This window comes from Triticum urartu, chromosome 1 (genome assembly GCF_003073215.2).
Source record: "Triticum urartu cultivar G1812 chromosome 1, Tu2.1, whole genome shotgun sequence".
In the NCBI taxonomy this organism is placed as follows: Eukaryota; Viridiplantae; Streptophyta; class Magnoliopsida; order Poales; family Poaceae; genus Triticum; species Triticum urartu.
Window position 1 is genome coordinate 60,051,251 of NC_053022.1, and position 72,089 is coordinate 60,123,339.

A 72,089-nucleotide genomic window follows, 5' to 3' on the forward strand; every position below is an offset into this window, starting at 1 on the left:
CACTGCTAGTCAGCTTGCTACTCTCTACATGGCCAGAATTGTTTCACTTCACGGTATCCCACTGGTTATCAGTTCAGACCGTGGCAGCTTATTCACTTCAAGGTTTTGGGCGAGTTTCCAAGAAGCTATGGGAACTCATCTGTCGTTCAGTACTGCGTTTCATCCTCAGTCGCAAGGACAGGTTGAACGTGTCAACCAAGTTTTCGAAGACATGCTTCGAGCTTGTGTAATCTCATTCGGCAAGAAATGGGAGGAATCTCTTCCATATGCCGAGTTCTCTTATAATAATAGCTATCAAGCTAGTCTGAAGATGTCCCCCTTCGAAGTGCTATATGGACGAAAGTGTCGAACCCCTCTGAACTGGTCAGAAACTGGGGAACGTCCACTCTTCGGTCCGGATATTATCCAACAGGCCGAAGAACAAGTTCGCATTATTCGCGAGAATCTCAAGACTGCTCAGTCACGTCAGAAAAGTCAGTATGACCGTCATCACCAAGACATGGTCTATCAACCTGGCGAAAAGGCTTATCTTCGAGTTACACCAATGAAGGGTGCACACCGCTTCGGGATCAAAGGAAAGCTAGCTCCCCGCTATATTGGTCCTTTCACTATTCTCGAAAGGCGTGGAAAGGTGGCATATCAACTGGAGCTTCTGCCGAACCTTTCTCAGGTTCACGATGTGTTCCACGTGTCACAACTCCGACGCTGCTTCAAGGACCCAATCCGAGCAGTGGATCATGAAGTTCTTGAATTGCAACAGGACCTCTCCTATAAAGAGCATCCGATCCGCATTCTCGACCAAGCTGAACGCCGCACACGTCAGAAGACGATCAAGTTCCTCAAGGTCCAGTGGTCGAATCACTCTGAAGACGAAGCCACCTGGGAACGCGAGGATCGTCTTCGTGATGAATACCCCGCACTGTTTCCTTCTACCTCCTAAATCTCGGGACGAGATTTCTTGTAGTGGAGGAGAATTGTAACGCCCGGATAATTAAGCTACAGTGACTCTCCGCTAATGATGCCACGTCACCTCGGTTACTGTTGATAAACCCGCGTAGTTCAAAACCCAGTTCAAAATTCAAATTTAAAAATAAAGGCAAACAGCAAAAGTTTTAAGAAGTTGAAAAAAAATGTTCGGTGGTTGCCAAATATTACAAGGGTAATTATTGTGCAGCAAACATATTTTTAGAAAATGCCTAAATGAATTAAATCTGAGTTGGCAAATAAAATAAAAACCTAAAAATGTAATAAACAAAACCCACCCTGGTCAACTGGGCCGTGAGGCCCAGCTGGCCAGCCCACTACCTATGGCCTATATGGCCACCACCTCCACCCTAGCCCACCACACCCGAACCCTAAACCAGCCCACTGTTCAACCAGCCCCCTTCTTCATTCTGGATCGGGAGGAGACCCGATCCTGCGCTCCACCGCCGCCTCCCCGACACGGCGCCCCACCGGCGCCCTGCCCCGTCGCCGGGCCACCCCGCCGCCGCCGGCCGCCTCCCGGCTCCCTCCCTCACCGCCTCTCCTGTCCCCATGTGAGCCGCCCGCTGCCCCGCTCGCCCCTTTTCCTCCCGGTCGTCGCGCCCCTCCATGCCGTCCGTGGCCACCGCACCGGCCGAGCGCAACACGCCCTGGCCGCGCCACCGCGTCGTCCCCTCTGGCCACGGCCACCGGCAGCCGCGCCCCGCTCCCGCTCGCCCGCACATGCCCTGCTTGCCCCCCTGCTGTCCTCGCCCACCGCCGCACGGCCACGCGTCGCCGGCCATGCCACCCGGCCGCCCGCTGCTCCGCCCGACCCCCCGCCACCTCGCCTGCCTCCGCCCAGCAGCCCCCCCTTCACCCCCTTCGGCACCCTAGCGGCTACCGCACCGGCCGTCTCGGCCATGGCCGCTGGCCGCGTGCGTGCCCCGCCCAGCCCGGACATGTCCGGCGCGCCAAAGGGTGTGGCCTGGACATTGTCCGGCCATGTGTGGTGCTGCCCTGGACGTGTCCGGCTGGACATTGTCCAGTGGCCCAGTACTACTGTCACTAAAAAAAGATAATAAAAATAATAATGTTAATTAATTAATTAGTTAATTAGGTATTTTAATTAAGTTAATTATTTGTTAATTAGTCTAACTAATATTAGCTAATCTAATTAGTTAGATATTCTATTAGTTAGTGTTTGAGGCAATGACATGCGGGTCTGTTGACCCCGTTGTCCAGTCAACTCTGTTGATTGTTGACCATTGACCAGTTTATTAAAATTAATTCTAAATGCTTAAAACTTCAGAAATAATATAAAATAAACCGTAATGCTCGGATGGAAAACTTTGTCCTCCCCGACACGGCGCCCCACCGGCGCCCTGCCCCGTCGCCGGGCCACCCCGCCGCCGTCGGCCGCCTCCCGGCTCCCTCCCTCACCGCCTCTCCCGTCCCCATGTGAGCTGCTCGCTGCCCCGCTCGCCCCTTTTCCTCCCGGTCGTCGCGCCCCTCCACGCCGTCCGTGGCCACCACACCGGCTGAGCGCAACACGCCTTGGCCGCGCCACCGCGTCGTCCCCTCTGGCCACGGCCACCGGCAGCCGCGCCCCGCTCCCGCTCGCCCGCACATGCCCCGCTTGCCCCCCTGCTGGCCTCGCCCACCGCCGCACGGCCACGCGTCGCCGGCCATGCCACCCGGCCGCCCGCTGCTCCGGCCAACCCCCCGCCACCTCGCCTGCCTCCGCCCAGCAGCCCCCCCTTCACCCCCTTCGGCACCCTAGCGGCTACCGCACCGGCCGGCTCGGCCATGGCCGCTGGCCGCGTGCGTGCCCCGCCCAGCCCGGACATGTCCGGCGCGCCAAAGGGTGTGGCCTGGACATTGTCCGGCCATGTGTGGTGCTGCCCTGGACGTGTCCGGCTGGACATTGTCCAGTGGCCCAGTACTACTGTCACTAAAAAAAAGATAATAAAAATAATAATGTTAATTAATTAATTAGTTAATTAGGTATTTTGATTAAGTTAATTATTTGTTAATTAGTCTAACTAATATTAGCTAATCTAATTAGTTAGATATTCTATTAGTTAGTGTTTGAGGCAATGACATGCGGGTCTATTGACCCTGTTGTCCAGTCAACTCTGTTGACTGTTGACCATTGACCAGTTTATTAAAATTAATTCTAAATGCTTAAAACTTCAGAAAATAATATAAAATAAACCGTAGCTCGGATCGAAAAACTTTGAACATGAAAGTTGCTCAGAACGACGAGACGATTCCGGATACGCAACCCGTTCGTCCGCCACACCTCCCTAACCTATCGAACTCGTAACTTTCCCCCTCCGACTAGTCAGCCCGAAAACGCGAAACACCGGGGATACTTTCCCGGATGTTTTCCCCCTTCACCGATACCACCTCGTACCGCGTTAGGGCACACCTAGCACCACGCTTTGTCATGTCATGCATCGTCATGCATTTGTTTGCATTATATTTATTGTTTCTTCCCCCTCTTCTCTCGCTAGACACCGAGACCGACGCCGCTGCTACCCAGTACGACTACGGTGTTGACGACCCCTCCCTCTTGCCAGAGCAACCAGGCAAGCCCCCCCCCTTTGATCACCAGATATCGCCTACTCTTCTCTATACTGCTTGCATTAGAGTATTGTAGCATGTTACTGCTTTCCGTTCATCCTATCCTGATGCATAGCCTGTCCTTGCTACTACTGTTGTTACCTTTACCTGCAATCCTAATGCTTAGTATAGGATGCTAGTTTATCATCAGTGGCCATACATTCTTGTCCATCTGCCATGCTATATTATCGGGCCGTGATCACTCGGGAGGTGATCACGGGTATATACTATATACTTTATACATGATACATGTGGTCACTAAAGACGGGTCGGCTTGTGGAGCACCCGCGAGTGATTCACGGATTGGGGGCTGAAAGGACCTTTGTCCCAACGGCCCTCTGTGTGGATCTTTGTGGCAAAGTGACAGGGCAAGTTGAGACCACCTAGGAGAGAGGTGGGCCTGGCCCTGGTCGGCGTTCGCGGTTATTTCAAAATAACACGCTTAACGAGATCTTGGTATTTGATCTGAGTCTGGCCACTGGCCTATACGCACTAACCATCTATGCGGGGACAGTTATGGGCACTCAACGTCGTGGTATCAGCCGAAGCCTTCGTGACATCAGTGACTGAGTGGCGCGCGCCGGATTGGACTGGAACGCCTACTAGGCTAGGTCTGCTTCCGGCCGCGTTCGCAACATGCAGGTGTGCAAAGGGCGATGGGCCCAGACCCCTGCGCCATAGGATTTAGACCGGCGTGCTGACCTCTCTGTTGTGCCTAAGTAGGGCTGCGACGTGTTGATCTTCCGAGGCCGGGCATGACCCAGAAAAGTGTGTCCGGCCAAATGGGATCGAGCGTGTTGGGTTATGTGGTGCACCCCTGCAGGGAAGTTAATCTATTCAAATAGCCGTGATCTTCGGTAACAGGACGACTTGGAGTTGTACCTTGACCTTATGACAACTAGAACCGGATACTTAATAAAACACACCCTTCCAAGTGCCAGATACAATCGGTGATCGCTCTCTCACAGGGCGACGAGGAGAGGATCATCGGTTAGGATTATGCTATACGATGCTACTTGGAGGACTTTAGTCTACTCTCTTCTACATGCTGCAAGACAGAGGCTGCCAGAAGCATAGTCTTCGAAAGGACTAGCTATCCCCCTCTTATTCCGGCTTTCTGCAGTTCAGTCCACATATAATAGCCTTATTCCAGTTGATACCAATGCATACATATGTAGTGTAGCTCCTTGCTTGCAAGTGCTTTGGATGAGTACTCACGGTTGCTTTCTCCTTCTTTTCCCTCTATCCCTTCTACCTGGTTGTCACAACCAGATGTTGGAGCCCAGGAGCCAGACGCCACCGTCGACGACGACTCCTACTACACCGGAGGTGCCTACTACTACGTGCTGCCCGTTGACGACGACCAGGAGTAGTTAGGAGGATCCCAGGCAGGAGGCCTGCGCCTCTTTCGATCTGTATCCCAGTTTGTGCTAGCCTTCTTAAGGCAAACTTGTTTAACTTATGTCTGTGCTCAGATATTGTTGCTTCCGCTGACTCGTCTATGATCGAGCTCTTGTATTCGAGCCTTCGAGGCCCCTGGCTTGTAATATGATGCTTGTATGAATTATTTTATTTGTAGAGTTGTGTTGTGATATCTTCCCGTGAGTCCCTGATCTTGATCGTACACGTTTGCGTGTATGATTAGTGTACGATTGAATTGGGGGCGCCACACGTATCAAGCATCCCCAAGCTTAATTCCTGCTCGTCCTCGAGTAGGTAAATGATAAAAACAGAATTTTTGATGCAGAGTGCTACTTGGCATAATTTCAATGTAAATCTTCTTAATTGTGGTATGAATATTAAGATTCAAAAGATTCAAGACAAAAGTTCATGTTGACATAAAAATAACAATACTTCAAGCATACTAACAAAGCAATTATGTCTTCTCAAAATAACATGGCCAAAGAAAGCTATTCCTACAAAATCATATAGTCTGGCTATGCTCTATCTTCACCACACAAAGTACTTAAATCATGCACAACCCCGATGACAAGCCAAGCAATTGTTTCATACTTTTGACATTTTCAAAACTTTTTCGATCTTCACGCAATACATGAGCATGAGCCATGGATATAGCACGATATGTGGAATAGAATGGTGGTTGTGGAGAAGACAAAAAGGGAGAAGATAGTCTCACATCAACTAGGCGTATCAATGGGCTATGGAGATGCCCATCAATAGATATCAATGTGAGTGAGTAGGGATTGCCATGCAACGGATGCACTAGAGCTATAAGTATATGAAAGCTCAAAAGAAACTAAGTGGGTGTGCATCCAACTCGCTTGCTCACGAAGACCTAGGGCATTTTGAGGAATCCCATCATTGGAATATACAAGCCAAGTTTTATAATGAAAAATTCCCACTAGTATATGAAAGTGACATAATGAGAGACTCTCTATCATGAAGATCATGGTGCTACTTTGAAGCACAAGTGTGGTAAAAGGATAGTAACATTGTCCCTTCTCTCTTTTTCTCTCATTTTTTTTGTTTGGGCCTTCTCTTTTTTTAGGCCTCTTTTTTTCGTCCGGAGTCTCATCCCGACTTGTGGGGGAATCATAGTATCCATCATCCTTTCCTCACTTGGGACAATGCTCTAAAAATGATGATCATCACACTTTTATTTTTCTTACAACTCAACAATTACAACTCGATACTTAGAACAAAATATGACTCTATATGAATGCCTCCGGCAGTGTATCGGGATATGCAATGAATCAAGAGTGACATGTATGAAAGAATTATGAACGGTGGCTTTGCCACAAGTACGATGTCAACTTCATGATCATGCTAGCAATATGACAATGATGGAGCGTGTCATGATGAACGGAATGGTGGAAAGTTGCACGGCAGTATATCTCGAAATGGCTATGGAAATGCCATGATAGGTAGGTATGGTGGCTGATTTAAGGAAGGTATTTGGTGGGTGTATGATATCGGCGAAAAGTGCGCGGTATTAGAGAGGCTAGCAAAGGTGAAAGGGTGAGAGTGCGTATAATCCATGGACTCAACATTAGTCATAAAGAACTCATATACTTATTGCAAAAATCTAGAAGTTATCAAAGCAAAGTATTACGCGCATGCTCCTAGGGGGATAGATTGGTAGGAAAAGACCATCGCTTGTCCCCGACCGCCACTCATAAGGAAGACAATCAATAAATAAATCATGCTCTGACTTCATCACATAATGGTTCACCATACGTGCATGCTACGGGAATCACAAACTTTAACACGAGCATTTCTCAAATTCACAACTACTCAACTAGCATGACTCTAATATCACCATCCTCATATCTCAAAACAATTATCAAGCATCAATTTTTTTCTTAATATTCAACGCACTCAAAAGAAAGTTTTACAAATCTTGAATACCAAGCATATTATTATTAAACAAATTACCATGCTATTAAGACTCTCAAAATAATCTAAGTGAAGCATGAGAGATCAATAGTTTCTATAAAACAAATCCACCAATGTGCTCTAAAAGATATAAGTGAAGCACTAGAGCAAAATTATATAACTCAAAAGATATAAGTGAAGCATATAGAGTATTCTATCAAATTCCAAATTATGTATGGCTCTCTCAAAAGGTGTGTACAGCAAGGATGATTGTGGTAAACTAATAAGTAAAGACTCAAATCATAAAAGATGCTCCAAGCAAAACACATATCATGTGGTGAATAAAAATATAGCTTCAAGTAAAGTTACCGATAGAAGTAGACGAAAAAGAGGGGATGCCTTCCGGGGCATCCCGAAGATTTGGCTTTTAGGTGTCCTTAGATTATCTTGGGGGTGCCATGGGCATCCCCAAGCTTAGGCTCTTGCCACTCCTTGTTCCATAATCCATCAAATCTTTACCCAAAACTTGAAAACTTCACAACACAAAACTTAAAGTAGAAATCTCGTGAGCTCCGTTAGCGAAAGAAAACAAAAGACCACTTCAAGGTACTGTAATGAACTCATTCTTTATTTACATGGGTGTTATACCTACTGTATTACAACTTCTCTATGGATTATAAACTATTTTACTAGCCATAGATTCATCAAAATAAGCAAACAACACACGAAAAACAGAATCGGTCGAAAACAGAACAATCTTTAGTAATCTGTAGCTAGCGCAAGATCTGGAACCCCAAAAATTCTAAAATAAATTTCTGGACGTGAGGAATTTATCTATTAATAATCTACAAAAAGAATTAACTAAATAGCACTCTTAAAATAAAAATGACAGCAGTTCTCGTGAGCGCTAAAGTTTCTGTTTTTTACAGCAAGTTCAACAAGACTTTCCCCAAGTCTTCTCAACGGTTCTACTTGGCACAAACACTAATTAAACACAAAAAAACACAACAAAAACAGAGGCTAAATAATTTATTTATTACTAAACAGGAGCAAAAAGCAAGGAATAAAAATAAAATTGGATTGCCTCCCAACAAGCGCTATCATTTAACGCCCCTAGCTAGGCATAACAAGCAAGAATAGATCCAGGTATTGCCATCTTTGGTAGGCAATCCATAAGTGGCTCTCATGATAGATTCATATGGTAATTTTATTTTCTTTATAGGGAAGTGTTTAATGCCCTTTTTTAATGTAAATTGAAATCTAATATTCCCTTTCTTCATATCAATAATTGCACCAACCGTTCTAAGAAAAGGTCTACCGAGAATAATAGGGCAAGAAGGATTGCAATCTATATCAAGAACGATAAAATCTACGGGCACATAATTCCTATTCGCAACAATAATAACATCATTAATTCTTCCCATAGGTTTCTTAATAGTGGAATCCGCAAGATGCAAGTTTAGAGAGCAATCATCAAAATCACGGAAATCTAGCAAATCACACAAAGTTTTGGGAATAGTTAGAGACACTAGCACCCAAATCACACAAAGCATAAAACTCATAATTTTAATTTTAATAGTAGGTTCCCACTCATCATAAAGTTTTCTAGGGATAGAAACTCCCAATTCAAATTTTTCTTCATAAGATTGCATCAAGGCATCAACGATATGTTTAGTAAACACTTTATTTTGACTATAAGCGTGAGGAGATTTTAGCACAGATTGCAACAAGGAAATACAATCAATTAAATAGCAATTTTCATAATTAAATTCCTTGAAATCCAATATAGTGGGTTTAGCAACATCTAGGGTTTTAATTTCTTCAATCCATTTTTATCAAATTTAGCATCAAGATCAACAAATTTCAAATTCTTAGAACGCCTTCTAGGTAAAGGTGGATCATATTCAGTCCCATCATTATCAAGATTCATATTGCAAAACAAAGATTTGATAGGGGACACATCAATAACTTTTAGATCTTCATCATTATTTTCATAGGAACTAGAAGAACACGCTTTTATAAAGGCATCTTTCTTAGCACGCATCCTAGCGGTTCTTTCTTTGCACTCGTCAATGGAAATTCTCATGGCTTTAAGAGACTCATTGATATCGTGCTTAGGTGGAATAGATCTAAGTTTCAAAGAATCAACATCAAGAGCAATTCTATCAACGTTCCTAGCCAAATCATCAATCTTAAGCAATTTTTCTTCAATCATAGCATTAAAATTCTTTTGCGAAGAAATAAATTCTCTAATATTAGATTCAAAATCAGAGGGCATCTTATTATAATTTCCATAAGAATTGTTGTAGGAATTACCATAATTATTAGAGGGATTACTAGGATAAGGCCTAGGATTGAAATTTCCTCTATACGCGTTGTTACCAAAATTGATCCTACCAACAAAATTCACATCCATAGATTCATTATTATTCTCAATCAAAGTAGACAAGGGCATATCATTAAGATCAGAAGAAACACTCTCATTAGCAAATAATTTCATAAGTTCATCCATCTTTCCACTCAAAACATTAATTTCTTCTATCGCATGCACCTTTTTAGTAGATCTTTCAGTATGCCATTTGAGAATAATTGACCATAATATTATCTAGGAGTTTAGTAGCTTCTCCTAAAGTGATTTCCATAAAAGTGCCTCCCGCGGCCGAATCTAAAAGATTTCTAGAAGCAAAATTCAATCCGGCATAATTTTTTTTGTATAATCATCCACAAATTCAAACCATGAGTAGGGCAATTACATATCATTAATTTCATTCTCTCCCAAGCTTGTGCAACATGTTCATGATCAAGTTGTTTAAAATTCATAATATCGTTTCTAAGAGAGATGATCTTAGCGGGAGGAAAATACTTAGAGATAAAAGCATCTTTGCACTTGTTCCATGAATCAATACTATTTTTAGGCAAAGATGAAAACCAAGCTTTAGCACGATCTCTAAGCGAAAAAGGAAATAGCTTCAATTTAACAATATCATTATTGACATATTTCTTCTTTTGCATGTCACACAAATCAACGAAGCTATTAAGATGGGTAGCGGCATCTTCACTAGGAAGGCCGGAGAACGGATCTTTCATGACAAGATTCAGCAAAGCAGTATTAATTTCACAAGATTCAGCATCGGTAAGAGGAGCAATCGGAGTGCTAAGGAAATCATTATTGTTGGTATTGGTGAAGTCACACAATTTAGTATTATCTTGAGACATCGCTACAAACAAGCAAACTAACACACAAGCAAACAAAAAGCAAACGGGCAAATAGAGAGAGAGGGAGGATAGAGAGAGAGGGCGAATAAAACGGCAAGGGTGAATTTGGGGGAGAGGAAAATGAGAGACAAATGGCAAATAATGTAATGCAGGAGATAGGGATTGTAATGGGCACTTGGTATGTTGACTTTTGCGCAGACTCCCCGGCAACGGCGCCAGAAATTCTTCTTGCTACCTCTTGAGCACTGCGTTGGATTTCCCCAAAGAGGAGAGGATGATGCAGCAAAGTAGCATAAGTATTTCCCTCAGTTTTGAGAACCAAGGTATCAATCCAGTAGGAGGCTACGCTCGAGTCCCTCGTACCTACACAAAAACAATAGCTCAACGCAACCAACGCGCTTAGGGGTTGTCAATCCCTTCACGGTCACTTACGAAAGTGAGATCTGATAGAGATGATAAATAATATTTTTGGTATTTTTGGTATAGAGATGCAAAGTAAAAAGTAAAAGCAAAGTAAAAGCAAAGCAATAATAAAGTGATGGAGATTGATATGATGAGAAAGAGACCCGGGGACCATAGGTTTCACTAGTGGCCTCTCTCAAGAGCATAAGTATTCTACAATGGGTGAACAAATTACTGTTGAGCAATTGACAGAATTGAGCATAGTTATGAGAATATCTACGTATGATCATGTATATAGGCATCACGTCCAAGACAAGTAGACCGAAACGATTCTGCATCTACTACTATTACTCCACTCATCGGCCGCTATCCAGCATGCATCTAGAGTATTAAGTTAAAAACAGAGTAATGCCTTAAGCAAGATGACATGATGTAGAGGGATAGTTTCATGCAATATGATAAAACCCCATCTTGTTATCCTCGATGGCAACGATACAATACGTGCCTTGCTGCCCCTTCTGTCACTCGGAAAGGACACCGCAAGATCGAACCCAAAGCTAAGCACTTCTCCCATGGCAAGAACAACCAATCTAGTAGGCCAAACCAAACTGATAATTCAAAGAGACTTGCAAAGATAACCAATCATACATAAAAGAATTCAGAGAAGATTCAAATATTATTCATAGATAGACTGGATCATAAACCCACAATTCATCGGTCTCAACAAACACACCGCAAAAAGAAGATTATATCGAATAGATCTCCACAAGAGAGGGGGAGAACATTGTATTGAGTCCAAAAAGAGAGAAGAAGCCATCTAGCTACTAGCTATGGACCCGTAGGTCTGAAGTAAGCTACTCACACTTCATCGGAGGGGCTTGGATGATGATGTAGAAGCCCTCTGTGATCGATGCCCCCTCCGCGGAGCTCCGGAACAGGCCCCAAGATGGGATCTCATGGATACAGAAAGTTGCAGCGATGGAATTAGGTTTTTGGCTCCGTATCTGATCGTTTGGGGGTACGTGGATATATATAGGAGGAAGAAGTACGTCGGTGAAGCTTCGAGGGGCCCACGAGGCAGGGGGCGTGCCCTCCACCCTCGTGACCGCCTCGTGGCTTTCTTGACGGAGGGTCCAAGTCTCCTGGATCTTATCTGATGAGAAAATCACGTTTCCGAAGGTTTCATTCCGTTTGGACTCCGTTTGATATTCATTTTTTTCGAAACCCTAAAACAGGCAAAAAACAGCAATTCTGGGTTGGGCCTCCGGTTAATAGGTTAGTCCCAAAAATAATATAAAAGTGGATAATAAAGCCCAATAATGTCCAAAACAGTAGATAATATAGCATGGAGCAATCAAAAATTACAGATATGTTGGAGACGTATCACGCCCTCACTCCCCCATAACCCCCCAGGCAACTGAACCCTAGCCCACGTCACCCACTCCCCCCCACACACACGATCCCCTCTCCTCCCTCTGTCCCCCCCCCCCCCGATTCAGATCGGGGGAAATGACCACATCGCCGCCCCATCGCGCCTCCCTCCCCCTTCGTGACGCCACCTCGCCGGCGCCGCACCTCCCGGCTTCCTTACTCTCCCTCGTGCATCGCGTCGACTTCCCCGAGCTCCGCGTATGCTCCATCCGTGGCCGCCCCGACCCCGTCGCCAGAACCACGTCGCCTCGCCGGAGGCCACCTCGCCGGACCGCCAGCACTGTCGTCCTCCCCTGCGTCGCCTTCGACCCCGACTCCTCCCCGAGCACACCTCGCTCAACTACAGGGCTCGGTGAGCCCCGGTCTCCTCTTTCCCTTTCGCTTGCCGTAGGCCCCGACCACGCTCTCTGCGCACGACTGCGCTAGGCCGTGCACCGCACCCGCCTGCGCCTCCTCTAACTATCGTGGCCTGCCCCCCCTTGCACACCCCGCGCCTTCCCGCGCCGTTTCCTCCCTCTCTCTACTCCGCGCCACGCCGACTGCTCCCACACGCGCCCGCACCTCGCCACCGGTCCGTCCGCGCCGTCCCGCTCCTCGCGCCCATCATCGCATCACCCGCCGCTACGGCGCGCCCCACTGCTGCCCTCCCGGGCATGCGCCCATGCGTTGGCCTCGCCGACCTCGCCCACCGCGCGCAGCCCTGGCCGCCAGTGCCCCGCCGCGGCCATCCCTCTGTTGCCTCCCCTGGCCGCCGGCGCCGGCGTACGCCGTGTGTGCCCAGCCCCCCTCGGGCGTGCGCCCGATCGGGCAGCGCCCATTCGCCTGCGCCCATTTGGCCCTATGGGCCAATGACATGTGGGGCCTAGCCCCAGAACGAAAATGAAAAAAAATAAGAGAATTAAAAAATATAAATAAATAAAAATTAAATTAATTAATTAAGTAAGTAAGTAAGTAAGTTAATTAATCATGTTTAATTAATCTAATCAAACTAGTTAAGTTAATTAAACCCTAATTAGACTAAACAGTCAATGACGAACGGGACCCACCTGTCAGGTTGACCAGGTCAACTGCTGACGTCATGCTCACGTCATGATGATGTCAGCAAATACTATTCTGGATAATGTTGAATTAAAATGATTAAATAAATCCTAAAAATGATTTTTATTCTTTTAAAATTAATATAAAATAAACCATTGCTTGGATGAAAAAACTTTGTACATGAAAGTTGCTCAGAACAACGAGACGAATCCGGATACGCAGCCCGTTTGTCCGCCACGCATCCCTAGCATAGAGAACACGCAACTTTCCCCCTCCGGTTCGTTTGTCCGAAAACGCGAAACACCAGGGATATTTTCCCGGATGTTTCCCCCCTTCACCGATACCACCTCTTACCGCGTTAGGACACCCCTAGCACCGCTACTTGTCATGTCATGCATCGCTATGCATCCGTTTGCTTAATATTTATTGTTTCTTCCCCCCTCTTCTATCGCTAGACACCGAGACCGACGCCGCTGCTACCCAGTACGACTACGGTGTTGACGACCCCTCTCTCTTGCCAGAGTAACCAGGCAAGCCCCCCCTGATCACCAAATATCGCATACTCTTCTCTCGACTACTTGCATTAGAGTAGTGTAGCATGTTGCTGCTTTCCATTAATCCTACTCTGATGCATAGCCTGTCATTGTTGCTACAACTGTTGATACCTTACCCGCAATCCTAAATGCATAGTATAGGATGCTAGATTATCATCAGTGGCCCGACATTCTTGGCAGTCTGCCATGCTATACTATCGGGTCGTGATCACGTCGGAGGTGATCACGGGTATATACTTATACATATATACATACTATACAGGTGGTGACCAAAGTCGGGTTGGCTCGTTGAGTACCCGCAAGTGATTCTGATGTGGGGGCTGAAGGGGCAGGTGGCTCCATCCAGGTAGTGGTGGGCCTGAGTTCCCGATGGCCCCCGACTGTTACTTTGAGGTGGAGCGACAGGGCAGGTTGAGACCACCTAGGAGAGAGGTGGGCCTGGCCCTGGTCGGCGTCCGTGGTTATGTCAAAATAACACGCTTAACGAGATCTTGGTATTTGATCTGAGTCTAGCCACCGGCCTATACGCACTAACCAACTACGCGGGAACAGTTATGGGCACTCGACGTCGTGGTATCAGCCGAAGCCTTCGTGACGTCAGCGACTGAGCGGCGTGCGCCGGATTGGACCGTAAGCCTACTCTTGTATTAAGGGGGCTAGTTCTGCTTCCGGCCGCCCTCGCAACGTGCAGGTGCGCAATGGGCGATGGGCCCAGACCCCTACGCCATAGGATTTAGACCGGCGTGCTGACCTCTCTGTTGTGCCTAGGTAGGGCTGCGACATGTTGATCTTCCGAGGCCGGGCATGACCTAGGAAAGTGTGTCCGGCCAAAGGGGATCGAGCGTGTTGGGAAATGTGGTGCACCCCTGCAGGGAAGTTAATCTATTCGAATAGCCGTGATCTTCAGTAACGGGACGACTTTTTGTACCTTGACCTTATGACAACTAGAACCGGATACTTATTAAAACACACCCTTCCAAGTGCCAGATACAACCGGTGATCGCTCTCGCACAGGGCGACGAGGGGAGGATCATCGGTTAGGATTATGCTATGCGATGCTACTTGGTGAACTTACCATCTACTCTCTTCTTCTGCTGCAAGATGGAGGTTACCAGAAGTGTAGTCTTCGACGGGACTAGCTATCCCCCTCTTATTCTGGCATTCTGCAGTTCAGTCCACGTGTGATACCCTTATTCCATTTGATACCAATGCATACATATGTAGTGTAGCTCCTTGCTTGCGAGTACTTTGGATGAGTACTCATGGTTTCTTTGCTCCCCCTTTTCCCCCTTTCCATACCCGATTGCTTCGACCAGATGATGGAGCCCAGGAGCCAGACGCCACTGTCGATGACGACTACTACTACTTGGGAGGTGCCTACTACTAAGCCCGCTGACGACGACCAGGAGTAGTTTAGGAGGATCCCAGGCAGGAGGCCTGCGCCTCTTTCGATCTGTATCCAAGTTTGTGCTAGCCTTCTTAAGGCAAACTTGTTTAACTTATGTCTGTACTCAGATATTGTTGCTTCCGCTGACTCGTCTATGATCGAGCTCTTGTATTCGAGCCCTCGAGGCCCCTGGCTTGTAATATGATGCTTGTATGACTTATTTTATTTGTAGAGTTGTGTTGTGATATCTTCCCGTGAGTCCCTGATCTTGATCGTACACGTTTGCACGTATAATTAGTGTACGATTGAATCGGGGGCGTCACAAGTTGGTATCAGAGCCAACTTTCTGTAGGAATCCCCCTTCCACACTCCTTGGCCGAAGTCGAGTCTAGACATTACAAAACTTGTACTAACATGGTTGTGTGCCTTACGGGCCCACGTCGCCATTTGGGTGGTATTAGGATCTTTTACTCCTCGATCTTTACTCTGGGACTCTGAACTCTCTTCTACTCGGGTTAAATGAATTTGCTAACTCTAACTCTAGGTTCTCATAATTACTTCCTTCCGGAGAGCCCCTTATTACAGATGATCGCCTGCTGCACCAGTAGATTCAGAAGATACTCTCTGATGTTATCCCGAGAGCTTGGGCTCATTGTGTTTGCAATTCCCTTCCACCGTCAAACCCTATAGATAACTAAATGCACTTGTTGGAAATATGCCCTAGAGGCAATAATAAAATGATTATTATATTTCCTTGTTCATGATAGTTGTCTATTATTCATGCTATAATTGTATTATCCGGAAATCGTAATACATGTGTGAATACATAGACCACAATGTGTCCCTAGTGAGCCTCTAGTTGACTAGCTCGTTGATCAACAAATAGTCATGGTTTCCTGTCTATGGACATGGGGATGTCATTGATAACGGGATCACATCATTAGGAGAATGATGTGATGGACAAGACCCAAACCTAAGCATAGCACAAAGATCGTGTAGTTCGTTTGCTGTAGCTTTTCTGGATGTCAAGTATCATTTCCTTAGACCATGAGATTGTGCAACTCCCGGATACCGTAGGAGTGCCTTGGGTGTGCCAAACGTCACAACGTAACTGGGTGACTATAAAGGTACATTACAGGTATCTCCGAAAGTGTTTGTTGGGTTGGCACGAATCGAGACTGGGATTTGTCACTCCGTATGACGGAGAGGTATCTCTGGGCCCACTCGGTAATGCATCATCATAATGAGCTCAATGTGATCAAGTGGTTGATCATGGGATCATGCATTACGGTACGAGTAAAGTGACTTGCCGGCAACGAGACTGAACAAGGTATTGGGATACCGACGATCGAGTCTCGGGCAAGTAACGTACCGATTGACAAAGGGAATTGAGTATGGGATTGATTAGGTCCTCGACATCGTGGTTCATCCGATGAGATCATCGAGGAGCATGTGGGAGCCAACATGGGTATCCAGATCCCACTGTTGGTTATTGACCAGAGAGTCGTCTCGGTCATGTCTGCTTGTCTCCCGAACCCGTAGGGTCTACACACTTAAGGTTCGGTGACGCTAGGGTTGTATAGATATGAGTATGCAGTAATCCGAAAGTTGTTCGGAGTCCCGGATGAGATCCTGGACGTCACGAGGAGTTCCGGAATTGTCCGGAGGTGACGAATTATATATAGGAAGTGTAGTTTCGGCCATCGGGAAAGTTTCGGGGTCACCGGTATTGTACCGGGATCACCGGATGGGTCCCGGGGGTCCACCGGGTGGGGCCACCCATCCCGGAGGGCCCCATGGGCTGAAGTGGGGAGGGGAACCAGCCCATAGTGGGCTGGTGCGCCCCCCCCCTCTGCCCCCCCATGCGCCTAGGGTTGGGAACCCTAGGGGAGGGGGCGCCCCACTTGCCTTGGGGGGTACTCCACCCCTTGGCCACCGGCCCCCCTAGGAGATCCCATCTCCTAGGGCCGGCGCACCCCCCTAGGGGGCCTATATAAAGGGGGGAGGGGGGGCAGCCACACCTCAAGCCTTGGCGCCTCCCTCTCCCCTGCTACACCTCTCCCTCTCGCAGAAGCTCGGCGAAGCCCTGCTGCGATCAATGCTGCATCCACCACCACACCGTCGTGCTGCTGGATCTTCATCAACCTCTCCTTCCCCCTTGCTGGATCAAGAAGGAGGAGACGTCATCCGCTCCATACGTGTGTTGAACGCGGAGGTGCTGTCCGTTCGGCACTTGGTCATCGGTGATTTGGATCACGGCGAGTACGACTCCATCATCCCCGTTCTCTTGAACGCTTCCGCACGCGATCTACAAGGGTATGTAGATGCACTCTCCTCTCGTTGCTAGTTGACTCCATAGATTGATCTCGGTGAAACATAGGGAAAATTTTTGTTTTCTGCAACATTCCCCAACAGTGGCATCATGAGCTAGGTCTATGCGTAGTTACTATGCACGAGTAGAACACAAAGTAGTTGTGGGCATTGATATTGTCAATTTGCTTGCCGTTACTAGTCTTATCTTGATTCGGCGGCATCGTGGGATGAAGCGGCCCGGACCAACCTTACACGTACGCTTACGTGAGACCGGTTCCACCGACTGACATGCACTAGTTGCATAAGGTGGCTGGCGGGTGTCTGTCTCTCCCACTTTAGTCGGATCGGATTCGATGAACAGGGTCCTTATGAAGGGTAAATAGAAATTGGCAATTCACGTTGTGGTTTTGGCGTAGGTAAGAAACGTTCTTGCTAGAAACCTATAGCAGCCACGTAAAAACTTGCAACAACAATTAGAGGACGTCTAACTTGTTTTTGCAGCAAGTGTTTTGTGATGTGATATGGCCAAAGGTTGTGATGAATGATGAATGATATATGTGATGTATGAGATTGATCATGTTCTTGTAATAGGAATCACGACTTGCATGTCGATGAGTATGACAACCGGCAGGAGCCATATGAGTTGTCTTTATTTATTTATGACCTGCGTGTCAACATAAACGTCATGTAATTACTTTACTTTATTGCTAAAGCGTTAGCCACAGTAGTAGAAGTAATAGATGACGAGACAACTTCAAGAAGACACGATGATGGAGATCATGGTGTCATGCCGGTGACAAGATGATCATGGAGCCCCAAGATGGAGATCAAAGAAGCTATATGATATTGGCCATATCATGTCACTATTATTTGATTGCATGTGATGTTTATCATGTTTTTGCATCTTGTTTACTTAGAACGATGGTAGTAAATAAGATGATCCCTCATAATAATTTCAACAAAGTGTTCCCCCTAACTGTGCACCATTGCGACAGTTCGTTGTTTCGAAGCACCACGTGATGATCGGGTGTGATAGATTCCAACGTTCACATACAACGGGTGTAAGACAGATTTACACACGCAATACACTTAGGTTGACTTGACGAGCCTAGCATGTACAGACATGGCCTCGGAACACAGAAGACCGAAAGGTCGAGCATGAGTCGTATAGAAGATATGATCAACATGAAGATGTTCACCGATGTTGACTAGTCCGTCTCACGTGATGATCAGACATGGCCTAGTCAACTCGGATCATGTTATACTTAGATGACTGGAGGGATGTCTATCTAAGTGGGAGTTCATTGAATAATTTGATTAGATGAACTTAATTATCATGAACTTAGTCTAAAATCTTTACAATATGTCTTGTAGATCAAATGGCCAACGTTGTCCTCAACTTCAACGCGTTCCTAGAGAAAACCAAGCTGAAAGACGATGGCAGCAACTATACGGACTGTGTCCGGAACCTGAGGATCATCCTCATAGCTGCCAAGAAAGATTATGTCCTAGAAGCACCACTAGGTGACGCACCCGTCCCACAGAACCAAGACGTTATGAATGCTTGGCAGACACGTGCTGATGATTACTCCCTCGTTCAGTGCGGCATGCTTTACAGCTTAGAACCGGGGCTCCAAAAGCGTTTTGAGCGACACGGAGCATATGAGATGTTCGAAGAGCTGAAAATGGTTTTCCAAGCTCATGCCCGGGTCGAGAGATATGAAGTCTCCGACAAGTTCTTCAGCTATAAGATGGAGGAAAATAGTTCTGTCAGTGAGCACATACTCAAAATGTCTGGGTTGCATAACCGCTTGACTCAGCTAGGAGTTAATCTCCCGGATGACGCGGTCATTGACAGAATCCTTCAGTCGCTTCCACCAAGCTACAAGAGCTTTGTGATGAACTTCAATATGCAGGGGATGGAAAAGACCATTCCTGAAGTATTTGCAATGCTGAAATCAGCAGAGGTAGAAATCAAAAAGGAACATCAAGTGTTGATGGTGAATAAAACCACTAAGTTCAAGAAAGGCAAGGGTAAGAAGAACTTCAAGAAGGACGGCAAGGGAGTTGCCGCGCCCGGTAAGCAAGCTACCGGGAAGAAGCCAAAGAATGGACCCAAGCCCGAGACTGACTGCTTTTATTGCAAGGGAAGTGGTCACTGGAAGCGGAACTGCCCCAAATACTTAGCGGACAAGAAGGCCGGCATCACAAAAGGTATATGTGATATACATGTAATTGATGTGTACCTTACCAGTACTCGTAGTAGCTCCTGGGTATTTGATACCGGTGCGGTTGCTCACATTTGTAACTCAAAGCAGGAGCTGTGGAATAAGCAGAGACTGGCGAAGGACGAGGTGACGATGCGCGTCGGGAATGGTTCCAAGGTCGATGTGATCGCCATCGGCACGCTACCTCTACATTTACCTACAGGATTAGTTTTAAACCTCAATAATTGTTATTTAGTGCCAGCTTTGAGCATGAACATTGTATCAGGATCTCATTTAATACGAGATGGCTACTCATTTAAATCCGAGAATAATGGTTGTTCTATTTATATGAGAGATATGTTTTATGGTCATGCTCCGATGGTGAATGGTTTATTCTTCCTCGAACGTAATGCTACACATATTCATAGTGTGAATACCAAAAGATGTAAGGTTGATAATGATAGTCCCACATACTTGTGGCACTGCCGCCTTGGTCACATAGGTGTCAAACGCATGAAGAAGCTCCATGCAGATGGACTTTTAGAGTCTCTTGATTACGAATCATTTGACACGTGTGAACCATGCCTCATGGGTAAAATGACCAAGACGCCGTTCTCAGGAACAATGGAGCGAGCAACCAACTTATTGGAAATCATACATACTGATGTGTGCGGTCCAATGAGTGTTGAGGCTCGCGGTGGCTATCGTTATGTTCTCACCCTCACTGATGACTTGAGTAGATATGGGTATGTCTACTTAATGAAACACAAGTCTGAGACCTTTGAAAAGTTCAAGGAATTTCAGAGTGAGGTTGAGAATCAACGTGACAGGAAAATCAAGTTCTTGCGATCAGATCGTGGGGGAGAATACTTGAGTCACGAATTTGGCACACACTTAAGAAAATGTGGAATAGTTTCACAACTCACGCCGCCTGGAACACCTCAGCGTAATGGTGTGTCCGAACGTCATAATCGCACTCTATTAGATATGGTGCGATCTATGATGTCTCTTACCGATTTACCGCTATCTTTTTGGGGCTATGCTTTAGAGGCTGCTGCATTCACTTTAAATAGGGCTCCGTCAAAATCCATTGAGACGACACCGTATGAATTATGGTTTGGGAAGAAACCTAAGCTGTCGTTTCTAAAAGTTTGGGGATGCGATGCTTATGTCAAGAAACTTCAACCTGAAAAGCTCGAACCCAAGTCGTAAAAATGCGTCTTCATAGGATACCCTAAAGAAACTGTTGGGTATACCTTCTACCTCAGATCCGAAGGCAAGATCTTTGTTGCCAAGAATGGGTCCTTTCTAGAGAAGGAGTTTCTCTCGAAAGAAATAAGTGGGAGGAGGGTAGAACTTGATGAAGTATTACCCCTTGAACCGGTAAGTGGCGTAGCTCAAGAAAATGTTCCTGAGGTGCCTGCACTGACTAGAGAGGAAGTTGATGATGATGATCATGAAACTTCAGATCAAGTTGCTACTGAACTTCATAGGTCCACAAGGACACGTTCCGCACCAGAGTGGTACGGCAACCCTATCTTGGAAATCATGTTGTTAGACAACGATGAACCTTCGAACTATGAAGAAGCGATGGCGGGCCCGGATTCCGACAAATGGCTGGAAGCCATGAAATCCGAGATAGGATCCATGTATGAAAACGAAGTATGGACTTTGACTGACTTGCCCGTTGATCAGCGAGCCATAGAAAATAAATGGATCTTTAAGAAGAAGACAGACGCGGATGGTAATGTGACCATCTATAAAGCTCGGCTTGTCGCTAAGGGTTATCGACAAGTTCAAGGGGTTGACTACGATGAGACTTTCTCACCCGTAGCGAAGCTGAAGTCCGTCCGAATCATGTTAGCAATTGCCGCATTCTATGATTATGAGATATGGCAAATGGACGTCAAAACGGCATTCCTTAATGGTTTCCTTAAGGAAGAATTGTATATGATGCAGCTAGAAGGTTTTGTCGATCCTAAGAATGCTGACAAGGTGTGCAAGCTCTAACGCTCGATTTATGGGCTGGTGCAAGCATCTCGGAGTTGGAACATTCGCTTTGATGAGATGATCAAAGCGTTTGGGTTTATACAGACTTATGGAGAAGCCTGCATTTACAAGAAAGTGAGTGGGAGCTCTGTAGCTTTTCTCATATTGTATGTGGATGACATATTGTTGATGGGAAATGATATAGAATTCTTGGAAAGCATAAAGGCCTAATTGAACAAGTGTTTTTCAATGAAGGACCTTGGAGAAGCTGCTTATATATTAGGCATCAAAATCTATAGAGATAGATCGAGACGCCTCATTGGTCTTTCACAGAGTACGTACCTTGACAAGATTTTGAAGAAGTTCAAAATGGATCAGTCAAAGAAGGGGTTCTTGCCTGTATTGCAAGGTACGAGATTGAGCTTGGCTCAATGCCCGACCATGGTAGAAGATAGAGAAAAGATGTGTCGTCCCCTATGCCTCGGCCATAGGGTCTATCATGTATGCTATGCTGTGTACCAGACCTGATGTAAACCTTGCCGTGAGTTTGGTAGGAAGGTACCAAAGTAATCCCGGCATGGAACACTGGACATCGGTCAAAAATATCCTGAAGTACCTGAAAAGGACTAAGGAAACGTTTCTCGTTTATGGAGGTGACGAAGAGCTCGTCGTAAAGGGTTACGTCGATGCTAGCTTCGACACAGATCTGGATGACTCTAAGTCACAAACCGGATACGTGTATATTTTGAATGGTGGGGCAGTAAGCTGGTGCAGTTGCAAGCAAAGCGTTGTGGCGGGATCTACATGTGAAGCGGAGTACATGGCAGCCTCGGAGGCAGCACACGAAGCAGTCTGGGTGAAGGAGTTCATTACCGACCTAGGAGTCATACCCAATGCGTCGGGCCCGATGACTCTCTTCTGTGACAACACTGGAGCTATTGCCCTTTCCAAGGAGCCCAGGTTTCACAGGAAGACCAGGCATATCAAGCGTCGCTTCAACTCCATTCGTGAAAGTGTTCAAAATGGAGGCATAGAGATTTGTAAAGTACATGCAGACCTGAATGTAGCAGATCCATTGACTAAACCTCTCCCTAGAGCGAAACATGATCAACACCAGAATTCCATGGGTGTTCGATTCATCACAATGTAACTAGATGATTGACTCTAGTGCAAGTGGGAGACTATTGGAAATATCCCTAGAGGCAATAATAAAATGATTATTATATTTCCTTGTTCATGATAATTGTCTATTATTCATGCTATAATTGTATTATCCGGAAATTGTAATACATGTGTGAATACATAGACCACAATGTGTCCCTAGTGAGCCTCTAGTTGACTAGCTCGTTGATCAACAAATAGTCATGGTTTCATGGCTATGGACATGGGGATGTCATTGATAACGGGATCACATCATTAGGAGAATGATGTGATGGACAAGACCCAAACCTAAGCATAGCACAAAGATCGTGTAGTTCGTTTGATGTAGCTTTTCTGGATGTCAAGTATCATTTCCTTAGACCATGAGATTGTGCAAGTCCCGGATACCGTAGGAGTGCCTTGGGTGTGCCAAACGTCACAACGTAACTGGGTGACTATAAAGGTACATTACAGGTATCTCCGAAAGTGTCTGTTGGGTTGGCACGAATCGAGACTGGGATTTGTCACTTCGTATGACGGAGAGGTACTCTGGGCCCACTCGGTAATGCATCATCATAATGAGCTCAATGTGATCAAGTGGTTGATCATGGGATCATGCATTACGGTACGAGTAAAGTGACTTGCCGGTAACGAGACTGAACAAGGTATTGGGATACCGACGATTGAGTCTCGGGCAAGTAACGTACCGATTGACAAAGGGAATTGAGTACGGGATTGATTAGGTCCTCGACATCGTGGTTCATCCGATGAGATCATCGAGGAGCATGTGGGAGACAACATGGGTATCCAGATCCCGCTGTTGGTTATTGACCAGAGAGTCGTCTCGGTCATGTCTGCTTGTCTCCCGTACCCGTAGGGTCTACACACTTAAGGTTCGGTGACGCTAGGGTTGTATAGATATGAGTATGCAGTAATCCGAAAGTTGTTTGGAGTCCTGGATGAGATCCTGGACGTCACGAGTTCCGGAATTGTTCGGAGGTGAAGAATTATATATAGGAAGTGTAGTTTCGGCCATCAGGAAAGTTTCGGGGTCACCGTATTGTACCGGGACCACCGGATGGGTCCCGGGGTCCACCGGGTGGGGCCACCCATCCCGGAGGGCCCCATGGGCTGAAGTGGGGAGGGGAACCAGCCCATAGTGGGCTGGTGCACCCCCCCTTTGGCCCCCCCATGCGCCTAGGGTTGGGAACCCTAGGGGAGGGGGCGCCCCACTTGCCTTGGGGGTAAGCCGGCGCACGCCCCTAGGGGGCCTATATAAAGGGGGGAGGGAGGGCAGCCACACCTCAAGCCTTGGCGCCTCCCTCTTCCCTGCTACACCTCTCCCTCTCGCAGAAGCTCGGCGAAGCCCTGCTGCGATCACTGCTGCATCCACCACCACGCCGTCGTGCTGCTGGATCTTCATCAACCTCTCCTTCCCCCTTGATGGATCAAGAAGGAGGAGACGTCATCCGCTCCGTACGTGTGTTGAACGCGGAGGTGCCGTCCGTTCGGCACTTGGTCATCGGTGATTTGGATCACGGCGAGTACGACTCCATCATCCCCGTTCTCTTGAACGCTTCCGCACGCGATCTACAAGGGTATGTCGATGCACTCTCCTCTTGTTGCTAGTTGACTCCATAGATTGATCTTGGTGAAACGTAGGGAAAATTTTTGTTTTCTGCAACGTTCCCCAACAGCACTTGCCATTCTTACCTTAGTCCCCAGTTGCTCTTGTTATTACAAGATACCCCGAAATACTCGTTGTTGTTCTGAGAATCCTTGTGCCTACTGCCTTGCAGTTCCTTGTCACCTAGATACACCTATAAATTAATCCTCACACACACCAAGGATTTGTTTCTCCCCAGTTGTTCATGTGTTTCACCAAAGTCTTCGAAATACTATTTGACCTTCCGAAAATCCTTAGCAGCCTTTTGCTCTTGAAATTCTTGCTTGCATTATGGATAATCCCATAAGTCTCGTAATCATATTGGCATCCCTTGCCATTATGATTTTGAGTCCGTTGATTCAAAATGTTGCGAATGCTCGCAAATCCTCAACCAGATCCTAGAATTCATCCTTTCGACTCAGACGTCATTTTAAACATGGGCTGAATCTCGACCAATCAAATTGTTGTCGATTTTACCCCTATGCTCACTCAACTTATCCATCCTTAATCAGAGCGTTTACTTCTGATCCTTTGATTTGGAAATCAAATTCCTTTACATGTGAGCTTTGAATTAGCCAGTTGCTTCTTGTCGGTGTCAAAACCGGCGGATCTCGGGTAGGGGGTCCCGAACTATGCGTCTAGGATCGATGGTAACAGGAGGCAGGGGACACGATGTTTACCCAGGTTCGGGCCCTCTTGATGGAGGTAATACCCTACGTCCTGCTTGATTGATATTGATGATATGAGTATTACAAGAGTTGATCTACCACGAGATCGTGGAGGCTAAAACCCTAGAAGCTAGCCCATGGTATGATTGTTGTATATGATCTATCGACTAGCCTGGCCTCGGTTTATATAATGCACCAGAGGCCTAGGATAACAAGAGTCCTAGCCGAATACGCCAGTGGGGAGGAGTCCTTGTCTTGATCACCAAGTCTTGTGGAATCTTCCATGTATGCGGCAGCTATCCGAACTGGCCCATGAGTATACGGCCATGGGGGTCCTCGGCCCAATCTAACAGATCGGGAGACGACATGGTGAGTACCCCCTAGTCCAGGACACCGTCAGTAGCCCCCTGAACCGGTCTTCAAGTTAGGGATGCTCCTCGATTCTTCCGAACTGTTCTTCATCTTCGGTTGTCGGTCTTGAAAACTGGTTCAACAAATCTTCTCATCTTTGATCTTGAGGATCGCCGAAATGCATTCGACGAGTTTACACGTCGGGTATCTGAGGAGCCCCTTTAAGTTTCCGGCCTTTATCAATGCCTTGTTATTTTTATGCCACACCTCGGGTTTGAAGTTGTTCCCAGGAGGCAGTGTCCTCTTGCGTCCGAGCTCTAACGCCGGACTGCATTCGAGGTATCTTTTGCAGCCGAGCACTAATGACGGACCGCTTCCGAGCTCCAACGTCGGAATGTATCCGAGCTCCAACGCCGGACTATGTCCAAGCTCCAACGCCGGACTATGTCCAAGCTCCAACGCCGAACTATGTCCAAGCTCCAATGCCGGACTGTATCCGAGCTCCAACGCCAGACTATATCCGAGGTGTCATAAATCACCTTGGTTCAAAAAAGTTGAAGGAGTTTAGCCGAGCTTAATGCCGGAAATGCCCTCTATGTAACCAGCCACTAGCGCCCGAGCTTTATGCCGGACTGCTTCCAAGGTGGTGCACCACCCCGACTGTGGGCCGATTTTTTGTCAATATTTTTGATTGGTGCAATTTATTCTCTGCCGAGATATATAGCCAGTAGCCCTCAAGGTGTGTATCGGTCTAAAACCCGAGATGCACCTGAAGGATGACATAGGACCGCTGATCCCAGTAGCCGCTGAGACTCAGGTTGATTTGCAAAATTGGTCTGAGGATCAACTCCTAGCTCAGCAGAATACTTCGGGACACAAAAAGCGGTGTGCAGAGTCCTCGAGACTCAGGCTGGGTGCGGCCGACCAACCTGAGGATCAAAATCTCCTCGGAAACTATATTGCACTTAAAATTTTATGCATTGGACAGGCAATGTAGTAGCCCCCGAGACACTGGTCGGGTGGCAACACCAGATCAGGGGATCGATGTGCCCCTTTAATATTTGTAAATAATAAGCCTGAAGCCCAGTAGCCCCCGAGCCTTAATGCGGGCACGGGTGGCCGAATTAAGGATCGATATCCATAGTAAAATCAAAAATTATGTGTAATGACTATGTGTCCAAGTACTTTACGTCATTAATGCTCGGATCCGCATTGTACAAAACTTTGTTGACCGACCATCGGCTTCCACCTCCTCGGCCAGTAGCCGAGGAGTGTTTGTCCTACTTTATAAAGCCTTTATGAGGGCAAAGATTTACGACAAACAAGGCAATCTGGCCATATGGTTTTATAAACAAAGGTACGCAGAGAAATATGTTATATTATTGTTTAACATAAGAAATGTCTTCCAAAGAAAATAGTCCCGCTATCGGTTCCTTTCTTTGGGTTGTCAAGCTAAGCATGATCATGAAACCTTAGCTCTAATGTAAGAGTAAAATATCGAGGATTTAGTTTGGGAGGCTAGTTAATAGCCCCCGGTAGTGTTTGGCGATAGTCGAGGTCAAGCCGCAAACACTTCGGCCATTGTTATGAATGGCCTGTCATTTAACACCGTCATTGGATCGCTGACCAGTTTACGCTTATTGTGACAGTCAGTTTTCGGCTTTCTCCACTAAGGTGCTTAACCATGTGAGTTGGAAGCACAATCGCAGTGGTTCTCCCTTTGCACACCTAGCCGAACAAAGTGGAATGTAGGAGGCAAGGGCAGGAGCCAGGCAACCCAACTATTGACCGAAGACACAATTCGAAACCAATGCATATATAGTGAGATCCGAGAATGTTTTTGCCGAATCTATAAAGGTGTCCGGCATTGCACTGTGAGACTTGTGCTGGAAACACACAAATAGTTTAAAAAGTGCCAAAAAGCTTGGAAAACCAAAAAAACATGACGTCCGAACAAGAGCAAGTGTTAGGTGCCAATCCGAAAATTGGAAGAGAAAGAAAAAATTGTGCTTCTGTCGTGTTTTGACAACGACCAAGAAGAAAACACATTTACACCTCATATATAAATTTTAAGAGCCCCCAAGTGACTTGGGTAAAAGAATTTTATATATAATGATTGTATGTACCGAAGTACTTATATCATATATGTGTTCACCCGAACTTTAAACGCGTCTTAACTGACCGTCGGCTTCTCCCTCTTCGGCCAAGGGCCGAAAAGTGTCATGTACTCCGCCTGTCGAGAGTATCGACGGTGTTTCCGATGACCAGGAAATCAGGCCATAAGGCTGTAACAGACAAAGCGCTCTCAGAGAACTTATGCTATATTACTAACGAGGTGTAAGAAGCATCTTCGAAGAAAATAGTACCCCCACCAATACCTTTCTTCAGTGCTCATTATTACTATGAGACTTGTGCAATAGATTTTTTGTACTCATGAGTTCCGTTGTGTGCCGACCATGATTGAAAACAATAAGAGCGCTAGCTTTCGGCTTCACCCAGTCTGAGGTCAGAGCTCGGATGAACCGATCGTGACAATCGCAGAGGTGCTCCCTTTACTCCCTAGCCGAACAATCGGGAACGTAGGGGTAAGCACAGGAGCCAGGCAACCCAGCTTGCAGATCGCTTAGGTCAATATGGTGCATATTGTGGCGTAATACACGAACAAGGAACGAAGCCGTACAAGTATAATCATATGCAAGAGGAAAATCTCCATCAAGGGAGCCCCCAAATAAACGGGGTATTTGAATATGCGAGTCACAAACAAAGTTATGACAAGGAGATTCTCTACAAGATACTTTTTTCCAAAAAGGTATAATGATTGGTCGAACCGAACACAAGTTAAAAATTTAAAACTTTGAGCATGAAGGCAACTTAGCTGGTTAATGTGTTTGGTATTGATGACGCGGTCCGAGCTTGATGCGGGACAAGGTTCCATCCCCCAAGCCGATCCCGAGGTGGCGGAGCAAAGAGCTCAGCACTCCGAAGTGGTGACATAACACGGTCAATGCAGGCCGGCAGAGTGATGCCGAAGTCCCCGGCGTGGGGTAATGAAGTGTTGACGAAGCCCCCCGTCTAGCCGAGGTGGCGTGGTATGTCAATATGCCGAGTTGACAATACTGCCCAACCCGGATCATTTTCCTATGCACAAAAAATAGTGCAAACCGGATATAATAGTAATAATAATAATTAAAAAAAATCGTTGCATAATAAATAATTTATGCAAAGTGCGTAATAAAAGAAATATGGCCTGGCGCCGAAGTCAATGTCGATGCAGGGCGTCGGCGTGATGCGGTAAAGGCGTGGCAAAGCCTGAATTCACAGGTCGGTCTGAGTTCCGGATGCGGCGTTCGCCGGACCATGTACGGAAACTAACGAAATACTATGCGACCATCGTTAATGCGGCCATCATTTGATAGACCTGTGTACATATGATGAACAAACCAGAGTAATAATTCCTTGGGAAAAATGAACCCGGACAAGCAAAAAATACTAGGATTAATAGCACCTGGTTTATTTGTTGTAGCAATCCGAAGAAAGGTGATTCCGAAAATTGGGACTCGATCCGCACACCCATTTCTTGATGGGCGATAAATAGACGGTATGGCGATGCTGGCAAAGGTTGGCTCGCCGAGGCAAAGCCCTAGGTCCAGCTAACGTGGCGGAGCTGGTCGGCTAGTGATGCCGAAGTCTCCGGAGTAGGTTGATGAAGAGATGGCGAAGCCCCCGGTCCAGCCGAGATGTCGAAGCTTCGATGTCAGCCGATGAGTCGAAGTAGGTAGGCGTGATGGACACCAGCTTGAAGAAGCAATAGCGCAGCCCTGCCGATGCAGGTCGTGACGTGGTCGATGCCGGCTTGATGAAGTGACCGTGCGGCGATGTCGGTATGCCTGCTCCGTGTAATCCACGGGGCGGCGATGTTGGTGATGATTTATCCTTCGCGATGCCGGACTCTTGTTCGGCTTGCCGAGATGATGATCCGAAGAAGTTGAGCTCGGCTCAACAAAGTGACGACGTGTCTAGCGCAGGTCGGCAGCCTTGGAGCAATATTGCCGGACTGGTTTGACACCAGCATGATGATGAAGATGACCTCAGGGGAGGCTTAAAAATTTACGGGCACGTGTTTAAAAACAATGCACAATACCCTAGAAGAGAATTCCTCTAAAAAAGTTGTCCAATATCACGTTCATAAAGAAACATGAATTCGGGTCGGATCTGTATTCGCGCAGAAAACGGGTCCGAAAATTGATCCACTCATCGGAAGGTTCCTGGAGTTTGAAATGTAGGATCGAGCTGAAATTTGGAGGGGTGGTAGATATGAGAATTCCGTAGTAGATGAACGGTTGGATCTTCCAAAGGACCTCCGAGCTGGGCTCTGGAGACCACACCCTACACTCATCAAGATTCCCGTCCAGATTTGACAGGTCTCCGGTATATCGTAGATTGTCGGAGATTCCTCCATCGGAACTCGACAAAATTTTGCATGGCTGTTGTAGACGTAATTCCGCACTATTCCACTGAAGCAATCGTCAAACCGACGCTCGAGGAGGTGGTGAAGGCGAATACAAGTTCGCTGTCCATAAAACAGCACGGCCGCCCGAGGGCAATGTTGATGTTGAGCCCTCGAGCTTCATGGATGACTCCTCTATGATCATGATAGAGATCGGAGTTGATGTTGAAGAAGGCCCCCGTCCGAACATGATGATCGGAGATGGAGCACGGTCCTCGGTCGAGCCGGCGACGAAGACGCCGGCGTCGCAGTTGACCTGCGGGCGAGCCATTGATCCTCTTGCCGATCACACAGCGGGACTCTCAATGAAAGCACCAATGTCGGTGTCAAAATCGGCGGATCTCAGGTAGGGGGTCCCGAACTGTGCGTCTAGGATCGATGGTAACAGGAGGCAGGGGACACGATGTTACCCAGGTTCGGGCCCTCTTGATGGAGGTAATACCCTACGTCCTGCTTGATTGATATTGATGATATGAGTATTACAAGAGTTGATCTACCACAAGATCGTAGAGGCTAAAACCCTAGAAGCTAGCCTATGGTATGATTGTTGTATATGATCTATCGACTAGCCTGGCCTCGGTTTATATAATGCACTAGAGGCCTAGGATAACAAGAGTCCTAGCCGAATACGCCGGTGGGGAGGAGTCCTTGTCTTGATCACCAAGTCTTGTGGAATCTTCCATGTATGCGGCAGCTGTCCGAACTGGCCCATGAGTATACGGCCATGGGGGTGCTCGGCCCAATCTAACAGATCGGGAGACAACGTGGTGAGTACCCCCTAGTCCAGGACACCGTCACTTCTATAATCCAATGCATTTGCATTGTTTCTTCCTCTAGTTGTGTGCCGATACTCACATCAGCTTCGATATGGTCCGTCGGACCCTTTGTTGAAATATCATCCGACAGTGTCCTTCGTATACAAAAACCTCGAGAAGTTCCTTCCCTGATACATAATTCCTTTGGTAAATCGTATCCTCTATTTTGGCCAACCATGATCTGCTCTTGAGTTGGTGATGTTTACTATGAATTTTGTGGTATATGTTCCTAAGATGCCCCGATGGGTTGAACCAACGCCTTCCCTAATCTGTGTGAACCCGAAAGATTTCACGGGTCATACTTAACTAGTATTACACTAGGTAAAACTTTCAGCAACTAATGTCATTTTTGAAACATGAGAAGTGAATGGAAGGTTATGCATTGAAGAAGTGGGAGTCGACCTTGAACTTTGTGTTCATGCCCATGGACACGATGTAGATCTTATCATTAAAGCTTCTCTTAAATTAATTATTCCCTCAGTATAAGTTCTTATATCTGGGATCCGACCTTTTGCGATCATGGTTCCGACCAAGTTCTCCTTTAACTTCCATTTCTCCGACAAGTTATAGTACTTGTCTTCTGCAGATCAATATATCTCTGCAACCTCTATATTGACCTTCCTTCGAGTATACCCTCCAGTATCTCGAGAATATCAAAGAACTGTGTTGCTTCCTATGAGTCTTCATCTAGTATTGCTTCTCATCGATTTCAAATTTCCCCCGGGTTCTGAGCTATTAGTCACTCGAGAACACCGATATGTGAACCGAGTCCGTAGTCTGATTCATTAACTCTAAGTAATTTTTGTTGCTTATGAGTTTAATAATCCTTCAATTCATTCCTAGCCCAATCGGCTATATCATTATTGTGCTAAATTTTAACTGTGCTACCTGGTCCTTCTTCCTGAATCACAATTTTCGATGATGAGCTAAGCTTACGTCGATCTTCCTTATCATGTCATTTCACCTCGAACAACAAACTTGGTTAGGAGTTTGTGTCATACCCTTGGTTCCAATAACCTTTCGCTTCACCATTCATTGGACTCGTTGTCATCACCGACCGATTACATCTTGAAATCTCTCGACAAATGTGTCATGTTCATCATCAACATTCTGAGCTCTTCCAAGGTAGCTATTGGATTCTTGATGAGAAATGCCATCCTTTCCCTTGATGATTTGTGTTGTCGTCGACCACTTATTGCCTTCCTCCAACAGAAACTTGTTCGTGTTTTGTGTTATACCTAGAGATCCGTGCTATCCAGCAATTATTCTTCTTTACCTTGGAGTATTACCATCTTTTATGTCAAGATTGTCGTGAGAATTTCACTACCTCTTGAGAATTCTTGATACCAGTAAAACTTATCACCATCACCACTCCTTCTTGGTCCTCGTGTTGTTCCTAACCGGAATATCGATAAATGAACTATGATGTGTGAATTCAAAACTTCTAGCAACCCTATTGCTTTGAACCAATGTTTAATTGTGTATGTTTTCCTCGAGCATACATCTTTACATCATTTTGATTTGACAAATGTTATCTCCTTGTTCACCTAATTGGGGAGATCCATCTCTTGAAAATCTCGATGGATTGACACTAAGTCCACCAGCCACCCCCTCATCCTCTCCTTGGGTTAATGATGAACTCATGATACGGGACTTGCTTCCATAGTTCATTTCCTGAAAATCTTACAATGTCATCTCGACAATTGCGTTGCACCTTTTCTTTCTCAGGCATCTTGAGTCTGAGGTATCCTGACACCTATCATATCTGAATCTTGGTCGAATATGATGGTTGGAACATATTTCCAAGAGTAATAACATTAGTCTTTGACCCGATAAGGTGATGTCATGCCTAGCACACCTGGCCAGAGGACCTATTGTTATAGTTTCCATTTTAGTAAGGTTATCCATTCTTCAATGAGGAAATTGTAAGACTTATTATATAAGTTGTCCCTGATGGATCCTTTGTGTATCCATAGCATGATCCTTACCTGATGACCATGTCAATGCTATCTCGAAGCATGTCTGTGGTACTCCGATTTTCAACAAGAACATTTGAAGCCAATGCTACCATTGTATGGGTAATGTCATGAAATTTCTCTCCCCTTACCTAAAGGGTTTTCTACATGATATCCTGCCACGGATATCATGCTCTGCTTGTCCTTGGGAAGGATATATCCCTGAATTATGTGTTTAAAACACATTTTCCTTTCCATTCTTCTGTTTAATCTGATAATCACATTTTGCTTTCCATTGTTTTGTTTAACCTTCTTGAGGTTTATATGATCTAAGCCGTAATAAGTCACTGCTTTTGTAAGCACCTCGGTGTACAACTCTGTCAGTAAGAACCTGTTACTATTGATTGATGACATTCTGGTATCCATTGATGGACGAGAACTTTGCCTAATGGTCCGCCTCGTTCAACGAGCAGGAAAATGGTTCTCTTCGTCCCTCGCCCTTGGTACCAATGTTGTTGCCAACATAACTGATAGGCTATCCTCTGACATGCCTTGTTATCATGACTGTACAAGATATCACCGCCCTTTCTACTTTTAACCTACATGGTGGGCCCATAACCCACAGTTCCATAGGATCGAAACCTGACTCTCTTGTACACCCTGTTGTCCAAGTTATTCCTCACGCTTGACTTCGTATATAATTCATGGGCCACCTGCCTAGTGATCTATTCTGGTATCAGACAAAATACTTACTTCCCTTGCTCTACACCCCTTTCACGTTTCATTTCAGGCATCGAACAATTGCCTGCTCACTCAAAACTTCTCAGGGTACCTTCTTACTTTGCTCTCGATATCTTCTTAAGCTTCAATTCGAGGGTTACTTCCGCCACCTTTCCTGATATTATCTACCAGATAAGCAACATGGTAGCGGTTCGTTCTTTCGAAGTTAACCCTTGTCCTTCGTACGTAAGTTGGAGTTCCCGAGGAAAGGATGCTGACTTCATCATGGTGACCTGAAGCAGGGGAATGGAGACATCAACGTGATGGATTGACCTCTTCGAGAAGAGCAACTAAGACCGAGAACACTCGCTAGAATTTCGTAACGAGAACCACCCCACCTTACGCCTCTTAAATCTCGTGACGAGATTTCTTGTAGTGGAGGAGAATTGTGATGCCTGGGTAATTAAGCTACAGTAAACCCTTGCTAATCATGCCAGGTCATCATAATTAAATTTTTGCTAAACCTCACTTGTTTCAAACTGAGATCAATTTCAAATTCAAATAACAAGTCAAATTATTATTTCTTTAAGCTATCAAATAAAAATGTTCGATGGGTGGCAAATATTCACTAAATAATGAACATGTTGGAACCAACCTCATTTGGTTTCCCAAATTGCCCCTGGAACTCATTTAGTGGAATAACAAGATTAAATAAGAGCATTTTAATTCAACTATAAATTAGAACAGTTCCAGTTGGCCTCAAACTTTGTGCACAACCTTATAGTGTTGGCTAGGAATTATGTGCAAAGTTTCATAATCAACAAAAATCAGTTGGCAGCTAAAAATAAATAGAAAAGTATAAATAAAAAGAAAAGAAAAGGAAAATAACAACAACAAAATAAAGAGAGAACCCCCCACTGGGCCAGTCGGCCCAGCTGCTAGCCAGGCCGGCTCAAACCGGCCCAGGCGGCGCCCCTCACTCCCCCATAACCCCCCCCTGGGCAACCGAACCCTAGCCCACGTCACCCCCTCCCCCCACATGATCCCCTCTCCTTCCTCTGTCTCCCCCCCCCCGATTCAGATCGGAGGAAATGACCCCGTCGCCGCCCCATCGCGCCTCCCTCCCCCTCCGCGACGCCACCTCGCCGGCGCCGCACCTCCCGCCTCCTTCCTCTCCCTTGTGCACCGCCTCGACTTCCCCGAGCTCCGCGCGCTCCATCCCTGGCTGCCCCGACCCCGTCGCCGGAACCACGTCGCCTCGCCGGACCGCCAGCGCCATTGTCCTCCCTGCGTCGCCTTCAACCCCGACTCCTCCCCGAGCACACCTCGCTCAACTACAGGGCTCGGTGATCCCCCGTATCCTCTATCCCTTTCGCTCACCGTTGGCCCCGACCACGCTCTCTGCGCATGACCGCGCCTAGGCGCGCACCGCGCCCGCCTGCGCCTCCTCTAACTGTCGTGGCATGCCATCCCCCCTTGCACACCCCGCGCCGTCACGCGCCGCTTCGTCCCTCTTTCTACTCCACACCGCGCCAACCGCTGCCACACGCGCCCATACCTCGTCACCGGTCCATCCGCGCCGTCCCGCTCCTCGCGCCCATCATCGCATCACCCGCCGATGCGGCGCGCCCCGCTGCTGCCCTCCCGGGCATGCGCCCACGTGTTGGCCTCGCCGGCCTCGCCCATCGCGCGCATCCCTGGCCGCCAGCGCCCCGCCGTGGCCATCCCTCTGTTGCCTCCCCTGGCCACCGGCGCCGCGTACGCCGTGTGTGCCCAATGCCCCTCGGGCGTGCGCCCGATCGGGCAGCGCCCATACGCCTGCGCTTGTTTAGCCCTATGGGCCAATGACATGTGGGGCCTAGCCCCAAAACGAAAATGAAAAAAAGAGAATTAAAAAATAAATAATTAATAATTAAAATAATTAATTAATTAAGTTAATTAATCTTGTTTAATTAATCTAATCAACTAGTTAAGTTAATTAAACCCTAATTAGACTAAACAGTCAATGATGAACGGGACCCACCTGTCAGGTTGACCAGGTCAACTGCTGACATCATGATGACGTCAGCAAACACTATTCTGGATAATGTTGAATTAAAATATTTAAATAAATCCTAAAAATGATTTAATTCTTTTAAAATTAATATAAAATAAACCGTAGCTCGGATGAAAAGACTTTGTACATGAAAGTTGCTCAGAACGACGAGACGAATCCGGATATGCAACCCGTTCATCCGCCATGCATCCCTAGCATAGCAAACACGCAACTTTCCCCCTCTGGTTTGTCTGTCCGAAAACGCAAAACACCGGGGATATTTCCCCGGATGTTTCCCCCTTCACCGGTACCACCTCTTACCGCGTTAGGGCACCCCTAGCACCGCTACTTGTCATGTCATGCATCTCTATGCATATGTTTGCTTAATATTTATTGTTTCTTCCCCCCTGTTCTCTCGCTAGACACCGAGACCGACGCCGCTGCTACCCAGTACGACTACGGTGTTGACGACCCCTCTCTCTTGCCTGAGCAACCAGGCAAGCCCCCCCCCTTAATCACCAGATATCGCCTACTCTTCTTTCTACTGCTTGCATTAGAGTAGTGTAGCATGTTACTGCTTTCCGTTAATCCTACTCTGATGTATAGCGTGTCATTGTTGCTACAACTGTTGATACCTTAACCGCAATCCTAAATGCTTAGTATAGGATGCTAGATTATCATCACTGGCCCTACATTCTTGTCAGTCTGCCATGCTATACTATCGGGCCGTGATCACGTCGGAGGTGATCATGGGTATATACTTATATATATATATATATATATATTGAACTAACGGTTTCAGGTGGTTGAACTGATGTTTTCGAAGCGGTTGAACTGATGCTTTCAGTTGTGTTTAACACATCGTCTTCTTTAGTTCAAAAACTTTTTGTAATTTTTTTATCGAAACATGGCGTGTAATATATCGTTGGAAAGCTCTTGACAACCATATTTCAAGTATATTGAACGTTTTTGCAAAATCATTATGGTTTAAGAGCAGTTTTGAAAAAACCATTTTTTTCAAAACTGAAAATGTGAATCGTATTTTGGACTCAATTTTCAAACGGTTTGTCGGAATTGAGCAAATAAGATGGCGTTGGAAAGCTGGTGAAAATCCGCATCTTCCATATATGTATTGTTTTTTCTAATTCTATATGATTTAAAAGTAATTTGAAAACTGGTTTAATTCTGGATTGACGCAAATGATACGGCGTTGGAAAGCTATGTAAAATGCGCAACTTTTTCGTATAGAAATGTTTTTCTAATTCCTTACGGTTTAAAAACGAATTCGAATACGGTCAAATTTGATTTTGAACGTGATTTTTTAAAAAAGTTTATCGAAATATGGCAAATAATATACCGTTGGATAGCTATAGAAAATGCGAAACTTAGTCATGTTGGACGTTTTCTCTACTTCGCAATCGTTTAAGAGTAATTTTGAATACGGCATGACGGTTCCTGTTGTTTCTCGTGTGAAAAACAGAGTAGTCGTACTGATATATATATGTATGTTTGTACTGAGCTATTTTTTTAGATTAATTTTGAATGGTTCCGAAAAAAGGTATTTGTACTGATGCTTGCATGGGTTTGTACTAAGCGTGTTTTCACTAACTAGACTTTGCTCTGTTTTTTTGGTAATATTTTTCTCGTAAGTTTTCAACGGTTTACTGTATCGTCGCCCCTGTACTTGTATGGTTTGTATCATCGAACTGAATGATATTTTATTTAAAAGGAAAATGTGTTTGTTTTGTTTCCTTTTTTAACTCAACATTTTTTTGACAACGTTGTTGTGAACTTCTCTCATTTTGCGACTTGTACTGAGGTACTTACTAAGCAGGATTTTCATGGGGTTTCTTTTTTTGCTTGAACTTTACAATTTGAATTTCTGCCATTTATTTTATTCCGAACGGTCCACCGTTTTTAACTCGTACTGAGGTACTTACTACGCCCGAACTGGGGTGGCTGTCGCGTGTCTCGGCGTGTTTTGAAATTGATGATATTTTTTCATCAATTTACTGCCCATTTTTTTCATCACACTTGAGAGTGATTAATAGGTTTACTTACTGGCCAGTAACACATGAACTCCTCAGGCAATAATACATGAACTCCTCGGGGAGGGGGTGCGGGGCGGCACGCTGGAGGGAGGGACTGCGGGGCTGCGCGCTGGGGGAGGGGGTGGCGGGGCTGCGCGCTGGAGGAAGAAGAAAGGCGGCGTAAGTTGGGGTCGCCGCGGCATGGGTCTGGTCCGGCGGCATCGGGGTGCGTCTGGCGGGGGTGTCGCGCGGTGGGGAGGGAGGAGGTGGCGCGTCGACGGGGAGGGGCAGTGCACGCATACAGGTGGTGACTAAAGTCGGGTCGGCTTGTTGAGTACCCGCAAGTGATTCTGATGTGGGGGCTGAAGGTGCAGGTGGCTCCATCCAGGTAGTGGTGGGCCTGAGTTCCCGACGGCCCCTGACTGTTACTTTGAGGCGGAGCGACATGGCATGTTGAGACCACCTAGGAGAGAGGTGGGCCTGGCCCTGGTCGGCGTCCGTGGTTATGTTAAAATAACACGCTTAACGAGATCTTGGTATTTGATCTGAGTCTGGCCACCGGCCTATACGCACCAACCAACTATGCGGGAACAGTTATGGGCACTCGACGTCGTTGTATCGCCGAATCCTTCGTGACGTCAGTGACTGAGCGGCGCGCGCCGGATTGGACCGTAAGCCTGCTCTTGTATTAAGGGGGCTAGTTCTGCTTCCGGCCGCCCTCGCAACGTGCAGGTGTGCAATGGGCGATGGGCCCAGACCCCTACGCCATATGATTTAAACCGGCGTGCTGACCTCTCTGTTGTGCCTAGGTAGGGCTGCGACGTGTTGATTGCTACCTCTTGAGCTTGCGTTGGTTTTCCCCGAAGAGGAAGGGATGATGCAGCAAAGTAGCGTAAGTATTTCCCTCAGTTTTGAGAACCAAGGTATCAATCCAGTAGGAGGCCACGCTCAAGTCCCTCGTACCTGCACAAAACGATAGCTACTCGCAATCAACGCGATTAGGGGTTGTCAATCCCTTCACGGTCACTTACAAGAGTGAGATCTGATAGATATAATATTTTTGGTATTTTTGGTATAAAGATGCAAAATGAAAAGTAAAAGGCAAAATAAAAAGTAAAGCAAGATTAAAGTGATGGAGATTGATATGATGAGAATAGACCCAGGGGCCATAGGTTTCACTAGTGGCTTCTCTCAAGAGCATAAGTATTCTACGGTGGGTGAACAAATTACTGTTGAGCAATTGACAGAATTGTGCATAGTTATGAGAATACCTAGGCATGATCATGTATATAGGCATCACGTCCGTGACAAGTAGACCGAAACAATTCTGCATCTACTACTATTACTTCACTCATCGACCGCTATCCAGCATGCATCTAGAGTATTAATTTAAAAACAAAGTAACGCTTTAAGCAAGATGACATGATGTAGAGAGATAAATTCATGTAATATGAAATAAACCCCATCTTGTTATCCTCGATGGCAACGATGCAATACGTGCCTTGCTGCCCCTTCTGTCACTGGGAAAGGACACCACAAGATCGAACCCAAAGCTAAGCACTTCTCCCATGGCAAGAACTACCAATCTAGTTGGCCAAACCAAACGGATAATTCGAAGAGATTTGCAAAGATAACCAATCATACATAAAAGAATTCAGAGAAGATTCAAATATTATTCATAGATAGACTTGATCATAAACCCACAATTCATCGGTCTCAACAAACACACCGCAAAAAGAAGATTACATCGAATAGATCTCCACGAGAGAGGGGGAGAACTTTGTATTGAGATCCAAAAAGAGAGAAGAAGCCGTCTAGCTACTAACTATGGACCCAAAGGTTTGAGGTAAACTACTCACACTTCATCGGAGAGGCTATGATGATGTAGAAGCCCTCCATGATGACGGCCCTCTCCGGCGGAGCTCTGGAACAGGCCCCAAGATGGGATCTCGTGGATACAGAAAGTTGCGGCGGTGGAATTAGGTTTTTGGCTCCTGTTCTGATCGTTTGGGGGTATGTAGGTATATATAGGAGGAAGAAGTACGTCAGTGGAGCTCCGAGGGGCCCATGAGGCAGGGGGCGCGCCCCCCACCCTCGTGACCGCCTCTCTGATGCCTTGGCGTAGGGTCCAAGTCTCCAGGATCACGTTCGGTGAGAAAATCACGTTCCCGAAGGTTTCATTCCGTTTGTACTCCGTTTGATATTCCGTTTCTTCGAAACACTGAAATAGGCAAAAAACATCAATTCTGGGCTGGGCCTCCGGTAAATAGGTTAGTCCCAAAAATAATATAAAAGTGGAAAATAAAGCCCAATATAGTCCAAAACAGTAGATAATATAGCATGGAGCAATCAAAAATTATAGATACGTTGGAGACGTATCATTGATCTTCTGAGGCCGGGCATGACCTAGGAAAGTGTGTCCGGTCAAAGGGGATCGAGCGTGTTGGGAAATGTGGTGCACCCCTGCAGGGAAGTTAATATATTCGAATAGCCGGTTGATCTTCCCTAGTAACAGGACGACTCTTGAGTTGTACCTTGACCTTATGACAACTAGAACCGGATACTTATTAAAACACACCCTTCCAAGTGCCAGATACAACCGGTGATCGCTCTCTCACAGGGCGACGAGGGGAGGATCATCGGTTATGATTATGCTATGTGATGCTACTTGGTGAACTTACCATCTACTCTCTTCTTCTGCTGCAAGATGGAGGTTACAAGAAGCGTAGTCTTCGACAAGACTAGCTATCCCCCTCTTATTCCGGCATTCTGCAGTTCAGTCCACATATGATACCCTTATTTCATTTGATACCAATGCATACATATGTAGTGTAGCTCCTTACTTGCGAGTGCTTTGGACGAGTACTCATGGTTGCTTTGCTCCCCCTTTTCCCCCTTTCTATACCCGATTGCTGCGACCAAACGATAGAGCCCAGGAGCCAGACGCCACTGTCGATGACGACTACTACTACTCGGGAGGTGCCTACTGCTACGTGCAGCCCGCTGACGACGACCAAGAGTAGTTTAGGAGGATCCCAGGCAGGAGGCCTGCGCCTCTTTCGATCTGTATCCCAGTTTGTGCTAGCCTTCTTAAGGCAAACTTGTTTAACTTATGTCTATACTCAGATATTGTTGCTTCCGCTGACTCGTCTATGATCGAGCTCTTGTATTTGAGCCCTCGAGGCCCCTGGCTTATAATATGATTCTTGTATGACTTACTTTATTTGTAGAGTTGTGTTGTGATATCTTCCCGTGAGTCCCTGATCTTGATCGTACACGTTTATATGTATGATTAGTGTACGATTGAATCGGGGGCGTCACAACTACGCATACTGCTTCTTCCAAGGAAAATGCCACCATCGACAAATAGGAGATTTGAAATGGGTGGACCAGAGCGACCGTTCCTAATACCATGTAGTACGTCATAATTCTCCTTCTGTAGCAACGAACTTGACATGCCTTCAGTGCACAGAAGAAACAGGTAGGGGCTGATTGGATTACCCTGATGGATACATCTCAACGGCGCAACAAGTTCAATGAGCACTCCATTGACCCTGATAGCATACAAACATTGGTAACACATCGCATTACGAAGATGGTCCATGCATGGGCAAAACCAAGTTTTGACAGGCAACCACGAAGATAATTCCACTCAACACGATTATATGCTTTTATCATATCAATCTTCATGGCAAAGAAGAGTTTGTTAGTCTGTTGTTTTCTTGTAGTATGTAGAGACTCATAAACAATGAGAGAAATTGTCTATAATCAATCTTCTAGGAACAAAAGCACTCTGAAATTCATAAATGACAACAGGTAAAAGCAACCTCAAATGATTAGCCAAAACCTTAGAGGCAGTTTTGTAAAGAATGTTGCAAAGGCTAATAGGCCAAAAATTCTTGCGTCGTTTGGGTCTTGCAACTTTCGGAATGAAAACAATAACTTAATCATAAAAACCGTCAGAATAGGCCTCCCTTCCAAAAATGCTCCTGGCAGCCTGACAAATCTCCTCTCCCAAAAAAAAATCCCAATGTGTCTGGTAGAAGAGGGTCGGGAAATCATTCGTCCTGGGAGCTTTAGTGGGTCCCATCCGCAAAAGTGCAACCTTGATCTCTTCATCAGTGTAAGGTTTACATAAGTCATGATTCATCACATTAGTAACTTTGTGAGGAATAGCATCAAGAACGGTATCTACAACATCACAAGGTTCAAAAGTAGATAGATGCTCATAAAACTTATGCACCAACATTAAGGATATCATTGATTTGCAGGATTTTTAAAATGCAGGAATACGAAAATCGTAGAAATATAGTGTCATGTCATTTTTGTATCCTATGGAATTAAAAAAGTATGTACTATATTCCGAAAATTCCTAAGGATTTTAATCATGCGAATCAAATGATCATCGCAGTGAAAATTCATAAGGACATAAACCCTCTAGAAGTCCTACGGGATCATTTGAGTCAAAGGAGCTCTAACCGGTTTAAAGGGAGAGCACAATCATGAAGTGTGTAAACTGATGCATTCACTACAACCCTTGTTAGCCCTAGCGCTCTATCAAACATCTTAAAGCAAGTGTAACCCCCTCCACAAGGGCAAAGTTGATGACGACGTCAGTAGGAGGCCACCGTCATGGCCGCTATCACGGGAATCAATTTTTTACCCAGTAAACTTTTCGAATGTTCACATTATATTCAAATGAAGTGGCAGAGGTGACAACAACAACATCACCCCACTTGAAGAAGAAGGTTTGGCAGTGAGGCACTATCACACATACTGCGAGAGTGGTAAGGAGATATATATGGCAAATGAGGGAGTTGTTGAGAATAAATGAACAAACGAGCGCAATAGATGGAAGATGGCGCAGAAGCGAATGTAGGAAGACTCTATTTTGTCGTTTTGCTGTCTGAATTTAACTTCACGCAGTATTTATGCCATGTTGCTTGTCAAATAAAACACTCAATCTTGCATTGAATTTATGTCGCGGCTCAAGTTAAGCTCTACATAGAAAACGACAATCCAGCTTCGATTTAGCTGCGGATGCTTAATCTGTATGCGTCAAAATAACAGAAAGTGTTAATAGCCAAATGGAATAAATTGATAAAATAATACATAAAACAAGATTATCATGCCAAACTCAACCTTAAGCCGCAAAATATAAGCATGACAATCTTTCCTACACAAATCATTGCAAATTTCCATGCTACTTTTGTACATCAGAATCAAATATGAACACACCTACCCGTTATATCTAATTTTTATGCAAGCATAATACTCACTTTTATTATCATTAACTTTGTGTTGAATAAACGTTCTCGCTTACTCCAACACCCAAATCAGAGAGAGTGGGGAGAGGGAGAGGGGAAATGAATCATGTGCTGAGGTCGGCATCCACGTGTCCGTGCATCAGCCGCGTGCACGCCGACCGCCACGCACCGGTCGCCCGCCCGCCCACGCACCGGTCGCCCGCCCGCCCACGCACCGGTCGCCGCCGGTACCCCCTCCACACAGGGGCAAGCAAGTAGCACGGGATAAAAGCCAACCACCCTCGTCCTCTCTACCCATTTCTTCTTCCTGCCCCAGATCAAGAAACCGTGTCCTAGAATCCACCGAGATCGCTGGAAAGGCGACATCCTCCGTAGACTCTTCTCGCTCCCCTCGTCGGCACGGATCGAGCGGTTGTCTTAGTTGGAAGATTTCCCCTTTCTTTCCCTTCTGGTCGCTGGCCGGAGAGACGGCGTGTCGGGGTCTGCGGAGATGGTGGCCGAGGCGGAGGTGATGCATCAGCAGCCCGCGCCGGTTCTGGAGGTGCAGTACCGCCGGTGCGTCGCCAAGGGGGCCGGGATGTCGGCGGTCGCCGTGCCGGAGGTGGAGGTGGAGGTGGAGGTCGCCGTCGAGCTGCCTCGCATGGTGAGTCCCGCCGCTAAGACTCCTCCCTCTCTTTACTCCTATGCTCGTCCTGAGACCGTATATCCCCAAAGAGATCGGGGAATTTTATCAACGGATCAGCTGTAGCTCCTGTAGGCTTTCTTGTCTGATTTTTAGAACAGATTTGTGGAAGCAGTCAGCTCAAAATTCCATGTATTGTTGTGAATGAATTATTATGGCCATACTATTCTTGAAGCTTGCTTATACTGGTTAGGGAAGTTTGGTTTCTCTTCCTCTTAGTACAGGGAATGGTTATCTGCTTGTGGATGCAAAAGTCTGACACCCTTTCATAGAAAAAGTAGCTCCCTTTTAGAGGGTTCTGGTTCTAGGGTGGTGTGGTGGTGGTTGTAGGCCACAGAGAAGGTGGGTGCTCTAATTATTGGAGCCATTTGTGTAGTGTGTAGAGTTGTTGAATCGTAGTAGCATATGTGCTTTTGCAAAGTGCTGTTTCTTCTCAATCAAGTCAGACAATATCAGGTTTGTGCTGCAAATATGTGTCATCTGACGACGAAACGATTTAGACCATTTTGGTACACAAGTAGTCCGGGCTTTTAATCATGTCAGTTTAGTAGACTATGGAGAAAAGCTTATCTTGATTGTATTTGTTTCGAATCCAAGAAACATGGTGGTAACGTTTCACGTTTGGTATAGGGATTGGCGAACACCGATGGTGCGACGAGCGTGTCCGCTGAGACACTACAGTTTGTACCCAATATTCGGTCTGGAAGCTTTGCTGATATCGGACCTAGGAGGTACATGGAAGATGAACACATCCGGATAGATGATCTTTCAGCTCATCTTGGCTCGCTGTTGGTGTGCCCTCTACCTAGCGCCTTCTATGGGGTAAGTCAGTAAGTGATTATTGTGTACTCCCTCCGCAAAGAAATACAAGAGCTGTAGTGATCCAAACGCTCTTATATTTCTTTACGGAGGGAGTATTTGATTGCTGCATTTTCTCCACAGCAACTGTGCCTAAATGGATCATCTTGTTTCCTCTGCTTGTATGTAGGTCTTTGATGGCCATGGGGGTCCGGATGCTGCAGCCTACATGAAAAGGCATGCCATGAGGTTCCTGTTTGAGGATAGAGAGTTCCCACAAGCATTGCAAGTGGATGATATATACCTTCAGTCCGTCGAGGAATGTATTCGGAGCGCGTTCTTGCAAGCCGATCTTGCCCTGGCTGACAATTTAGATATCAGCCGCTCCTCCGGAACTACGGCACTCGCAGCATTAGTCTTTGGGAGGTAAGATGTGCTTCACTAGAAGCAGCCTCAGTATGTAGAACTGATCTCAATTTTCTTGCTTCAGCGTGCATGCTCAGTCGAGTGTCTGACCTGACTTGCAGGCAACTGTTGGTTGCGAACACCGGCGACTGCCGAGCGGTCCTCTGCCGGAGAGGCATAGCGATGGAGATGTCTCGAGACCACAGGGCAAACTACGCCGAGGAGTGCGAGAGGGTGGCCGCCTCCGGTGGGTACATCGAGGACGGGTACCTCAACGGGGTGCTCTCAGTGACGCGCGCCCTGGGCGACTGGGACATGAAGGTGCCCGACTGCTCCACGTCGCCCCTCATCGCGGAGCCCGAGTTCCAGCAGGCGACGCTGAGCGAGGACGACGAGTTCCTCATCATGGGGTGCGACGGGATCTGGGACGTGATGACGAGCCAGCACGCGGTGAGCGTGGTCCGGCGCGGCCTGCGGCAGCACGACGACCCCGAGCGGTGCGCGCGGGAGCTCGTCATGGAGGCCAAGCGGCTCGAGACGGCCGACAACCTCACCGTCATCGTGGTGTGCTTCGGGTCGGAGCTCGGGTCGCCGCCGCCGCCCCCCGCTGCCGCGGCGGCGAGGCCGCGGAGCTGCAAGGGCCTGTCGGCGGAGGCCCTGTGCAACCTGAGGAGCTGGCTGGAGACTGACCGCTAGCTCTAGCTTGAGATGCCTGCTCTGCTCCTGCTCCCTACCTAGTGCTGCTGGTCGGTTCGTTCCCACGCTGTAAATATGCTGACATCGGTCGAGGAATCGTAACTGCCACTTCCCTTTTAGTTCCTACTACCATTTTTTCAGGCGCTAGCCCGGCAGTTTCTGTAGGGCATTCTCCCATTGTTTCCTGTGCTTTTTCTCTTGCCGTTGCTGTTATTGCTCACGCCATTGCTGTTGTACATCCGTTGCCTCCACGGATGGACCTGCTCTGCTATTGAGCTCTGGTCAACTCGATTCAGAGAAGTGTGAGTGTTGTTTAACGGGGCGTCCGTTGCCACTTGCCACGTATGAGTAGAGATATAAAATTAGTCATTTTCACCAAAAAAGAGGAAGAGAAAAAATAAAATAACTCTTCGTGAAAAATTAGGATCGATGCTTCATCATCAACTAGAGATCGTAGAGTAGCAGGTGCCGTGGTGAGTGAATGAAGCCAGACAAGACTTAGCGGTAGAGGTAAATTTAGCAGAACATACCACTATCTCGATCCGCGCCGGCAAGTTAGCCGTGGTGGTGGAATGGCTGGCACCAGCACCACCAGACACGCCCCCTCACTCACCTAACCCACAGCTCCCTTTTTTTTCCCTAACACAACCCCTAGTCGTCAAGAAGAATTCTACTACCTTTCCGAAGCCTGTCTTTCATAAATCTGATGAGACACCTAAAAATCAGCTGCAGCGATAGCAGGTGGGTTCAATGCACCTGCACCACCCACGCATACACAGCTGCATAGTCCAGAAAACGAGAGCTAGAAGAAAGAGCCGCTGCATTTGACCACGGAAGGGAAGGTGATAGGCAATGCACAAATGTTGTATTGAGCCATACAGCGACGGCGGTCCGCCGTCGGCATCGACCAGTCACTGGCCTGCCCCAGCGCTCGGCCAGTCAGGTGACACACGGATGGGCCAGGCCGCCTACCCACAAGAGTCAAATGGTTACAGGTAACAACAGCTACAGCTACAGACGCACTACGACGAGCGAGAACGCAAGCCCGTGGTGATATGATACACTACGATGTGATGCTGCTGGCCATAGCTCTCGTGGCAGTTATCTTTTGCTCTCTCCCCTCCGGGCTAAAGGTGAAATCCACGAGAGCTGACAGCAACGCGAGAGAAACACACAACAAGCAATGGTAAAGCAGCAAGATTTGTGATGTTCTAGTAGATAGCAAGCCGATGGGGGCTGTCACTGTGGCGGTATTTGAGTCGCATGTCATGCCGCTGATGCTGATACGGGACGACTTCTATCTACTCTGCTGAGTGGACATACATATCCGAATCCTGCGCGCGGTGTAGAATTGTTACTGTCCACTATGGTGCACTTCTTGGACGGGTTAACTTGACATGGGCGTCACGGCGGATCTTCCGAAAGGGAGGATGAGGTCGACCATGGAGTCGTACTCCTCTCTGCTAACCTGAGCCGAGTTTAGGATCTGCAGTATGCACAAGGAAAAACAGTCAAGAAACACATAGGCATCCTTGTATTTGCATACCAGAGAGGTACGGAAAAGAAACGCCACCTTCTGCACGAGCTTTGAGTCTGAGATCACTGGAGCAAGAGCAGGAAGCTGGTGCACAGAGAGTGCGTCGAGTAGAACAAGAACCAACAGTTGCCATTGCCTTGATCTCAGAGCAGGCAGTGCGTCAACAAGTGACATTGTGTCAATCAAGTATCCCTGTAGTGGCAACCAGATACTCTCATTCGATTATCCAAAAGCATGGTGCAAGCAGAAACAAATGGCTCTGCAAGTGAGGGGCAAAATAGTTGCTCCCTCCGATCCATATTAATTGTCGCTGATTTAGTAGTTGTACTAAATCAGTGACAATTAACATGGATCGGAGGGAGTATCAGATACTAGCATCAAGCTAACCTATCTTTTCTTTTATGCTGAGTTGATGTTAGCCAGGAAAAGAATGCAGCAGAGGTTCCAAGTATAGGAGAAGACAGATACAAACAAACACTAGCCAATGAGGACATACACAGGTGCAACTAGTCTTATCTCTATCTAGTAAAGAAATATGCACATTCTACCCATTTTATATTGTATAAAGAAATATGGAATCCCAACTCTACCAGAGTAATTTCTCAAATGTACTCGGCTGTTGTTTGCTGATAGTAGTGATCGGTATTCTGTTCCAGCTAGTAATAAGCCTAAAAACATTGATATGCAAGTAAGTTTAGGACTCCAGGTAGCAAAGTATATATTTGGACCAACTGTAAATCAGGCAATAAACTCACTCAGAGTATATTAATTCATACCAGAGTAGTCTCCAACTTTGAAACTGGGATTTGCATCCTCATGTTTGATACAAGTACCGGCAGTGCATTAGAAATGCAAGAAGCTAAAGCTCTTTTAATTTCAGATGATTGGCTATCTTTCGAAACTCGCTTCTCAGGATACTCTCTCCCATTAGAAATCAACATCTCTTCCACAGAACTGTCATCAAGCATGTATACATAGGCTAAAGATGACCGGGATATCCATCCAAATATTGTGGTCCACATTGTTGCAAAAGCAGACAGCTGAAAAGATATGCATGTCATTGCTAAATTTCAAAATGAATTAAAATAAACAAAACTACCACTTTCTCTCAAAAATGCTTACTGTTAAACTGAAACCTTCTGGCGGTGTGTCGTGCCAAGAATCATCAACTTCAAACATGTCAGTGTCCAGAAGCACAGTCTTTGTTGGCCACTTCACAACATCACCATCTGTTTCAGATACTACCTTTTCCATTGTATCTTTGCCATGGACATTCTCGAACTGTTTCTGGTGAAGCGTGTCAGGCAATATGATGATCCCTGCCTTTGAAACTGTATTCAGGAAGCTTCAGGTCATTTTATCAACTACATAAGAGTATTGCATATCAAAGGATCACAAGGTTACAGAAAATATGTTCACCTGCATCTTCCACTTCCGATGTGCCTGAAGAAATAGCTCCTGCAGCTTCAATAAGGGCTGATGCACAAGCCTCTGCAGATTCACGCCTTAGTGAACTGTCAATGTCCTCCATAGATAGATTTTTAGCATCTGAATCGATGTCATATGCTTTGCTTGCTTCTAAGATGCTCTTATCATCTGCCCATGTTACAGACTGACTTCTGTTCTTAGACCCTACAGCCTTCAGTGAAGATTTTAGTGCAGCACTAACCTTCTCGTCACTTGTCCCATTTTTTTCAAGGTCCACTGCTTTACCGAATTCTTTGTGTAGTTGTTCAGTGTAAGTATGCATTGAATCTCTTACTGTGTATTGAGATGATGAGGGCTGATTATCGATGAGGATGGAACTTGAGAAGTCATATTGACCCAAAGGCCCTTGATCCATCTTTGCCGAAGCAGGATCCCCCATAATGATTGTGCTAGTAAAGCCTACTTCATGGCGATTACTTCCAGCGGGTTTTCTTGCAGGCTTACTCTTGTATGCCCTTGGTGATGCTCTAGTTGATTTCTTTTTCTTCTTGTCATTTCTCTCTTCCAAAACTACATGCTCTAGTTGCTTCGCAATGGAATCAGTTATGCAAGGCAATAACATATCCGTATCTTCATCCTGTTGGAAAATCTTTGATAGGGCTTTATCTACTTCTTTTTCCTTCGTTTTTGTGCTCTCATGAAGGACCATGTCATCAATTTTTTTAGCTATATCTTCAGAGCCCACTTGTGCTTCAACTGAAGATGAAACTGCCATGCTATGTTCGCCAGGAACAGCAGCCCCAGAATTCAGGTTCTTACTCCCGGACAGCTCAGCTCTACTAGCTTTGCCCTGTTTAGCCTGTGGCATTGGCCCTGAAATACAGAACACAAGCTCACTGTTTCTTCAATTGTTCGAAACTTAAGACAAGCCGAACAAAGGGAATGAGATAAGCATCCTTTCACGTACAGTAATGTGCCTGCAAGTAAAACTACTGTCACTATTATAACATTTATTACACCAGTCTCTACAACATTATTGAATAGAACCAACCAACAGGATGTACCACTAACAAAAACTGATTTTATATCTTGTGTTCAACTTTTAAGAACCTGAAATTTCTAAAGAAGACGACTCCGAGTCACCTCTTCCTCTAAATTCCTAAAGGTGGTCGCAAGGCAGGTTTGCCCCATTGCCAGCGACCTGCCCCGCAAAAAACGCCCTTGACAGTTGTAATAACCAACAAGCTCCCACTTAGTTTTATTGTAGATACAACAAAATTTGAAAATATAGCCAGGATTGCATGTATTCATCTGGTTGGAGGCTAATTCTACATTCTAATATCACATAGCCCGTATATTTCAATTGCAATGGCTTGCCATACATCCACATAGAATGACAGAACTCTGCACCCTGAGACGATAAAATATCTCGCTTATTCAGATCAATCCACATAAAACTCCCAGCACCCAAAGACAATAAAATGCCTCAGCTATTCTCAACAACCCTATTGTCCTCCCGTCAACCAATGGCAGCATAATCAAATGCAAGAATGAACATCTAGACTACAAAAATTCGCAAAGTAAATAACAGAGTTCAGCATGAAACAATCACCTTCTTGAATGGGGTGATGGCGGGGCACATAGCCCTCAATGGCGCCCGACGGCCCAATCCACTCCTGCAGCGTCACCTCGCCAGGCCCAGGCGCCTCCTTCTCCACAATCTCCACCTTCCTCCCCTCGTCCTCCTTCTTCCCGCCGTCCGCCCGAAACCCTAGCCCCGGCCCGGCCCCGCTGCCCTCGAAGAGCGCGGCGAGGGCGTCCAGCCTGTTGGGCGGGATCCCGAAGGGGCGGTCGGGCGGGAGCGAGGCCGCGAAGGCCGCGGAGGCGACGAGGCAGCGCTCGGAGCAGAACTTGCGGGCCTCCTCGAGGTCGTAGACGCGGTGCTCGCGGAGGGAGATGTGGAACCGCGGCGCCGCCTTGGGGTTGGCGGGGTCGGGGAGGGGGCTGGTGCACGCGGGGTGGCCGCACGCCTCGGCGATGGAGCGCTCGGTGACGACGTCGTCGTAGTCGGCGCGGGAGAGCACCGCGGCGGCCGCGTGGAGGAGGGGCTCGTTGGAGGCCGCCGCGCCGTCGAGGAGGGCCAGCTGCACGCGGTACACGGCCCCGGCCACGTTCACCGTCGTCCTCGCCGCCGGCCTGGCGGCGGCGGCCGTCGCCATGGGGAGGGGGTTGTGGTGGGGACTAGAGAGAGTTTGGAGATTTGGGGAGGGAGACAAGCGTGGGTCGAAGCAGACGGCAGACGGCAGATTATTGCGCATGTGTTTTTGGTTGGGCTATTTTGGGGGCGATGGCGGGGTATGGCGGTTCTTGTAGTTGGGCCCACAGGATGGTGCTGTTGTGGGCTGGGGGCTGTGTGGACGGGTAAGATGAAAATTGGCCCATGCAATTTGGGTTTGCGGTCTAGTAAGTTTATGTTAGTGTATCGTGTTATTTTGTCTCAAAAGATATAGTGTATCGTGTGTCTTTATGGCGCACGATACGAATCAGCCGGATGATTTGTCTATGAAATCATCCGCCTACCCAGCCGTTAGATCAACGTGTTGATGGCCATTCGATGCACTAACGCCACGGCAGCAGACCAGCTTCAACGCAGCGCTACTGGCAACCCCGGCAAACTCCACTGCAGCACAGTGCAACGTGTCTATAGCTCCAACACAGCACCGACGGAGTCCGGTGAAGTTCCATTGCAGCCCCAGGGAAGCTCCAACGCAGCACCGACAGAATCCGGCGAAGCTCCGGTGCAACCCAGCGAAGCTCCAACGCAGCATCGACGGAGTCCGGCGAAGCTCCATTGCAGCGTCGTCTATGCTTCCGCCGGAGTTGAGGGAGATGGCCCGACGCACCGTTCCGACCAGCCGCACGACTACCCTTAGAGTAGCAGTGGTGTTGTTGCAAAAAAGCTGCAGCATCAGGCATGCTCACCGGAGCCTCTTTCACTGGTAGCGCCAGTCGCGTTGCAACGCAGCACCGCCGGTGACGACGGTCGGAGTTGAGGGAGATGGTCCGTCACGGCAATGGTGCGGCTGCAAAACACATGGATTGCAGCGTGGAGTGGCAGTGGCGAGCGGGAACCTTACAGCCGTGCTGGCCAGAGATGCCCTCCCGCCGACCTTGCTGCAACCGTGTCGTAGCGTTGCCAATGTCGACCTTCACCTGCTTGCATCAATAGCGGTTGCGACTCCTGCGAGCCATGGTAGTAGGGTGGCTGCTTCGCCCTATGTTTGCAACAGGGGCGGTGTTGGAACAGAGTAGCATTATAAGGCCATCGACGGTGTCCACTTCCGGTTCCCAGGTTTGTTGGGGGTGCTCGCCATGGGATGGATGGCCTCTTTCAGCTCTTCTCTGGTAGTGTCGCGTGAGGATGAAAAGGGGAAAAGAAGAAAAGGGATGCAGAAGACACACGGCGAGTAGATAAGGCTGAGATGGAGTGGTGGTGGCCACGCAGGGGACACGTGGTGCGCATAGGATGCGGTTTACGGAGACAAGAAATCATCTGGATTAACCCGAATGTTTTCCTTTTTTTATTAGTTTGATTCTCTGTGGAGCTGAAATCTTCCTTTGATATTATGATGACGATTTGTTCAATGGCCTGCACTCCTAGAGAATCGTTCCATGCACATTCACAGCTTAAAAGTTTTCCATCTTTTTGGAAGGGCAACTCCAGGGGCTTTCAAAGGCCTTCATATTTTTTAGGGAACTTTAGAAACCTTTATTAGCTGTAAAGTTCGTGCGGGCAAACAAGCAACATCATCGTTGCTTCAATCCATTGGCAGTTTTGAAGTCTTGGTAATATTTCGTGTTGCATAGAATGATAGTTTGGTATTATGGAGAAGATGACTCCAAAAGGTTTCATTGTAATTCTTAATTATAGTAGCTACTTCGTAGTTTCCTAAATTCTGTATTCAAAGCATTGTACTTGTAATGGTTGCGGGTATGAATATTTTTTTTTCAAAAACAAGGACTACACGCCAGGGACCTATTTGATGTTTATTGCAATATCTCCTATTTGACGACTTGTTGCATTAAACTTGAGGGAAAATGCACACTGCGTCACAACCGGGTCGGTTCATCGGCGCAATGACACTAGGGCTGTAGCAAGTGGAATTAGCATATGGGTGATTTTCTTTCAGTTTTGCTAACGCACATCTAGATGTGCCCTAAGTATTGCACATCTAAGTCCTATGCCATTGAGTCCATGTGAAGATTCGTGCAAGCATTTTTATTAGTCTTTTTTTTCTTTTTTCTTTTTAGTTTGATTGAGTCACTGTGCAATAACTAAAGCACATCTAGATGTGCCCTAGACAAACCCATTTTCTTTCTATTACTTTGATAATCTAGCGGATATTTTCCCTACTTTAGTGATTTTCAATCAGATTTTTGTATTCCAAAAAAACATGAGTGTTTGCTTACTTTAAAAAATGTACATTTTTTAAATTTAAGAGTTTTGTTTAGAAATTATGAATATTATTGAAAAAGATGAACGAATTCAATATTAATGAATTTTTTTAAATCTACAAGCTATTGTCAAAATTTTGGAGGGGAACACACAAGGTGCATGCGAGTGGGGAAGTGCATAGATGAACCCGGGTACATATGAACTCACTTTAAAAAACACATTTCTAAATGCCAAAAAAATCTAAAAAAGTTTGCACGGATACATCTTCATGTTCTATGTGCGTCCATAAAGTTTTACGAAAAAATAACTTTTTTTGAGCCCTGTGCAAAAAAGACAAAAAATTGTGTCGTGAAACGCTATTTAGAAGCACTGAAATTTGTCTTTTTACGAAGGCAAACCAAAAAGACATTTTTTCACAAAACTTTATGTCGTGTGCACACACATTTGCGAACATGTATGCATACAATTTTCTGTTATTTTTTTAACATTTCAAAACATGCTTAAAATGCAGTTTTTTAAAAATGGGTGCAGATGCCCATGCGTTCAGATAGTGCCCACTCCATGCGAGTGGGTCAACACAATTGATGCCTCGGATAGTTAACGGTTTGATTTTTCTTTCCTTCTTTGAATTTTCTGGACGGTCTTCTCCAAGAAAACGGATGCAACAATATAAACAAATATTCCCAAAAGTTAAATAAGTAATTTAATTTTAAAAGAAGTTCACAAAATAAAAATTTGTTCAAATGTAGGAATACAGAACGTTCACAAAAATTTAATTTAATTTTAAAATAATTTCACAAATAATCAGAAAATTTGTTATATTTTTTAATCCAGAACGTTCACAAAAGTTTTAAAACTATATTATGAATAAAAGTTGTCAAACTTTAAAATTGTGTGTGCACTTTTAGAAATATTAGTAAAATGTTTTAAAGAACTAATTTTACAAATTTATAAATGTGAAAAAAATCTCCACAAACTTTAAAACGTTCATGGATCAAACAATGTTCAATTTTTGAAACATTTTATTTTTTTTGAAAATGTTTGCAACTTAAAGGAATGAAAACAAAAAAAAAACGAATACTGACAATTGGGGTAGAGAGCATCAAATGGGATTTCTCTACGCACCATGTAAAATTCATCGCTTTGTGTGCAGGGTGGCCATAGACTGGACCTATCCTTGTGCCCAAAATTCTTCCGTTGCTTTTCCTCTTTCTCATTTTTTCTTCGGGTCATTTTTCTTGAATGTTCTTTTGGTTATTCGGTTTCCATTATGTTTTCCTTCGATTTTTTTCCACTATTTGGTTCCTTTTTCCTGATTTTCTTTCTTTCATCTTTTTCCTAATTTATGAACATTTTTTGAATATATGTGAACATTTCTAAAAATACAACAACATTAATTTATGAACATTTTTAAATTCATGAATACATTTTAAGATCAGGAACATTTTTAAAAATACGACAACAATTTTTGAAATTCGAGAACGTTTCTACATTCATGAAATTCTTAAAAAATCATGGACATTTTTTGAAATTCGAGAACACTCTTGTTCATCCGCGAACTTTTTTAAGAAAATCATGAACATTCAAGAAAAAAAATTCTTGGTTCATGTGAAAGAAATGACTGAAACACAACCAACAGGGAAATTTGAAAAAGAAAGATAGAAAAAATGCGTTGGAATAAACTAATGAGAGCAGCACTCGGTACCGGCAATTGGGCCTACCCATTACTGCAGCCTTTTTGTGCTTCTCTGTCATTTTGACGCAGAGTGTCAAATCGAAGCTCACACACATCATAGGATCCAATATTACTGATGAAGAATACTACCCGTGTTAAAAATAATTGAAGTTATGGGTTTGTTTTAAATCAAGCTTGTTTAAGTTTGACCAACATCAATTTAGGCTCACAAAAGTCTGTGAAATATACTAGCATATCATATATAAAGTTGGTCAAACTTAAATAAGTTATTTTAAGACAAAAAAGGTAAAAATGGACAAGGATAAATGATAAAGGATAAAAGAAAAGAAGGCCGACTTAGTGGATCCCCATTTGACACGAGGTCCCTTACAAAATGAGTGGCACGAGACCTTGCAGAATATTCTATCGTTGGCAGAGTGCACCAACAAACAAATTGCTTGTCCACTTAAATTGGTGGCGACTACAATATGTAATACACTATGCTTCCTAATTTTTAAGATCTCACAATTAATTCAGGTCTTCAATTTAAAATCGGTCATCGAACTTTAACCGTGTTAATAATTTCTTAAGAAGTTTTCTCATAATTTTGTATGCTCCTTAATTTTAAAGCTTTTTCATTTGATTGAGCTATTCAAATTTGGATTTGATTCATGATTCTAATCGGATTAATGATTTTAAAATCAACCAGGAGCAACCGACCTATAAAAATATATCAATCCCGTGCACCTTCTCACCCAATCTGATGAAAAAAAGAAGCGTTGACATGTGATATTGTAGCACTAAAATAGTACATAAAATACCGATACATAAAAGTATGAGTTGATTAGTGCAAGTGCATCTAGTGCCATGTAACGCCCACGATGCGGCTATATCTCCCAAGTGTCGGAGCACGACTTAGAGGCATAACCGCATAGTAGGCATGTCGCAAGAGGGGTAATCTTTACACATCTCATGTACTGAATAAGAAAGGGATAAAGAGTTGGCTTACAATCGCCACTTCACACAATACATGAATATAGCATTACATCATCCAGAATACAATCAAGGTCCGACTACGGAACCAAATAAAAGAAGACCACCCCTAATGCAACAGATCCCCGGTCGCCCTGACTGGACTCCACTACTGATCAACGGAAACAAAACAACACTACGAACAAGGTCTTCATTGAGCTCCTCCTTGAGCTCGTTTGCGTCACCTGCACGGTAACATCGGCACCTGCAAACTGGTTTTGGAAGTAATCTGTGAGTCACGGGGACTCAACAATCTCACACCCTCGCGATCAAGACTATTTAAGCTTATAGAAAGGGTAAAGGATATGAGGTGGAGCTGTAGCAAGCGACTAGCATATTTGGTGGTTAACATACGCAAATGAGAGCGAGAACAGAAGGCAAAAGCACGGTCGAGAATCTATGATCAAGAAGTGATTCTAGAGCAACCTACGTCAAGTATAACTCCAACACCGTGTTCACTTCCCGGACTCCGCCGAGAAGAGACCATCACGGTAACACACGCGGTTGGTGCATTTTAGTTAAGTTAAGTTTCAGGTTTTCTACAACCGGACATTAACAAATTCCCATCTGCCCATAACCGCGGGCACGACTTTCGAAAGTTCAAAACCCTGCAGGGGTGTCCCAACTTAGCCCATCACAAGCTCTCACGGTCAACGAAGGATATTCCTTCTCCCAAGACAATCCGATCAGACTCGGCATCCCAGTTACAAGACATCCTCGACAATGGTAAAACAAGTCCAGCAAAGCCGCCCGAATGTGCCGACAAATCCCGATAGGAGCTGCACATATCTCGTTCTCAGAGCACACCGGATTGTCCAAACTTCCGGCAGGCCAACCCAGAGTTGCCCCTGGTGGCCACCGGCGGCTGGCAGGTTGAACCAACACTCAGAGGAGCACTGGCCTGGGGGGGGGGGGGTTAAAATAATGATGACCCTCGGGAGCGCGACTCCCAAGGAAAAAGTAGGTGGTGGTGAGGCAAATGGTAAAACCAAGGTTGGGCCTTTCTGGAGGAGTTTTATTCAAAGCGAACTGTCAAGGGGTTCCCATTATAACCCAACCGTGTAAGGAACGCAAAATCCGAGAACATAACACCGATATGACGGAAACTAGGGCGGCAAGAGTGGAACAAAACACCAGGCATAAGGCCGAGCCTTCCACCCTTTACCAAGTATATAGATGCATTAATTAAATAAGAGATATTGTGATATCCCAACAAAATATCCATGTTCCAACATGGAACAAACTCCAATCTTCACCTGCAACTAACAACGCTATAAGAGGGGCTGAGCAAAGCGGTAACATAGCCAAACAACGGTTTGCTAAGACAAGGTGGGTTAGAGGCTTGGCTTAACAATATGGGAGGCATGATAAGCAAGTGGTAGGTATCGCATCATAGGCATAGCAAAAGAGCGAGCATCTAGCAAGCAAAGATAGAAGTGATTTTGAGGGTATGGTCATCTTGCCTGAAATTCCGCAAGGAAGAAGAACGAGTTCATGAAGAAGACAAACGGACGTAGTCGAACGGGTCCTCACAAACGCGACGTTATCGGAACCAACCCGAAGAAGCAACACTGGAAAGAAGCACACAACATAGTAAACAACCATCACATCAACATGGCATGATGCACAACCAAGTATGATGCATGTCTGGTTTAAATATGCATGGCATGGCTGTGACGCCCCCGATTTGACCGTACACTAATCATACACGCAAACGTGTACGATCAAGATCAGGGACTCACGGGAAGATATCACAACACAACTCTACAAATAAAATAAGTCATACAAGCATCATATTACAAGCCAGGGGCCTCGAGGGCTCGAATACAAGAGCTCGATCATAGACGAGTCAGCGGAAGCAACAATATCTGAGTACAGACATAAGTTAAACAAGTTTGCCTTAAGAAGGCTAGCATAAACTGGGACACAGATCGAAAGAGGCGCAGGCCTCCTGCCTGGGATCCTCCTAACTACTCCTGGTCGTCGTCAGCGGACAACACATAGTAGTAGGAACCTCCGGTGTAGTAGGAGTCGTCGTCGACGGTGACGTCTGGCTCCTGGACTCCAGCATCTGGTTGTGACAACCAGAATGAAAGGAAAAGGGGGAAAAGGGGGAGAAAGCAACCGTGAGTACTCATCCAAAGTACTCGCAAGCAAGGAGCTACACTACATATGCATGGGTATCAAATGGAGTAAGGGTATCATATGTGGACTGAACTGCAGAATGCCAGAATAAGAGGGGGATAACTAATCCTTTCGAAGACTACGCTTCTGGCAGCCTCCGTCTTGCAACATGTAGAAGAGAGTAGACTGAAGTCCTCCAAGTAGCATCGTATAGCATAATCCTAACCGATGATCCTCCCCTCGTCGCCCTGTGAGAGAGCGATCACCGGTTGTATCTGGCACTTGGAAGGGTGTGTTTTATTAAGTATCCGGTTCTAGTTGTCATAAGGTCAAGGTACGACTCCAAGTCGTCTTGTTACCGAAGATCACGACTATTCGAATAGATTAACTTCCCTGCAAGGGTGCACCACATACCCCAACACGCTTGATCCCTTTTGGCCGGACACACTTTCCTGGGTCATGCCCGGCCGCGGAAGATCAACACGTCGCAGCCCCACCTAGGCACAACAGAGAGGTCAGCACGCCGGTCTAAACCTAAGCGCACAGGGGTCTGGGCCCATCGCCCTTAGCACACCTGCATGTTGCGAACGCGGCCGGAAGCAGAACTAGCCCCCTTAATACAAGAGCAGGCTTACGTTCCAATGCGGCGCGCGCCACTCAGTCGCTGACGTCACGAAGGCTTCGGCTGATACCACGACGCCGGGATACCCATAACTACTCCCGCGTAGATGGTTAGTGCGTATAGACCAAATGGCCAAACTCAGATCAAATACCCAGATCTCGTTAAGCGTGCTAAGTATCCGCGAACGCCGACCAGGGCCAGGCCCACCTCTCTCCTAGGTGGTCTCAACCTGCCCTGTCGCTCCGCCTCGAAGTAACAGTCGAGGGCCGTCGGGAACCCAGGCCCACCTCTACCGGGATGGAGCCACCTGCCCCTTCAGCCCCCATCTCCGAACAGTATCACAGGTAAGGTAACTGTGTAAAGTATATTGTATATGCCCGTGATCACCTCCCGAAGTGATCACGGCCCAGTAGTATAGCATGGCAGACGGACAAGAGTGTAGGGCCACTGATGGAACACTAGCATCCTATACTAAGCAGTAGGATAGCAGGTAATGGTAACAACAGTAGTAGCAAGGACAGGCTATGCATCAGGATAGGATTAACGGAAAGCAGTAACAAGCTACACTACTCTAATGCAAGCAGTATAGAGAAGAGTAGGCGATATCTGGTGATCAAGGGGGGGGGCTTGCCTGGTTGCTCTGGCAAGAGAGAGGGGTCGTCAACACCGTAGTCGAACTGGAGGGCGGGGGGTCGCCGGCAGTCTCGGGGTCTACCGGAAAGAAGTAACGGAGGGGTAATACAATAAATAACAAAGCAATCAAAGCATCACAAGGCATAACATGACAATATGCGGTGCTAGGGGTGCCCTAACGCGGTATGAGGTGGTATCGGCAAAGGGAGGAAACATCTGAGAAAATATCCCCGGAGTTTCGCATTTTCGGACAGATGAATTGGAGGGGGAAAGTTGCATGTTCGCTATGCTAGGGAATGCGTGGCGGAGACGAACGGGCTGCGTATTCGGATTCCGTCCTCGTCGTTCTGGAGCAACTTTCATGTACAAAAGTTTTCCAATCTGAGCTAACGGTTTTAATTTTATATTAATTTTAAAAGATTAAAATCATTTTTTTAGCATTTATTTAATTATTTTAATCAAAATTATCCAGACAGTGCACGCTTGACGTCATCATGACGTCAGCAGTCACAGGGCGTTGACTGGGTGGACGCGTGGGTTCCGCGTTCGTCCATAGTCTCACAAACTAATTAACAGTTTAATTAACTAATCAAGTTAATTTAAGTACTAAAACAGAGGTTAATTATAAGTTAAGTAAATTACCTATTTAATTATTAGTTAGTTACTTAATTAATTAATTAATTAATTACTTATTTTTCATTTTTAAATTACATTTTCTTTCGGTTTTTTTAACAAGACAGGGGGCGTGGGCCCCATCTGTCATCTGCCCAGGGGGCCATAGCGGGTGCTGGGCGTAACGGGCGGGCGCCCGTGCCCGAGGGGCGCTACGCCTGGGCGCGGGGCGAGGCCAGCGGGGGCGCCGACGCGGCGCGGCCAGGGGGCCACAGACCGGGAGGAGGGGATGGGACGGCGCGGGGCCGGCAACACCGCCGGGCGGCGCCGGCGGAGGGCGGCCAGAGGCGAGGCGGGCGCGGCATGGGGAGGAGCTGCGGGCTCGGCTGCGAGCGGCCGAGGCGGATGGCGAGCGAGGCGCGGGGCGGCGGTGGAGCAGCGCAGGTGGGCGCGCGAGCGCGCGTGCAGGCGGCGCAGGGTGCGGCCAGGCGCGGGCAGTGATGGGGGAAGCAGCAGGCGAGTGAGGTCGCGCGGGGGCGCGTGCGTGTGCAGGGCGGGTGCGGCCTTGGGGCACGCGGGCGGCGAGTGCTGCTGACGAGGGACGGCGACGCGGTGACCGCAGGAGAAGAAGGTCCGGGGCAGTGCTCACCGCCTGACGGGGAGAGGGGCGTGAGGCCGGGGAGGACCGACGAAGGAGAGGCGGGGACGGGGGTCCGGCGAGGACGTGACGGCGACGACCTCGGGACGCAGCGGCGCGGCGTCGGATGGCGAGGTGCGCAGGAGACCGATGGGGAGGAGTCGGGGAAGGCGAGGCGGCGAGGGAGACGTGGAGGACGAGGCGGAGGAGCTCCGGGCGACGATGACGAGCAGCGACGGCGTGCTGGTCCGGCGACGGGGAGGCCTTCGGGCGGCAGCGGACGGGGTGGTCGTCGGGGGCGTCGCCCCGATCCAGATCCAGCGGGGGGGGGGATTTCTGTTTTTATCTTTTCTTTTATTTATTTTCTTGTACTGTTTTATTTCTAGTTTCTTTTATTTTTAGATTTATAAAAATTATAACTAGTACCTAAATTTGTATTTATAAACAATCTACTGTTAGATTAAATCTTAACCCATAATAAAATAGTTTTAATATTTTTATAAAATTCAATAGGCATTTGTTTAATTGTTTTCACTACTGTTTTAATTATTTTAGAGCCCTTAAACATTTTATCAAGGTTTGGTTTCTCCACCACAATTATCTATTGCAATATTTTGGTTCACCCCGAACATTTTTGTTTCAATGTTTGAAAACTTTTATTGTATGCCATATTTGGAATTTGAATTTTGAACCGGTTTTTGAACTAACGAGGGATTAGCAGCAGTAACTGAGGTGACGTGGCATCATTAGCGGAGGTTCACTGTAGCTTAATTATCCGGGCGTCACAATTCTCCTCCACTACAAGAAATCTCGTCCCGAGATTTAAGAGGGGAGTAAGGGGAAAGTTCTTGTTACTATATTCTAACGAATCTTCTCGGTCTTGGTTGCTCTTCTCGAAGAGGTTGATCCATAGCATTGATGTCTTCATTCCTATGCATCAATGCATCGGGATAAGAGGGAGAAAACTCTATAAGTATGGATTCTAACAAAATTGAGCATCAGATGGTTAACTCAGGGGAAGAAGCATAAGTATCTCTCGAATTGAAACTTAAGAAGTTATCGAGAGCAAAGTAAGAAGGTACCATGAGTAGTTTCAAACGGATAGGCAATCGTTCGATGTCTGAAACAACATGTGAATCGGGTCCAGAGCAACGAGATTGAGTATTGCGTCTGTTACCAGAATAGATCACTAGGACGGTGGCCCGTGAATTACATACGAGGCCACGCGCGAGGAATAACTTTGGGAACAGGGGGTGTACAGGAGAGTCAAGTTTCGATCTTGTGGAACTGTGGGTTTATGGGCCCACCATGGTGTTTTAAAAGTAGGAGGCGGTGACATCTTGCATGGTCATGATAGCAAGGCATGTCAGAGGGTAGCCTGTCCGATTATGTCGACAAAATGTCGGTACCAAGGGCGAGGGACAAAGAGAAACCATTTTCCTGCTCGTTGAACGAGGTGGACCAATAGGCAAAGTTCTCGTCCATACGGTGGTAATCGGAATGTCATCAACAATAGTACAGGCTCTTACTGACAGAACTGTACACCGAGGGGTTTACATAAGTAGGAGAATATTACTGCTAGAATCATATAGATACAAGAAAGGGTTAAACCAAATAATGGAAAGGAAAATGTGTTTAAACACATATATCGGGGGTAATATTTCCCAAGGACAAGCAGAAGCATGATATCCAAGACAGGATATAAAGTAGAAAAACCTTTTAGGTAAGGGGGGGGAGATCTTCAATGATATACCCATACAACGGTGTTAGGATAAATGATAAATAAAATTTAGCATCGTGCTTCAAATGTTCCTTGTGAAAATCGGAGTACATGACATGCTTCGAGATAGCATTGACAAGGTCATCAGGTGAAGATCAGACTTTGGAAACACAAAGGATCCATCAGGAATAACTTGTAGAATAAGTCTTACCATTTCCTCATGGAAGACTAGATAACCTTGCTAAAAGTAACTATAACAATAGGTCCTTCGGCCAGGCGTGCTAGGCATGACTTCACCTTACGGGTCATATAACGACCAATGTTATAACTCTTGGAAATATGTTCCAACCATCATATCTGACCGAGATTCAGATCTGATTGGGGTCGGGATAACTCGGACTCAGGATGCCTGAGAAGAAAGGTGCAACACAAATTGTCGAGACGACATTGTAAGATTGCTCGGAAATTGAACTGTGGGCCAAGTTCCGAATCATGAGTTCATTATTAAATCAAGGATAGAATGAGGAGGTGGCTGATGGAATCAGCGACAATTCATCGAGATTAACAAAAGATGGATTTCCACAATTAAGTGAACAAGGAGATAACATTTGTCAGATCAAATGATATAAGGAAGTATGCTCACGGAAAACATACACAATTAAACATTGGTTGAAAGGTGCGCCCAAAATATGGGTTGGGTTGCACGACCAATGTCAGAATGGTGATTCAATAATCAATAGTCTAAGAACGAACGGCCGACCATTAACTTCAAAGCAATAGGGTTGCTAGAAGTGCAGAATCCAAACAACACCGTTCACTTGTTGGTACCCCGGTTGGAATCAACACGAGGACCAAGAAAGAATGGTGATGGTGAGAAGTATCACGATACCAAGAATTCTTAAGAGGTGGTGAAATTCTCACAACATTCTTGACATAAAAGATGGTAATACTCCAAGGTAAAGGAGAACAAATGCTGGATAGCAAGGATCTCAAGGTATAACACAAAACACGAACAAGTTTGTGTTGAACGGAAGGCAATCGAGTGGTCGATGATAACACAAATCATCGAGGGCAAGGATGGTATTTCTCATCAGGAATTCAATTGATATCCTTGAGGAGCTCGAAATGTTGATGATGATCATGACAATTTCTGTCGAGAGGTTTCATGGAGATGTAATCGGTCGGCGATGACATCAAGTCAAACGAATGATGAAGCGAAAGGTTATTGGAACCATGGGTACGACACAAACTTGAAATCAAGTTTGTTGTTTGAGGTGAAACAATAAGACAAGGAAGATCGACGTAAGCTTAGCCCATCGTCGAAATTGTGCTCCGGAAAGAAGGACCAGGTAGCACAGTTAAAATTTGGCACGATAATGATATAGCCGAGTAGGCTCGGAATGACGTGATCGAGTTCAGACTCGTAAGTAATGAAGGTTACCAAGAGTTGTTGAATCGTAGTGCGGACTCAATTCAGTTGTCGGTGTCCTTGAGGGGTTCTAACAACTGAGAACCCGTTGGAAAAATGGAATCGGCAAGAATATTAGTTGATGAAGAACTCATAAGAAGTTATGTATCCCGTGGTATCCTCGAGATACCAGGGGGTAATACTCGACGACAGATCAAAGTAGAGGTTGGACTGGGGTATTGCTCTGCAGAAGACAAGTGCTTAAACTTGCACGAGAAACGGTACCTAAAAGAGAACATGGTCGAAACCACGATTGCAAAAGGCCAGATCCCAGATATAATATGAACTTATACCAAGGGAGTAATTAATTTAAGAGAAGCTTTAACGATAAGATCTACATCGTGTCCATGGGCATGAACACAAAGTTCAAGGTCGACTCCCACTTCTTCAATGCATAACCTTACATTTACCTCCCCTTTTCGAAGTTGTAGTGTTGAAAAGTTATCTGACGAAGCGTCAGCAGGGTATAACCCGCATAAATTTCGAGGTCACACAAATTAAAGAAGGCATAGGTTCAACCCGTCAGGGTATCGTGGAAACATATACCACAAGCTTTAAGAGTAAATATTACCAGCTCGAAAGCAGAGCATGGTTGGCAAAAGGAGAGGATACAAATTACCAAAGGCATTATGTATCGGAGAAAGAACTCACAAGGTGATTAATTATGAAGGACATTGTCGGATAATAATCCAACAGTGGATATGGTGATCCACAATGGAGCTGATGTGAGTATCGATACCCAATCAGAGGAAGAAAGAATGCAAATGCATCGTTTTACAGAACATCTGAATAATTCAACGTTTAAATAACAAAGGAATTATGATTTTCAAATCAAGGGATCAGGAGCAAACGCTCTGATCAAGGACGGACAAGTTGAATAGACTTAGGGGTACAATCGATGGCAATCTGATTGGCCGAGGACCAGCTCACGTTTTAAATGACATCTGAGCTGGAAGGATGAATTCTATGATCTGAGTGAGGATTGCGAGAATTCGCAACATATTGAGTCAATGGACTCAAAATGATATTGACAAAGGTTGCCAATAAGATTACTATACTTATGGGATTAACCATAATGCAAGCAAGCAAGAATTTCAGGAGCAATAGGTTGCTCAGGATTTTCGGAAGACCGAATGGTATTTCGAAGAATTTTGTGAACTGCATGAATATCTGGGGATGAGCGGATACTCGATAAATGCGAGTAATTATCCGTAGTGGTATGCATGTGGCAAAGAACTGCAAGGCAGTAGGCACAAAGTATTCTCGGGGTATCTTATAATAACAAGATCGACTGGGAATAAAAGTAAGCACGACAGGTCTAAATACTTATCCATAGGGATATTTCGATGGTAGGGAATTTGCAAAAGCAACGGCATAAGGTTTCGGGAGAACATCATAGAGTATTGTCAGAATCTTCTGTTGAAGCAGTCGATCATCTGTAATGAAGGGGCTCTCCGGGAGAAAGTATTTTAGAGAACCTAAAGTTAGATTTTAGTAAAAATCATTTAACCCGAACAGAAGAGAGTTCAGAACCCAGGAGTAAAGATCGAGGAATAAAAGATCCTAATACCACCCGATGGCGACGTGTGCCCGTAAGACACACATCCATGTTAGTAAAAGTTTGCAATGTCTAGACTCGACTTCGGCCAAGGAGTGTGGAAGGGGGATTCCTACAGGCAGTCGGCTCTGATACCAACTTGTGACAGTCGGGGGCCGTCGGGAACCCAGGCCCACCTCTACCGGGATGGAGCCACCTGCCCCTTCAGCCCCCATCTCCGAACAGTATCACAGGTAAGGTAACTGTGTAAAGTATATTGTATATGCCCGTGATCACCTCCCGAAGTGATCACGGCCCAGTAGTATAGCATGGCAGACGGACAAGAGTGTAGGGCCACTGATGGAACACTAGCATCCTATACTAAGCAGTAGGATAGCAGGTAATGGTAACAACAGTAGTAGCAAGGACAGGCTATGCATCAGGATAGGAATAACGGAAAGCAGTAACATGCTACACTACTCTAATGCAAGCAGTATAGAGAAGAGTAGGCGATATCTGGTGATCAAGGGGGGGCTTGCCTGGTTGCTCTAGCAAGGAGGGGTCGTCAACACCGTAGTCGAACTGGAGGGCGGGGGGTCGCCGGCAGTCTCGGGGTCTACCGGAAAGAAGTAACGGAGGGGTAATACAATAAATAACAAAGCAATCAAAGCATCACAAGGCATAACATGACAATATGCGGTGCTAGGGGTGCCCTAACGCGGTATGAGGTGGTATCGGCAAAGGGAGGAAACATCTGAGAAAATATCCCCGGAGTTTCGCATTTTCGGACAGATGAATTGGAGGGGGAAAGTGGCGTGTTCGCTATGCTAGGGATGCGTGGCGGACGAACGGGCTGCGTATTCCGGATTCGTCTCGTCGTTCTGAGAAACTTTCATGTACAAAGTTTTTCCATCTAAGCTACCGGTTTATTTTTAAAGTTTTAAAATCATTTTCTAATTTATTTAATTATTTAAAATTAACAATTATCCAGAATAGTGTACGCTGACGTCATCATGACATCAGCATGACGTCAGCAGTCAACAGGGCGTGACTGGGGTCACTGACGCGTGGGTCCCGTTCGTCATAGTCTACAACTAAATTAACAGTTTTAATTTAACTAATCAGTTAATTAAGTACTAAACGAGTTATTAGTTAAGTAATTACCTATTTAATTTAATAGTTTAGTTAACTTATTAATTAATTAACTAATTACTTATTTCATTTTTAAATTACATTTTCTTTTCGTTTTTTTTTTAACAAGACAGGGGGCGTGGGCCCCATCTGTCATCTGCCCAGGGGGCCATAGCGGGTGCGGCGTAACGGGCGGGCGCCCGTGCCCGAGGGGCGCTACGCCTGGGCGCGGGGCGAGGCCAGCGGGGGCGCCGACGCGGCGCGGCCAGGGGGCCACGACCGGGAGGAGGGGATGGGACGGCGCGGGGCCGGCAACACCGCCGGGCGGCGCCGGTGGAGGGCGGCCAGAGGCGAGGCGGGCGCGGCATGGGGAGGAGCTGCGGGCTCGGCTGCGAGCGCGCCGAGGCGGATGGCGAGCGAGGCGCGGGGCGGCGGTGGAGCAGCGCAGGTGGGCGCGCGAGCGCGCGTGCAGGCGGCGCAGGGTGCGGCCAGGCGCGGGCAGTGATGGGGGAAGCAGCAGGCGAGTGAGGTCGCGGCCGGGGCGCAGCGTGTGCGGGCGCGCGTGCGGCCTTGGGGCACGCACGGGGCGCGGCGAGTGCTGCTACGAGAGGGACGGCGACGCGGTGACCGCAGGAGAAAGAAGGTGGGGCGGTGCCTCACCGGCGTTGACGGGAGAGGGGCGTTGAGGCTCGGGGAGGACCGACGAAGGAGAGGCGGGGACAGGGCGGTCCGGCGAGGACGTGACGGCGACGACCTCGGGACGCAGCGGCGTTACGTCGGATGGCGAGGTGCGCAGGAGACCGATGGGGAGGAGTCGGGGAAGGCGAGGCGGCGAGGGAGACGTGGAGGACGAGGCGGAGGAGCTCCGGGAGACGATGACGAGCAGCGACGGCGTGCTGGTCCGGCGACGGGGAGGCCTTCGGGCGGCAGCGGACGCGGGCGTGGTCGTCGGGGGCGTCGCCCCCATCCAGATCCAGCAGGGGGGATGAGAGGAGTGGGGGGTGTGGGTGGTGGAGTAGTGGGCTAGGGTTCAGGGGATGGGGGGATAATGGGGGGGCCGGGTGGGTTGGCCCAGTGGGGCTGTGGCCTACTGGGCCCGAGCCCGGTTGGGGGGGGTAGTTCTCCTTTTTTTCTATTTTTTTTTTCTGTTTTTATCTTTTCTTTTATTTATTTTCTTGTACTGTTTTATTTCTAGTTTCTTTTATTTTTAGATTTATAAAAATTATAACTAGTACCTAAATTTGTATTTATAAACAATCTACTGTTAGATTAAATCTTAACCCATAATAAAATAGTTTTAATATTTTTATAAAATTCAATAGGCATTTGTTTAATTGTTTTCACTACTATTTTAATTATTTTAGAGCCCTTAACCATTTTATCAAGGTTTGGTTTCTCCACCACAATTATCTATGTAATATTTGGTTCACCCCGAACATTTTTGTTTCAATGTTTGAAAACTTTTATTGTATGCCATATTTGGAATTTGAATTTTGAACCGGTTTTTGAACTAACGAGGGATTAGCAGCAGTAACTGAGGTGACGTGGCATCATTAGCGGAGGTTCACTGTAGCTTAATTATCCGGGCGTCACAATGGCAAAGTGCACAAACAAAACTACAAATTAAGTGGAGCTCAATATGCAACGGGTTGCATATTGACGAAACACCACATGACTTATTTTGTTCTCTCCTGTTTATATACTCAACAATATTAAATGTTCTTAACATGACAAGAGGTGAAGCATAAGTAAACTAAACATTTAGGCAAGGTTAAATGAGGCCGGAAACAACGAACAACACTTCCGATAAATCCCCATATGCATTTAGCAATTTAATGCAAACAACAATTTTAAACATTTTAATTGTTGTTATCATGATGCGGATGACATGAACAAGTTTATGCAATTTTTATTAAAAGTTGACAAGAGCATTATGAAGCATTTGTCACCATGGTGGAAAGAAAGGGTGCCACGGCGACAAATCCAAAAATGATGCCACGGCAACATATCGGTTCCGGTAACTCGATTAAGGTGCCGGTGAAAAAGATAGGGCGTGAGCGAGTTGAGCAAGATGGTGGGGTGCTCCCGACTACCGGGTTCCCACGGGACGATGGCATGGCAACGGGGAACATGCAAGAAACACGTCGGGCACGGTGCAAACGCGAGCATTTCAAACATCACATGCATTCGTTCACGGGCATCGTCTCGGGGTTATACCTTTGAAGCGAGCATTATCGAAACGGATCAAGTTCATAGAGGGAAGTAGGCGTTTTCGCGAAGGCGGTAGTGGAAGTAGTCGTTCTCGCTTCATAGATGTTCACACTCCGTAGGTGTTCGGGGTCAAGTGGTGTAGTCGTTCACAATCGTCGTGGGAAGTAGTGGTACTCGGCAATGGTAGAGGAAGTAGTTTGTTCACGCGACGGTAGTCGAACTTGACGGTTCCGTTACACGGGTCTTCGACAACGGTAGTGATACACATTTTGTAGTCGTGCACATTCCTTAGATGTTCGAGGTCACGGCGAGGAACTTGATGGATTTGAATCCCTTCGGAGTTGTCATGGTACTTGGGGTCTTCGGGCTTGCCGGTCTCGACAAAACGAAGGGGTACTTGGTATGCATGTCGACGGTAGTTGTTCTCGTATCGTCGTGGTGCTTGGCGATTTAGGAGATGGCGGGAGACGAACTTGGTGTAACTAGGGTCTTCACGGATCATCGTTGTACTTGGCGTTCCATGGGATCTTCGGGGTTTGGGCGTGTAGGCGAACGGCGGTGAGGCTGTTGGTCTTGCGTCAACGGCAACCGACAGTGAAGGCGCACAAAATAGCAACATGAGGCTGTAGAGGTGGCCACCATGTGGCTGTCACGGTCTCACACAGTGCAACTGAGGAAGATGAAGTCTCGGCCAGAAGAAGCGATGGAGCGAGGCGCACTCAAGGGAGAGCTCAGGCGACTGCCGCTCCGGCAACTCGACAGGGGCAGGGCCAAACGCCGTGCAGCAAGGCAACGACAACAGAGCACTCGCGGGAGGCCGAGAGGAGCGACGAGGAGGCGGAGCAGGTGGCAGGCGCGGGGCAAGGAGCTCCTGCAGGGCCGGTCCAGCGGCAGGGGAGGACCCGACGAAGCGCAGCCTGATCTGGCGGCGGCGTTGGCCCGAACGGAGGAAGAAGGAGGCGAGGGCGCGAGGAAGGAGGGCGGCGGCACTGGCAGTGGGGCGAGCCATGGGGATCGGCGCGAGGGAGGAGCAGGGATGCGCCGGGGGAAGGCTCGGTCATCGCCGGCTATGCTGGAGGAGATTGGGCGCGGGGCTTCTTCCCTGGCTCGAGGTGGAAGGGAGGAAAGAGAGACGAGGGGAGGAAGAGCGAGGGGGGTCGGGACGAGCAGAGCGCTGGAGGGAGATGGGGAACGAGGCTCCTGGCGGTGCTACGGGAGGGAGAGAGAGACAAGTGAGGAATAGATCGGGCTAGGGTTAGAAGTATAGGTGGGCTGGCATGGGAGGCCTTGGCCAAATGGGCCACGGGGAAGCAGGCCGCCTGACCGCTGGGCTCTGCTCTCTTAACTCTCTCACTTACACTCCTTAGAAGAAAGAGGGAGACAAGAAAGAAAGAAAGAAAGAAAATAGAGAGAAGAAAAAGAAGAAGAGGGATTTAGGGAACGAATTTGAACATGCGGGTAATTTAATTGGACTCACAAAAATATGCTCGGTCCGAGAAAATAGGTAGGGAGCCCAATTAACAAAACGGAGATGTTTTGTAGACGTTTGGGGATGATCCGGACCCAACGGTGACAACTGTCCGGGTCGGGTCCGGGGAAGTTTCGGACACGCACACGAGGGGTCAGTTGGAACTTGTGGGCTGCGTAGAAGGTCTCGAGCTGAGAGAAGAGAAGAGAGAGAGGCTCGATGACTGTTTCCGGAGACCGAAAACGTCCGACGATTTGACCGACTATATTGTCGCTATAGTTATCCGTTGGGGCGTCAAACGAACTCCGAATGCGATGAAATTTGGCAGGCGGCCTATTGGCAACATAACAACACCGCACGCCAACTTTCAACCCATTCCGAGAACATTTTCCAGCCACTTATAAAATAATATTTCGGACGTGCCGCGGGCATGTGCAAGGGTGTCTGGACTCAGAACGGACAACGGAAGGAACGAGGAGGCCGGGACGGATGCAAGTTTTAAAAACATGATGATGCAATGCATATGATGACATGACAAGATGCAACACGCAAGCGAATGACATGGCAACAACAACGAATAACTGGAAGACACCTGGCGCATCGGTCTCGGGGCGTCACAACACTCCACCACTACAAGAGGATCTCATCCCGAGATTTAGGATGGCACCGGAGGGAAAACGGAAGAGGAAGAGAAAAGGTAAAACTAAGTTGCTTCTTTGACAAACGAGTGAAACCAAGAACCTTGAGAGGTTAAGCCATTTCGAGAAAAGGATACAACCGAGATGAACGAAGTTGAAAGATCCGATTTGGGTAGCACTCCGGTTGAAAAGAGATGAAAGGCTTGATCAGATGAAAGAACTTGAGCAGAGGGCACAACACTCAGGTTAAATGGATAAGCCAAGAAGAGAACACGATCCTGACAAAACAAGAGGATGGGTTGAAGAGAGCAACATCACAATGCCTCTGGAACAAAAGTAAGAATGGAATGGAATGAACGAGGAAACAAAATCTTGGGAGAGCACGCTTACAACATATTCTCGAATGGAGTTGTTGGATTATCAACAGCGAAAGGATAAGCTTGATGTGGGCTTATGGAAGACATCTCAAAATTATGAGCTGAAATTCTGCCACTAACGGAAAACAATAGATTGGATTGATATGAACAAGAAGAGGAGAAACTTATTTCACCGGGAGGATAGATGAAGAACTTGGTTCAATTATGAGCACCATAAATAGCAACAATCCTTAGGGAAGGCTTTAGGTGAAACATGACACAAGATACCTCCAACGAAGAGGTTGATGGATTTAAAATACCTCATTCTTAACAACGTGTGAATCATGAAACATGAACTCAAATTATCAAGAATGACATAATACCACCTCCAATGATACGGTAGAAAGAATTGCACTACTGATTGCAAGATGAAGAATACTTGAGCTCTTTTGAAAAGAATCTCGATGAACACTTTGAGAAGGAATAAATCCTTGATGGACCTCCATGTAGAGCCTTCATGAAGAATTCTGGTAACAAAAGGATGATCACACGAAAGGAAAGAGAAGTTGAAAACACAAGGTGAAACCTTGTAATGATTTAGATGGATCTCCTTGACAATTAGAGCTTGGAACTTCAAGAAAGAAAAAAATGAACAAAAGAAAATCAAGAATTTATTCATCATGAACAAACTCCGAAGGAAAGGATTTATCACTTGGATGAAACAAGAATAAGAAGTATGTTATGCGTATCCTTCACCAATTTAGTTGATGACATGCAACAGATTTGGCATACTACTTATTCTCGTAGAAAGGATTAAGATAGATATGGCACAAACTTGGGAAGATCTTCAACGAACCACCGGTAAAATTTGGAAAGCACGAATGCATTGATATGACAAACGAAGGAAGAAAATCTTGGAAGAACCACCGTAAGAATTAAAATGACCAAAGGAAAGATAAAGGAACACCGGGAAGAATTATGAAATGAACGAGGATACTTGAGAGAATTTAGATACAAGTGAACGAAGAGATCCCGAACTGATTAGAGAAATTTGAATGATGCACCGGTAAGATTTAGAAAACGAGAGCTGCAAGCTGAGAATGAATAATTCTGAGATGATGGGCTCCGGAGAATCAAACTGAACAGAATCATGAATTGCTCCGGATAGGTGAAAAGAATTCTCACAATCGAAAATAATTATGAGAGGATGGCAACAAACTAGAATCACGAATCTTGAAGAGAATGGAGCAAGATTAAAGAGAAACTCTTCTTCGGTCTTCAAAATCCGAGAATGACGACGAGAAACACCACCATGAATTATTTAGACACTCCGGAAGAATCAAAACGAAGAGGTTGAGCCAACGATGAAAAGATTTTGACAGATCTTGGAGAAGACATTTGACTGATGATAATTCATTCTTACGTCAAACTTCGAAAAGAATTTAGGATAGCTCCGGGAAAATAAGAAGAGTCAGGTAAGATCCTAGGAAAAGACCTGTGGGTTAGGGCCCACTCAAAGAAACATCGTTGAAATGATTTAAAAGAGAGGTTGCACCGGTTGAATTAAATGACTTGAATGAGATAACATCCTTGAAAGAGCTTGAA

General features: G+C 46.3%; 2 protein-coding genes across 3 annotated transcripts; one reads left to right on the plus strand and one right to left on the minus strand.

Annotated features, from left to right (window-relative positions):
• The first annotated feature begins 42,932 nt into the window (after positions 1-42,932).
• Positions 42,933-45,339, plus strand: LOC125547399 (probable protein phosphatase 2C 47). Its single transcript, XM_048711277.1, has 4 exons — positions 42,933-43,261; positions 43,931-44,122; positions 44,289-44,524; positions 44,626-45,339. The coding sequence occupies exons 1-4, from the start codon at positions 43,109-43,111 to the stop codon at positions 45,197-45,199; spliced, it is 1,155 nt and encodes a 384-aa protein (XP_048567234.1). The 5' UTR covers positions 42,933-43,108; the 3' UTR covers positions 45,200-45,339.
• Positions 45,340-46,002: 663 nt separating this feature from the next.
• On the minus strand, positions 46,003-50,493 carry LOC125547384 (putative RNA polymerase II subunit B1 CTD phosphatase RPAP2 homolog). Of its 2 annotated transcripts, none has more exons than XM_048711274.1 (6): positions 49,777-50,492; positions 48,156-49,037; positions 47,859-48,067; positions 47,513-47,776; positions 46,773-46,928; positions 46,003-46,685 (listed from the first exon to the last, which is right to left on the minus strand). In XM_048711274.1, exons 1-6 carry the CDS (start codon positions 50,480-50,482, stop codon positions 46,587-46,589), a joined length of 2,316 nt encoding a protein of 771 aa, XP_048567231.1. In that variant the 5' UTR covers positions 50,483-50,492; the 3' UTR covers positions 46,003-46,586. The 2 variants fall into 2 exon arrangements, 1 of the variants encoding a protein (XP_048567231.1); XR_007300669.1 differs by lacking the exon at positions 46,003-46,685 and adding an exon at positions 47,327-47,404 and having other exon boundaries at positions 46,791-46,928; positions 49,777-50,493.
• Between the last annotated feature and the right edge of the window lie 21,596 nt (positions 50,494-72,089).

What these genes read in the sequence shown, in the direction of transcription:
- LOC125547399 (XM_048711277.1), top strand. Translation starts at nt 43,109, where the DNA reads ATGGTGGCCGAGGCGGAGGTGATGCATCAGCAGCCCGCGCCGGTTCTG. An exon ending in TACCTAGCGCCTTCTATGGG is followed by an intron (nt 44,123 to 44,288) that starts GTAAGTCAGTAA and finishes GCTTGTATGTAG; the next exon opens with GTCTTTGATGGCCATGGGGG. An exon ending in GCAGCATTAGTCTTTGGGAG is followed by an intron (nt 44,525 to 44,625) that starts GTAAGATGTGCT and finishes CCTGACTTGCAG; the next exon opens with GCAACTGTTGGTTGCGAACA.
- LOC125547384 (XM_048711274.1), bottom strand. Translation starts at nt 50,482, where the DNA reads ATGCGCAATAATCTGCCGTCTGCCGTCTGCTTCGACCCACGCTTGTCT. An exon ending in CAGAAGGTTTCAGTTTAACA is followed by an intron (nt 47,777 to 47,858) that starts GTAAGCATTTTT and finishes ATATCTTTTCAG; the next exon opens with CTGTCTGCTTTTGCAACAAT. An exon ending in CAAAGTTGGAGACTACTCTG is followed by an intron (nt 46,929 to 47,512) that starts GTATGAATTAAT and finishes TTGCCACTACAG; the next exon opens with GGATACTTGATTGACACAAT.